At 46.4% G+C, this 62,364-nt stretch overlaps 1 long non-coding RNA gene across 1 annotated transcript; it reads left to right on the top strand.

The window, feature by feature from the left end:
- The first annotated feature begins 31,698 nt into the window (after positions 1 to 31,698).
- On the top strand, positions 31,699 to 32,642 carry LOC136544737 (uncharacterized). Its single transcript, XR_010780814.1, has 3 exons — positions 31,699 to 32,130; positions 32,263 to 32,327; positions 32,475 to 32,642. It is a non-coding gene; the product is annotated as an uncharacterized lncRNA (long non-coding RNA).
- Positions 32,643 to 62,364: the final 29,722 nt, after the last annotated feature.

The raw sequence follows: 62,364 nt of genomic DNA on the forward strand, positions 1-62,364 counted from the left end.
TATATATATATTATATATATATATATATATATGCAAGTGGGTTTCATTCAACTTCTTAAACTTAATTCACAAGCATAAAATAAAGTGCAGAATATTAGGGGTTATGCACCGGGGCTTGCCCCTGGGTAAAATATAACCAAGTTAGCTTTTCATCATGGTGGCATGATCATCAAGTCACCATATGCTTTCGCTACTCTAGATGACCCCACGATCCAACATCGCTCCTATCATGATATATGTGGATACAACGCAGAGGCGCAATTAATCAACGGTAACCACAACTCATAAATATATGATTACGCTTCGCAAGCTAACGATATAGCTCTAACGTGCTAGGCCACGTATCTAGGTTGTCGAACTAGGCGCTAATTTCCCACAATGTTTTAGTTATAAAATCCCTAGGCGTTTCGGCATTTTATTGATTTAAATATATATTTTCGAACTAGGGCTCATTTAGCTACCTTAGCAAACTAATTATTATGGAGCTATAAAAGTTACAGTGAGCACCTAATAATATTAAGGATTTTAACAATATTAAGTATCTTAAATTAATTATATAGCTTCTAAGAATATTATAAAACTATATGAACAAAATATACTAGCAAATAGATCATGATTTTAGGAACCTGACAAAATTGGTTTCACAATTTTTGGTTAACTACACAATTTTATATTGAATTTATAAATTTACCCTAGAAACTATTTTGGAAACGCTTTAGAAAAAGGAAAAGCCGGTTTGCAACGATTTTGGCCCAGCAACCCAAATGGCCCACGACGGGGAGCCCGCACGCGTAGTAGGCCGGCCCAACAAGCGGCCCGCGATGGGGAGCCTGCGCGCGCCCCCGCACCTTTTGCAGAAAAACCCTCAGCGTAACAGATTATCACGCGGCGTTACTGAGCACTATTACACTAGAGACAAGCTTTGCACTAAGGACCCCAGATGTTCGCCGGCATGGTGACCAGCGGCATGGGCGGCTACGCTGGGCACCCCGAGCTCGCTACCACGGGGGTAAGGAGTCAACCTCTACCTACCGATAAGCACGCACTCCTAGGTAGCGGTGGGGACCTTAACGACGCACTACCGAGGGCTAGCCCCGGCGATGGGCGGAGCCGTGCCACGGCGTGCTCGTCCCGGTGACCTAAGGCTCTACCGAGGTGGTGGCGGTGACGGATGAGCACTCGTAGCTCACCAGAGTTCGTGCTGTGGTGGTGGTTGAGGCAGGGGAGTGATGAGGCTACCCGGCCATGTGCACCCACACCACACGGCGGCATGCCGAGCGTGACACCGGTGCGCCACCGCTCCGATGGCGGACTCCCTGGACAAAACAACATGAGCACCAAGCAGAGGGGGTCAAGGCGAGTCCAGAGACAACACCAATTGGAGTTCTCTCCCCACGATTTGGGACTTACCCCCAGCCCATCTGTCACGGCGGCTTTCATGGCTGGCGGCTAGAAAACACCAAATTGGCCATCGATAGCGCTTGGCCGGGGATGAGGAAGATGGAGCGCCTAATTGACTTCCTAAGCCACTCTCATGCGTGAAGGCCCAGGCTGTAAACGCCTAGAGCTAGGTGGACCGGTGGGCGGCGGCGCGGTGCTCTAGCCGTGCCCTACCGTGGAGGAGCACACACGCAGGAGCGAAAGGCTTAAGACGGCAACCCTAGTCACTGGCTACGACACGAACAAGTCCACGCAATGAACGAATAGGAGACTTAGCGCGATGCTCTTTACTTGAAGTGACCAGACCCGAGTTGGCTCTCCATGGCGGCTAGCGAGACAAGGCAGGGCAAGGGAGCGTCCCATCGCTTCTGCGGTCGACCACCATTGCGACACGGCGGCAGGGCTCCAAGGCACAGACGGTGCGGTAGGTAGAACGAGGGGCGGAGCGAGTGCCATGTCGACCAACGGTGGCCACCAAGGCACTGGCCCGGCCCTACGCGTGGCACAGTGGCATGGCGGCGGTTGCAACAGCACGGATAGGGAGGGACAGCGCTGGGGCAACACGACAGCAGCGACAGCGTCGACCAGGCAGCAGCCAGCCAGGGTCGGCCAACGCTGGCGCGTGGAATAGCTGCAGCCAGCCCTTGCGTGGCATAGCCGACGCACAGCGCAGCCGAACACAGTGGCACCAGGGCAAGGGCGCGGTGACCGTGGCCACAGGGCTGAACGGCTGAACTAATGCTGTGCATGAATTTTAAAGCTTCGACCAAAACCAAACCAGTTCGGTTGAGACCAAACCAATTTGCCAAGGCTTAAGAGGGTCCTAAAGGCTATCTCAAGGAGCATCAAACGCAAACCTAGATGAACTACCGAGAGCAATAGAGACACGCCAAAATAGGTTCGTCGAGCCCGGCGCTGATTCATGAACGGAGCGCCAAAACCTAACCGCAACGCGTTCTAATGAAGTTTGAGCAATTTTTACGAGAGCAACGTTATCTCCAACACAACTTCGACCTACACCATGCTCATGTACTCACTTTGGTACAACCAACAGTGCAAAAACATGAATATAGTGTTTAAGAAATTTTATCAAAATTTAAATGCCAAAACGGCATCGTCTTAGGTGTTCAGACTTGATCATTTTAGTTCTAGAGGCTGGAATTAAATTCCAACTTCAATCCTTGAGCTATCAAAAATACTATTGAACAACATTTATTTACCAAAACAAAAGTTGCATTTCCATCTACTAAACTTACACTTCGAATTTTATTTAAGTACTATATACAAGTCGTATTGTATTTTTGTTTATAAAAATTGTTTCCGTGCCAATGTTTAGAACTACTCATTCAACTCTTCACGTTAGGATTTTTCATTAACACATATAGACATTTGCGTATCTAACTCACTATATTAATAGATCTAACTCTCAGACCATAATCTCAGTGCTTAGCGAGCTCATAACACCAGAGGTGTTACAACCAACCCCCCTTAAAAAGAATCTCGTCCTGAGATTCGGAGCAAGAACCAAAAAGGAGACAACGTGATTACACCACGTAGATATGAAATTACACGAAAGATTACATGACTTCGAACACTGAACCACACAGGGATTTAGGGATACATGGTTAAGAGCAACCTAATACAACCAAGGCTTAATCTAGAAGTCAGGATAGACGAGGGCAATGGAGAAATAACAAGAAAATGATTATCCAAAACATGGCGTATGTCCAATAGATCCAGAAACAGGAGACTGAGAAGTCAAACATCGTGAACCCTAAGACCAACTAACCATCTGTAAACTTGAACTTCTTCGATGAAACCAGATCCCTTCTTTTTCTCAGAATACACAATTACCTCTGACTGACGAACCTAGTTCCACAATGACGACTAGATCACATAGCTCTGCTTCAAATTCGAGGGGATGCGGATGAAGAAGAAGAGCAAGGATCAAGGACATCTTATAGTGGCGAACAGAGGTGGGATGCAGTGCACCGGAGATGGAGATGGCTGAAAGGTTCTAATGGCTAGAGGGGGGTGAATAGCCTAATAAAATTTCTACAACAACACTTAACAAAATGGTTAGACAATTATGAGGCGAAGCAAGTGTTGCGCTAGCCTACTCAAGAAGCAAGCCACCTACCACAATTCTAGTTTAGATAGTGTCTATTCATACAATAGCTATGACACTACCCTATGTTAGTGTGCTCTCAAAGGCTAACTAAAGAGCCACACCAACCAAGCAAGCAAGCTCTCACAACTAGCTACACTAAAGAGCTTGTCAACTAGTTTGCGGTAAAGTAAAGAGAGTGATCAAGAAGGTTATACCGCCGTGTAGATGAAGAAACCAATCAATCACAAGGATGAATAACAATGAAGACCAATCACCTTGGAATCAAATGATGAACACAATGATTTTTTACCGAGGTTCACTTGCTTACCGGCAAGCTACTCCTCGTTGTGGCGATTCACTCACTTGGAGGTTCACGCGCCAATTGGCTTCACACGCCAAACCCTCAATAGGGTGCCGCACAACCAACACAAGATGAGGATCACACAAGCCACGAGCAATCCACTAGAGTACCTTTTGGCTCTCCGCCGGGGAAAGGTCAAGAACCCCTCACAATCACCACGATCGGAGCCGGAGACAATCACCACCCTCCGCTCAACGATCCTCGCTGCTCCAAACTGTCTAGGTGGTGGCAACCACCAAGAGTAACAAGCGAAATCCGCAGCGAAACACGAACACCAAGTGCCTCTAGATGCAATCACTCAAGCAATGCACTTGGATCACTCCCAATCTCACTATGATGATGAATCAATGATGGAGATGAGTGGGAGGGCTTTGGCTAAGCTCACAAGGTTGCTATGTCAATGCAAATGGCTAAGAGAGTGAGCTTGAACCAGCCATGGGGCTTAAATAGAAGCCCCCATGAAATAGAGCTGTTGTACCCCTTCATTGGGCACTGATCGGGCTGACCGGACGCTCCGGTCCAACTGACCGGATGCTGCTCCTCAGCGTCTGGTCGCCCGATGGTAGCCACGCGTCACCTGCGTTCAACAGTGAACGTTTGATCTCAACGGTCGACATGTTGACTGGACCCTCTAACGGAGTTGACCAGACGCTGATCCCTCAGCGTCCGGTCGTTTACAGTAAGGGTCCAAAACCAGTTTTTGCCGACCGGACGCGTCTGGTCATGCTTGACCGAACATAGCCCAGCGTCCGGTGCTTAACCCTAACCATTGTGCCGACCGACCACTTGACCGGACATAGCCTTTCAGCGTCCGGTCGTAGAGCGACCCAGCGTCCGGTCAATTGACCGACGCCAGCATCATTGCGACCAACTCCATTTCACTTCTAACTTCTTCACCCTTGCTCAAATGTGCCAACCACCAAGTGTATCACCTTGTGCACATGTGTTAGCATATTTTCACAAACATTTTCAAGGGTGTTAGTTCTCCACTAGATCCTAAATGCATATGCAATAAGTTAGAGCATCTAGTGGCACCTTGATAACCGTATTCCGATACGAGTTTCATCCCTCTTAATAGTACGACTATCAATCCTAATTGTGATCACACTCTCTAAGTGTCTTGATCACTAAAACAAAATAGCTCCTATGGTTTATACCTTTGCCTTGAGTTTTTTATTTTTCTCTTTCTTCTTTCCAAGTTTAAGCCCTTGATCATCACCATGCCATCACCATAGTCATGCTATGATCTTCATTAGCTTCTCCACTTGAAGTGTGCTACCTATCTCATGATCACTTGATAAACTAGGTTAGCACTTAGGGTTTCATCAATTCACCAAAACCAAACTAGAGCTTTCAATCTCCCCCTTTTTGGTAATTGATGACAACCCTTATACAAAGATATGAATTAAAATTCAATTGAATTCATGTTGCTTGTCCAAGCATATTTACCATGTGTAAAAGAATATGGACAAGTTTCATGAACCCCAAATGGTAGCAATTGCTCCCCCTACATATGTGCTAAGAGTTTGGATTGAAGCTTGCACATATGCTTAGATAGGAAATATAGAAGACAATGTCTACCAAATGATGCTAAGGTATAAAAGATGGACCTTTGAAGCGTGATACCAATCAGAGTGCACCATTATACCTTCCTTAGCACCATGATTAGCTTAATACCACTTGGAAACAATCACTTTGAAAATGAAATCATTAGATATCCTATGCATGCTAGTTTTCATTTCATCATTCAATCCTATAACTATCATACACCACACAAGCATGGATATGGAATTTTAAAACTTGTGCCATGCAAGCAAAACATATGAAATGAACATTCAAATGCACCATACAAGTTCATGAGCTTGCTCCCCCTACTTGTGTGCTCAAAATTTTAGTTGATCCCTTTTTTTGTCATATCTCTCCTCCTATATCATATATCAATATATCTTTATGTTTTCTCTCCCTTTATGATATTTCTCCCCCTTTTTCACTATGTTTACTACTATCTTTGTTTCTCTCCCCCTTTGTCATCAATGACCACAAAGGTTCTAAATATAGATAGTATTACTTGTAGGGTCGAGATTATCAATGTCAATCAATGGGGTGAGGATCAAAGTTCTAAATTTGGTTCAAACTAGAATATATGCCAAAGATATTTAACTCGGTTTGATCCAAGGACAAGCTTCTTCACACCTCCAAATAAGGGTTATCTTGTACCATGTTGAGTTAAATACTTAGGGCTCATTTTCTAGATCAAACACTAGGTTTACAAGCCCATAAACATGTCATATGCTACCACTAGGTCAAGTCAAGCATAGAGGCAATAGTGATACCATATAGACATCAAAATCATTTTATTTTCATGAATGAGCCTAATAAAACAGAACCACTTGAAAGGTCCTAATAAAATTGAAAATGTGACTAGATGCACTAATCATGTCCTTAGCAAAGATGTATGTCATGCCAATCAATTTTTACCTTGGATTGCTTGAAGGAGAGGCATGCCATATAAGTGGGGGGGGGTGCATCAACACATATTTGAGAAATCCAATATGTTCAACTCATTCATTAGCTTGCAATACCTTTTCTCATCCAATGGCTTGGTGAATATGTCGGCAAGTTGATCTTCGGTGCCTACACTTTCAATGCAAATGTCCCCTTTTTGTTGGTGATCTCTTATGAAATGGTGGCGGACATCAATGTGCTTTGTTCTTGCATGTTGCACCGGATTGTTGGTTAACTTGATTGCACTCTCATTGTCACAAAGCAATGACACTTTCTTGAACTTGATTCCGAAGTCACTCAAAGTGGCCTTCATCCAAAGTATTTGTGCACAACAACTACCGATGGATATGTATTCGGCTTCGGCGGTTGATAATGCAACACTATTTTGCTTCTTTGATGACCATGAAACAAGTGATCTTCCCAACAATTGACATGTGCCTGAGGTGCTCTTCCTTTCAACCTTGCATCCCGCATAATCCGAGTCGGAGTAGCCAACTAGCTTAAACTTTGCTCCTTTGGGATACCACAATCCAACATTTGGTGTATGCTTCAAGTACCTCAATATTCTCTTTGTAGCCTTCTAATGACTTTCTCTAGGTGAGGCTTGAAATCTTGCACACATGCATACACTAAACATGACATCCGGCCTTGATACGGTCACATAGAGTAGGCTTCTAATCATAGATCGATACAATTTTTTGATCCACCATATTTCCACTTGCATCACTATCCAAGTTGACATTGGTTCCCATTGGTGTGCTAATGATTTTGCTATCAATCATTCCAAACTTCTTGATCATGTCCTTGATGTACTTGCCTTGACTCACAAATGTACCATTCTTTAATTGCTTGATTTGAAGACCAAGGAAGTAACTCAATTCTCCAATCATGGACATCTCAAACTCATTAGCCATCATCTTTCCAAACTCATCACAAAAGTCTTGATTGGTTGATCCAAATATGATATCATCAACATAGATTTGCAAAACAAATAGATCTTTTCCAATCTTCTTGATGAAAAGAGTGGTGTCAACCTTGCCTATTGTGAACCCTTTAGAGAGTAGGAAATCCCTCAATCTCTCATACCATGCTCTAGGTGCTTGCTTCAAGCCATATAATGCCTTCTTCAACTTGTACACATGGTTGGGCTTCTTATCATCTTCAAAACCGGGAGGTTGCTCTACATATACTTCTTCATCGATGTAGCCATTGAGAAATGCACTCTTAACATCCATTTGATAGAGCTTGATGTTGTGGGCACATGCATAGGCTAGCAAGATTCTAATTGCTTCTAATCTAGCAACCGGGGCATATGTTTCTCCAAAGTCAAGACCTTCAACTTGTGTATAGCCTTGTGCTACCAATCTTGCTTTGTTCCTTACAACTATCCCATCTTGATCTTTCTTGTTTCTAAAGACCCATTTGGTTCCAATCACATTGTGTCCCTTTGGTCTCTCTACTAATTCTCATACTTGATTTTTTGTGAAGTTATTCAATTCTTCATGCATAGCATTCACCCAATCAACATCCTTCAAGACTTCATCTATCTTCTTTGGTTCAATGGATGACACAAATGAGAAGTGTTCACAAAATGATGCCAATCTTGATCTTGTTTGCACACCTCTTGAAATATCACCAATGATTGTATCCAAAGGATGATCTCTAGCAACACTTGTTGGTTGGAGCAATGGAACTAGATTGCTTGCACTTGCTTGATCATTAGGTTGATATGATGTACTAGCCACTTGATCTTGATCAATATCATGAGAGTCACTTGCACTAGCTTGATTTGTATCATCTTGCTCATTTGAGTTAGAGAGTACTTGCACTTGATCATCTTCATCATCATTTACTTGCCTAGGCCTCAATTCACCAATATCCATGTTCTTCATGGCATTTGAAAGTTGTCTCTAACATCTTCCAAGTTTTCATTCTCTACTTGTGAACCCTTGGTTTCATCAAATTCAACATCATGAACTTCCTCAAGAGTACCACTATCCAAATTCCATACTCTATATGCTTTGCTTGTAGTGGAATAGCCAAGTAGGAATCTTTCATCACATTTCTTGTCAAACTTGCCCAATCTAGTGCCTTTCTTCAAGATATAGCATTTGCAACTAAAGACCCGAAAATATACAATGTTGGGCTTTCTACTATTCAAGAGCTCATATGGTGTCTTTTCTTTCAATGGGTGACAATAGAGGCGGTTGCTACAATAGCAAGCCGTGTTGATAGCTTCGGCCCAAAAAGATTGACTCACATTGTACTCACTAAGCATAGACCTTGCCATATCAACGAGTGTTCTATTTTTCCTCTCAACAAGGCCATTTGATTAAGGAGTGTACTTGGCCGAGAATTGATGTCTAATTCCAAATTCATCACACAACTCATCAATTCTAGTGTTCTTGAACTCACTGCCATTGTCACTTCTAACTCTCTTGATGGTTATTTCAAACTCATTGTGAATGCTCTTGACAAATAATTTGAATGTTGCAAATACATCACTTTTGTCCACTAGAAAGAATACCCATGTGTATCTAGTGTAGTCATCCACTATCACAAAGCCATATTTGTTACCACCAATGCTAGTGTATTGTGTTGGCCCAAACAAATCCATGTGCAATAACTCAAATGCTTTGCTAGTGCTCATCATGCTTTTCTTAGGGTGGGTGTTTCCAACTTGTTTGCCGGCTTGACAAGAGCTACAAAGTTTATCCTTCTCAAATACAACATCTTTCAAGCCTCTAACCAAGTCATGCTTAACCAATCTATTCAATTATTTCATTCCAACATGACCAAGCCTTCTATGCCATAACCAACCCATGCTAGACTTAGTGAACAAGCATGTAGATAATTTAGCTTCACTAGCATTGAAATCAACCAAGTATAGATTCTCATATCTAAAGCCTTTGAAGATTAAATTAGAGCCATCTACACTTATGATCTCTACATCATCTACTCCAAATATGCATTTGAATCCAAGATCACACAATTGAGCCACGGATAGCAAATTGAAATTCAAGCTCTCTACTAGCAACACATTGGATATGCTCATGTCATTGGATATTGCAATCTTACCAAGCCCTTTGACCTTGCCTTTGCCATTGTCACCAAATGTGATACTATCATATCCATCATTGCCATTGGTGTTGATTGAGTTGAACATTCTTACATCACCGGTCATGTGTTGAGTGCACCCACTATCAAGAACCCAATGCCTTCCTCCGGCTTTATAATTGACCTACAAAAGAAGATCAATTCTTTTTAGGTACCCAAACTTGCTTGGGTCCTTGAAGGTTAGTCACTAGGCTCTTTGGCACCCAAATGGCTTTCTTCTTCGAGCCCATCCATGGTTTGCCAATGAACTTAGCCTTTACACCATTTGTACCCTTAATAAGCATATAGGAAGAATTAAGCTTAATGGAGGATACATTAGCATTTTTGCTTTTGTTGGTGCATTCTTGCTCTTTATGACCAACTTGCTTGCAACTAGTGCAAAACCGACTATTGTTCTTCACAAAACTAGTCTTGTGAGGAGCAAAGGCCGCCTTGCCTTTCTTGGGGGCATAGCCCAATCCCTCTTTGTAGAGAGAAGCTCTTTGGCAACCCAAGCACATAAGCAAGCGATCCTCACCACCATAGGCCTTAGCCAAAGTGTGAGTGAGCTTGTTAACCTCCTTCTTGAGATTCTCATTCTCAACCACTAGTGAGGCATCACAAGTGAGACCATCACCACTAGATGAGGTAGAAGTGGAAGTACTACAAGAAGGGTTAGTAGAAGGAGCAATGATAGGCATAGATAGTGATTCATCAATTATGTCACAAGTTAAACCTATATCACAAGTATCAACATGCTTCTTTTTATTTTGCTCATCGAGCAAAGAGGAATGAGCCTTTTCAAGCTTTTTGTGAGCTTTGCCAAGCTTCTCATTGGCTTCCTCTAGCCTCTCATGAGATGCATTGAGCTCATCAAAGGCTTGCTTAAGGACTTTTAGTTCCTTACGCAAGCTTTTGCATTCCCTTCTCTTGATGTCAAAGTGTTCTTTAGCATCTTCTAGCATGTCAAATAATTCATCCTTAGTAGGTTCATCATTATCACTATCACTATCATTTTCATTATCATCATCATGTTCTTCATCACTTTCATCATCATAAGTTTGTACCTTAGTGGCCTTAGCCATGAAGCATGATGAAGAATCGAAGAGAGAAGGCTTCTCATTGATGGCAATGCTTGCTAGAACCTTCTTCTTGGTGGTCTTGTGATCATCACTATCATCATCATCATCACTTGAGAAAGCATCACTATCCCAAGTGACCACATATGAACCACCCTTCTTCTTCTTGAAGGCCATCTTGTCCTTCTTCTCTTTCTTTTCCTTCTTGTCCTTCTTCTTGTTCTTCTTGTTGTCATCATCATTGTCACTATTGTATGGACATTGAGCAACAAGATGATCTTTGCTTCTACACTTGAAGCATCTTCTTGACTCTTCCTTGTTCTTGGATGAAAACTTCTTTCTTCTAGCATGATAGCCCTTCTTCACCATGAACTTGCCAAATCTCTTGACAAAGAGAGCCATCTTCTCATCATCATCATCATCATCCCATGAATCATCCTCTTAACTCGATCTTTCTTGCTTGGCTTTGCCCTTGGATGATGTGGCCTTGAATGCTACGCTCTTCTTTTTGTCATCCTTCTTCTCATCTTTCTTCTCCCTCTTTTCTTCCTTCTCATCATCATCTCTATATGTGTCATCGATCATTATGTCTCCCAACACTTGATTTGGTGTCATGTTGTCCAAACCACTCCTCACTAGAATAGTGACCAATGTACCAAATCTTGAAGGCAAACATCTCAAGAACTTGTGGGAGAAGTCCTTGTCCTTCACCTCTTCTCCAAGTGCTTTGAGATCATTGACAAGCACTTGAAGCCTATGGAACATCTCCGGCACACTCTCATCCTCCTTTATCTTGAAGCTTGCAAACTTCTCTTTGAGAATGTATGCTTTTTCACCCTTCACGGCTTGAGTGCCCTCAAATGATTCTTCCAACTTCTTCTAAGCCTCATGAGCCATTTCAATATTCTTGATTTGCTCAAATGTTCTCTCATCAATTGCATCATGAATGGCACTTAGAGCAATGTCATTGTTTTGGAGAAGCACTTCTTCGGCCATGGTGGGATTCTCCAGATCTTCAATCTCAATTTTTGTTTCTACCACCTTCCACACCTTTCTATTGATTGACTTGATATGTGTGGTCATCTTTGACTTCCAATAAGGATAATTTGTGCCATCAAATTGGGGTGGCTTCTTTGTGTTGTTGATTTGAGCCATTTTTACACCGAAGGTTGTTAAGCCTCAAATCACGGTGACCTCGACTCTGATACCACTTGAAAGGTCCTAATGGCTAGAGGGGGGGGGGGTGAATAGCCTAATAAAATTTCTACAACAACACTTAACAAAATGGTTAGATAATTATGAGGCGAAGCAAGTGTTGCGCTAGCCTACTCAAGAAGCAAGCCACCTACCACAATTCTAGTTTAGATAGTGTCTATTCACACAATAGCTATGACACTACCCTATGTTAGTGTGCTCTCAAAGGCTAACTAAAGAGCCACACCAAGCAAGCAAGCAAGCTCTCACAACTAGCTACACTAAAGAGCTTGTCAACTAGTTTACAGTAAAGTAAAGAGAGTGATCAAGAAGGTTATACCGCCGTGTAGATGAAGAAACCAATCAATCATAAGGATGAATAACAATGAAGACCAATCACCTTGGAATCAAATGATGAACACAATGATTTTTTACCGAGGTTCATTTGCTTACCGGCAAGCTACTCCTCGTTGTGGCGATTCACTCACTTGGAGGTTCACGCGCCAATTGGCTTCACACGCCAAACCCTCAATAGGGTGCCACACAACCAACACAAGATGAGGATCACACAAGCCATGAGCAATCCACTAGAGTACCTTTTGGCTCTCCGCCGGGGAAAGGTCAAGAACCCCTCACAATCACCACGATCGGAGCCGGAGACAATCACCACCCTCCGCTCAACGATCCTCGCTGCTCCAAGCCGTCTAGGTAGCGGCAACCACCAAGAGTAACAAGCGAAATCCGCAGCGAAACACGAACACCAAGTGCCTCTAGATGCAATCACTCAAGCAATGCACTTGGATCACTCCCAATCTCACTATGATGATGAATCAATGATGGAGATGAGTGAGAGAGCTTTGGCTAAGCTCACAAGGTTGCTATGTCAATGCAAATGGCCAAGAGAGTGAGCTTGAACCGGCCATGGGGCTTAAATAGAAGCCCCCATGAAATAGAGCCGTTGTACCCCTTCACTAGGCACTGATCGGGCTGACCGGACGCTGCTCCTCAGCGTCCGGTCGCCCAATGGCGGCCACGTGTCACCTGCGTTCAACAGTGAACGTTTGATCTCAACGGTTGACATGTTGACTGGACCCTCCGACGGAGTTGACCGGACGCTGATCCCTCAGCGTCCGGTCGTTTACAGTAAGGCTCCAAAACCAGTTTTTGCCGACCGGACGTGTCTGGTCATGCTTGACCGGACACAGCCCAGCATCTGGTGCTGAACCCTAACCACTGTGCCGACTGACCACTTGACCGGACGCAGCCTTTCAGCGTCTGGTCAGTTGACCGACGCCAGCATCATTGCGACCAACTCCATTTCACTTCTAACTTCTTCACCCTTGCTCAAATGTGCCAACCACCAAGTGTATCACCTTGTGCACATGTGTTAGCATATTTTCACTAACATTTTTAAGGGTGTTAGTTCTCCACTAGATCCTAAATACATATGCAATGAGTTAGAGCATCTAGTGGCACTTTGATAACCGTATTCCGATACAAGTTTCACCCCTCTTAATAGTACGGCTATCAATCCTAAATGTGATCACACTTTCTAAGTGTCTTGCTTACTAAAACAAAATAGCTCCTATGGTTTATACCTTTGCCTTGAGCTTTTTATTTTTCTCTTTCTTCTTTCCAAGTTTAAGCCCTTGATCATCACCATGCCATCACCATAGTCATGCTATGATCTTCATTAGCTTCTTCACTTGAAGTGTGCTACCTATCTCATGATCACTTGATAAACTAGGTTAGCACTTAGGGTTTCATCAATTCACCAAAACCAAACTAGAGCTTTCAACGGCGTGGATGGGAGACACTGATGGGTCACGTTGTGGGGATAAAGTCGGCCATGGCACGCTCCCTGCGCAAGTGAGCAGAGGGGGGGATAAAGAAGAGGAGAGGGGGTCCGCTCGACGAGGGAGGCATGCGGGCAGCCGTGTTCCCAAGGGAAGAAAAGGAGAGGGGAAGGGGGAGGGTCTGGTACGGGGATGAGGGCGTGGGATCGAGAGCTGACAGGAGGGTAAACGCACAGTACACGAGGACAGCGAGTGCAGCACGATATCATGGCCACGCGAGAACATGGTGCTAATGGGCCTGACATAGACGGCGTCCGCAGGACACACAGAGACGGCGACCCGGCATGCATAGCGTGGTCTATCTGGACACAGAGCTTGGGACTTGACATCCACTCAGGCTTTTCCAGCACTCCCTACTATTCGAGACTAACTTTTTTCTGGTGTTCTTCTTTCCTTCCCTTCCTTGTCCACAATATGCGCCAACCTTTGTATGAACTGAGATCACAACATACGTGCTTCCTCCAAAATCACATTCTCTTGTTTACCTTGAGAGAACACTATTTCATCAATCTGTTGTGGATTTCCCGTTTGGAACACCCGAATACTTCCAAGAAGAATATTTGTATCAAAAGCGGTATGTCGGTATAACTTGGTAAAGGTACTTGGTCAACAACCTCGATACCAGTGCGTGCCGAGCAGCGTCACCATGTGACAGCTGTTCCTATGTTGCAGTAGTGTTCTGATCTTTGCTTGCAGGTCAAGATAATTTGCACATGTTCATTATCTTGCACTAGTGTTCGACAAGGTTTAGTTTACATATCAGGTTGTCTCTTTTGTTTTAGCTTTTTACTGCCTATGCTGCTACTACTGTAATTAGGGGGTGTTTGGTTCTTTAGTCGCTCCTAAAATTCATGTCACATCAAATGTTTAGATACTAATAAAGAGCATTAAATATAGATTAATTATAAAACCAATTACATAGATAGAGGCTGATTTGCGAGACGATTTTTTAAGCCTAATTAATCTGTCATCAGCATATGTTTACTGTAGCACCACGTTGTCAAATCATGGACTAATTAGGCTTAAAAGATTCGTCTTGCAAATTAGTCGCAATTTGTGTAATTAGTCTATATTTAATACTCCATGCATGTATCTAAACATTCGATGTGACAGGAATTTTAGGAGCGCATATAGAAACCAAACATGACCTTAGCTATCCTACTTGTCTTGTTTTCCCCTGGCTGTAGCAGTCTGCTTGTTGTATGTCGGGTTCAGTAATTGTTATCTAGTAAGTTTACCTTGTAATAGTGTGAATAATTCCTTGTTAATTCCTTCTTGCTGATAGTTTGCATTTTTAGCCTTGCCTTATTTTCTTTTCTCGTTAATTACTGTTTGAGCTCAACTTTTAGTAATAGCTTTTTCTGTAAGTTTATCTAGTTTTTGCTTTGGTTCCTGCTCATCTTGCTTCCATGATGTAATTACCTGCTTTACAGGTCTCCTTTTTATCCTGTTGTTTAAGTGTCATGTGCAAATTAGACTTCTTTACTTGCATAAGTGGCAGTGATTCACTGAAATAATGAAAATAAACATTATTATAGATGTAATTGCCTGAACTGTCCTGTCAACAATATCTTGACAGTTTACACTCTACTTAATAAGATTCTGCAACCTGTGCTTTCCTAGAAAATTTTGGAACCTACAGAAGTGAATGAACTACATTCTACAATTCACATGATATCTGAACGTGTTGTATATAAATCGAATTATATGTTCAGATATATTGATGCTTTAAGAAATTAGCAGTGATACATTTGGATACTTGTACTTACAAGATCGTGTTTGTTTTTTCTTATTCAAGGTCAGTGTTCAGATGAGTAAAGTTGGCTAAGTTTCATCAGCGAGGGTTTTATGTGAAGATTATGCCAGACAAGATTGGAGCTTTATATTTCAGTTTTAGAACGTGAAATTGTCTGATAGAGACAAGATTGGAGCCTTTTCTTTGGGCTGTATTGACAAGATTGCTTGTCAAAGCACAAATATTTGTATGGATGGTACTCATTGTAATGCAACAATTTGATTTTTAATATATGGCTAAGTATTGGTATTTCTCATGTGTGAGATGGTCTCTAATTTCCAATATTTGTTCAATGATAGTTTATCCCTGTTGTAAAAAAAATGATAGTTTATTCCTAGGTACACATATAAACGTTGCAGCAATCTAGATCTTTATGTTGCTAGGACCTGTAGAAGTCGTGGGTGTGCGTTTGGTACAAACACATATATGTGTTGCTATAGCCTATTAATATCCGTTGTAAACTTGCAACGGTTACTTTGTAGGTATTACCAACGCATATACTATAAGTGTTGCAATAGACTCTTGCAACGCCATTTTAGGACAACACATATTAGATGCGTTGGTATAGACCATGCCAATGCATATATGGACTTTTAGCAGTACATATATGCGTTACAAAAGGGGTGTCATTTTGTAGTCCCGTCAGGCCAGCACCTGCCCCCATGCTTGTCGCCGACGCGTGGTCAGGCGTTGACGCGCCCAAGCTGGTGGCCAGCCCGATACCGACACGTGATCGCCGGTGGTTGGACTGTATGGCACTGTTGACGTGGGGATGTTGGCGTCAGCGATGACGTCAGCACTCCTTTTTAATTTGAGAAATTCATATCTTTTTATTCCGAGCTCCAAAAATATCAAATGATATATCCTTTTCGATCGTCTCGACGAGGTCTTCGCAATGGTGCACTCCAATTCATCCTTTGAGATAGTTTTATTCGGTGAAAAATTAAATATCCTGTAAAATATATGAGAGCACAAGAACTCGTGGAACTTGTTAGTTTAAAGCACTATGCCTACATAGATGATGGAAATTAAGAATATATGTATGGCAAAATGATGGTTTATGATTGACGTTAACGACCGTCAACAACTGGCCGCTGTAAAACTTGGAGAGGAAATCCATGACATCAGCCTTGACAAAAGACCAGGCAGATCGAGGAGTACCAAGCAGGGCCGAAACCGTCCGGCCCTGGAGCACTGTTGGCGTTCATCGATTTTACTGCCTGGAGTGCTTCAGATTCAGAGAAAGGTGAGACCAAGGCACTGAGGTCAGGTGTTGGGGCGTTGGAGTACAGAGCAGTGACATCAAAGTTCCAGGCGGTGGTATCTTGTGCGCCTAGAATGTTCCTGTAGTATTCAGTCATTGCTTGGGACTTTTCCTGGTGGTTGATCAGCTGGACATCATTGACAGTGATTGCTGCAATCCGGTTTGCCCTGTGGCGGAACGAAGCTCGGGCATGAAAGTACTTTGTGTTGGCATCACCCTCCTTCAGGCATTTTATTTTTCCGCGCTGTTTCCAGTAGGCCGCTCGCTGGCACAAGAACAGCTGTAGCCGCTGGGTGCATTGATCTTGCAGACACCGTTCACCTAGGGCAAGTGTTCTGAACTCTTCCAAATAGTCAAATAAGCACATGATGAAGTAGCAATTGTGGTAAATGAAAGGGGGCTAGCGATGCTTACGCAACCAAACCTTTGACGCCTGACGAGCTGCCTTGATCTGTGCAACCAAGACACCTGCAGCATCCCCATACCTGGGAACAGAATGCCAAGCAGGGAGGATGGAGGGGAGAAAGGATGGATCAAGTAGCCAAGAGCGTTCAAGACGAAAGGAGCTAGGTTTAGGGATGTTGGTTTGGATGGAGGCAATGAGAGGCGTATGGTCGGAGGTAGGCCGGTGGCCCGAGGTAAGAGAAGTGGCTGGAAACAGTTCCCCAAAGGCGGCGCTGATGAAGGCACAGTCAAGTCTGGCGAGCGTCGGCTCAGCCCATTTATTCGTCCAGGTGAACAATCGGTCAAGGAGAGGTAACTCAATTAGTTGTAGCGTATCGATCGTCTGGTTGAAGCGAGAGGCGATGGAGGAGTTGAACGAAGCGGTATTCTTATCAGCAGGGCAGCGAGTGAGGTTAAAGTCGCCGATCAACATCCAGGGTGCAGCGACGTTGGCAGCAACATCTAGCAGATCAGCAAAGAAGAGGTCAGTACGTCCTCGCGTGGTCAGCAGGGCCATAAACGTTAGTTAACGCAAAGCGCAGGTTAGAGGTGGTGGACTGTAGGACGACCGTTGTCGAGAACATCGACGAGGACCGGCTAAGAATGGAGAACATGTTCTTGTTTTTCTTCCTCTACATTTTCCTCAGCTTCCAAGGCATATTTATGTATCACCATTGGAGGACAGGAGCCCAATTCATAATAACTCGTATAGAAGGTCAGCAAAATGTGACTTAAGCACTCCACAGGATCTCAAGATGAGTTAATCAAATAGGCTGGGCACTGAAGAAAGGGAAGTTAATCCTTCTAGTATAAATTCAGGTTCAACTGGTTTTACGAAGCATTCAATGCATTTATAAACTATTCATCAAAATGACATGATTGCAGGTGTAGCAGTGTGGTTATGGCTCGCCCTGCAAAAAATACCGAGAACCAAACCGAAAATACCGAAACCAAATTTTTTGGTACCCTATTCGGTTCATAATTCCAAGGAACCGAAATTACCGAGGTAAATTTACCAAATTACCTGAAATGCGTTGAATTTGAGTGTTGTTATATTATTAATTCTACTATTGTAGACTATTATATTATGTATTTGTGGTACTCACTCTTATAGTCTTGTGGATTTTTATATGTATATTTATTTTGCACTATTATTCTCTATGAAATCATGTCAAAATTAGCTTTTGAACCCGCTATTACATGTCTCTGTGATCAGTTCGGTACTGTTCGGTAAATACCGAAACCAAACCGAAAGTACCGAAACCGAATTTTCTCGGTACCGATTTTTGGAAGGAACCGATCGGTACCCATTTTCCAAGGAACTGAATTTCTGTGGGAACCGAAGTACCGAACCGATCGGTTCGGTATTACCGAATGCCCAGGTTGAGTTATGGCACTCCCAACGCAGAAACTACAGTAGTTTCTATAGGAATTAATTATATTGCCACGTAAGCAATTTGCTGACGTGGCATACTATTTATTGAGGAGAGAGAGGAGAAAAGGAAGAAACCGTTTCTTATAAGACACGACGTCTACCCATGCATCGAGGCCAAAGAAACTATTCGTGACCGCGATGGGTGAAGCCAGCGTAATTTCTACCGCCTTCATCCCTGACTTCCTCCTGCGTGCGCGCTCCGCAACATCAACTCCGTCCCTGACTACCGTACAGGACCAGCCCGTGCTCCACAACATCAACTCCATCCCTGACTTCCTCCTGCGTGCGCGCTCTAGTTCTCCCCCATATCAACGCGCGCTCCTGGCGACGGAGGCCCGTGCAGGAGTATCGCGTGCGGCCGACTGCCCTCACCACGCTCACACTCCCTCCGCCTCCCTCTGTCTCCCTCCCACATATTGCCGTTTCCAGCTCTGAATCGTCCCCAACCATGAAGCCAAAATGCATCCACAGTGAATCAATTAAAGAAGACCAGTGCTTCTGGAACGTGATGTTGTTGAGATGTAGGTTGGATCACATGGTAACTATGCCACAACGGATCTGCTTAGTTTGTGTTGCGTAATAAATATTTTTCTCTATAGAAACTACTACTAAAATTATGCGTTGGAGAGAATAGTTTCTAGTTTCTGCATTTGGACTGCTCTTATAAAGAAACCAACCTGACATCTTCTGATTTGTGATAACTGAGGGCGGATTTGTTCTCCATGGGGTTATCACGCTAGATATCTGGCCCTGGATGGTGACAACATTTAACATGTCATGTATTTTTTTTCCTCATATACTTGTAATAATCTTGTAGAAGCATTATTATTTTAGTTCCGATGTGAGTACAAGTTGGTTCAAGATTTTTGGGCCATATATAGGGGGCGACGACATCTATCATACATTCATATGGATTGGACATGTTATGGTTGCGTTAGGCCCAAATAAGTAAAATTTTGGTTGCGAGAAAGTGTGTGTCGTTGGTCAAAAGAAAGAAGCTAGCAAGAAAATGTTGTATTTCCCCCTGTTTTTTTAATGTATTTCAGTTTTTCAATAGGAAAATGGTTGCACCTTTTCCTATTGGAACATACGTATTCCTTTACTCTTTGGTCCACAAAACCGCTAGCCATATGACAATTATGCACCCAAACAAAGAGCCTTGATCTACTTATTAGTAGCATGCTTAGCTTGAACAAGAATAGCACAACTACATGTCCCTCCCCTTCCCACACAACTTTACCAATCAAAGGGACACATGTGGGAAATTGCCACAAGCCATAGACAAGCATGACTTGTCACCAACACGCCGGCCTACAAGGGCCGTCGCCATGCCATCAGACACCAGCCACCACACCCCCTACATTATCACAACCAAAACAGGGCTAGTGCATGTGGCCAATTCGCTGCCATAGTGTCCGGCCAATGGAAGGCGGTTTATTGCAGAGGACAGCGTATGTGGAGGGTTATGTGGCCACCGCTAGAAGCTCATTGGTTGGCTAGTGTGATAATTGAGAGCAAATTTAGTCTCCATGGGGTTATTATCATGCCAGATATATGGATCATGATGGTGGCGGCAGTAGTAGGAGTCATGCATTTCATCCTCGTACTTGTGAAAGCATAGTTTTTTTTAATCTTAGATGGGAATACATGTTGGTATAAAATCTGGGGGCAACATTTCCTTTGTTATATGGATGAATATAATGGATCGGACACGTTATGGCTTTGTTAGGCACAGATCAGTATCAGTAAAATTTAAGTTGGGAGAAGCGTCGTTGGTCAAAAGAGAAAGAAGCCAATTTCTTCCTAATTTACAACTTATTTCAGTTTTTAAAAGGAAATTTGCTGTGCCTTTTCCTGTTGAAACATACGTATTCTATTAAGCTTTGGTGCACAAAATCGCTGGCCATATATGACAATAATAATTGTATATGCACCCAAACGAGAGCCTTGCTCTACTTGTTAGCACCAGCTTAGACCATGTACCGATGCCGCACATGAAAACTCTGCGGAAAAAGCATTTGGAGCAGTTGCGAATGGGAACGGAGGGAGTAATTGCGCCGAGCTTGCTTGATCTCGGTGAAATGATGTAATATGTAGATAAAGAACGAATGGAAGGAGTCGTGTTAGATGGGAGTACAAGTTGCTCAAGATTTGATCTATATGGGGCGAATGTTCGAGACCTCAGTGGTCTATGGGGTAGACATCCTGTGGTTTGTGTTAGGATGCCCAATAAATAAATGTAATTTTCAGACGATACAAAAAATGTATTTAGTTAGTGAAAAGAAAGAGACAAGAAAATTTACCAAGTTAACGCGTGGCGGGTCATGCGTTTGAGGAGCGCATGTCCTCAGCAGCGGCAGCCTCGCCCCTGCCCCCGCCTTCCACCACCCGCAGTCGACGGCTGCCACTGCCTCGTCGCGCCACCCGCCCTCCCGCCCTCCCCTAATCCCCACATCACGACTCTCCCGCCACCAGCCCCGCCCGACCGCCATCCCTCGCCTGTCATTATACCACAACCAACAATTAGCATCGGACAACAGTCACTAATAGAATATTAACGACCAACAATTGGTCGGTATAAATTTCTAACTGAGTATCGGTTGCTATTTTTTCTTGTACCGACCGATTATTGGTCGGTACATGTATTTAGCTATGTCCTCGGAGCATCGGTCGGTAAAAAATACATATTAGGGTCCACCAATCGGTCGCTATATCTGGTTTCATTTTGGCGCCCTCGGCCCAATCCACTCGTGCACAAAGTAATTTACGTGGCGCACATGTCAGTCATAACACCGGAAACCCAATCTTGAGCATGGAAGAAATTTGGGTGGACACCGGGCTCAAACCTCCTCTTGTGCGCCACCAACCTCGATTGATGACGCGTGGCACCCCTGCAAATCATGCATGTGGCTGCCGAGCAACGTACCTCGTTCGCAGCACCTCAGCTCCTTCCTAGACCTACGCACGGCTCTTCTGTAGTGCACGGAGGCACGAAGCCTCCATCAGAGAAGAAGATGCAGCTATCAGGTCTGTGTTTCCTTCTTGCCCTCCAACTCCAGCCATGGAGGTTGCTTCGTCCTTGCAGGCCACGTGCAATAGCCTAAGGCTTCTTCGTCCTTGGTGGCCGCGTCTTCCTGCAGCAGCCCGCATGGGTTTACCGGATGTCTCCGAAGAGACGGCCGCACCGTCGATGATCGACCTGAGGGAGCCGTCCGTCCCTGCCACACCCCAAAATTTTTATTTTGGGTTGTGAATAGAAAACAATAAATAAAATAAAGAATTTAATATTTTTCTAAAATTTTCTAAGATTTATTTCTTTGTTCACAATTTAAAATGAGAAAATATGGCTTTATAAAGCTTTTATAAAGTTAATGTGATTTCTTGTTGATTTTGTGCTTTTTCTTTGGCTTGGTTGTGTGGAAAATGAGTTTCAAAAATTTGAGCAAATCACGAATATGTTCTCTTTTGTTTTGAAAAAATAAAGCTTTAAAAACTTGGTTAAAAAAGGGGCTTTCATAATAAAGTTTAAAATACTTTTATAAAATATGTTTGAAAAGATCAAAGTTTTGGGAAATAAGTTTTCAAGCTTCTTTTCAAAAGAATTTGAACTCAAAATGGTTTGAATCCTTTTTGATAAAAAGAAAAATAAACTTTCCTTTTTCTCTCTTTTTCTCCCTTCCTTCTGGCCTTTTTTCGCTTTCGGCCCAGCTGCTCCGGCCCTCTTTCTCGCCCGCGCTTGCCATCGCGAAGTTGGGCCTGGCCCAGCGCTGCAGCCAGCAACGCGCGCGGCAGCGCCCGCGCCAGCCCATCCCAGCTGCACCCGCCCTTGCCCCTGAGCCGCTGCCAGGCCGGGCCCGCACGTCAGCGACATCCCCTTCTTCCCCAACGAACCCGCGCAGGAGCCGCCGCCGCCGCTCAGTCCCTTGGCCCCCGCGCGCTTCACGAGGATGGCCGCGGGTATAAAGCAGGCGCCCCTGTGCGCCGCGTGTCACAGCTATGGGGTGAAGGCGTAAAGAGGAGAAGTCGTCTTATCTACTTGAAGGCGTAATCAGCCATATTATGTAATAGACACTCTATGACATGTGGGTCCTGCGGACCAGTAGCTTTTCAGTCTTATACTGTTCGGTGGCGTGTAAGAAACAATCATCGAATATTCAGAAATAGAAACGTGAAACAGAGAGGTTCCTCTCGGTTCCGTATCAACTCCGGCGATCCCTCCCTCTGCGCTCACGTCGTCGGCGATCGCCGTCGGTTACGGGTGTTACAGGTGGTATCAAAGGCAGTAGTTCCTCGGATCGCTACCCTACCCTACCCATCCCCAATCCACTAGCCAAATACGCAAGGCGGTGGCGTGACGACAGTTCGACTTCGTACCGAGCACAGGCGCACGGCGGCGGCGTGTCGGGAGCTCGCAGGATCGACGAGATCCGGCGAGCACGGCGGCTTAAGGCAGCGGCGGGAAGGATCTGCTTCACCAGCGGATCCAGGTGCACAGCGGCGGCGCGACGAGGCTGGACGCGCACTCGGCGTCCACATCTACGGCTCATCTTCGACTGGGGTTCGGCATCGACATGGGGTTCGGCGGTGGAACCATAGTGAGCACATCCTTATCACTCACTCTATCTCTAGCTCGCGTCGATTCATGGCGGAGGGTTGCAGAGCGCCTGTTTCTGTGTAAAATTCCGTACGCTATGGTTGATTGCGGAGCGGTGGTGTACGGCGAGGAAGTGTCCTTCGACTTGGGTTGCGGAACAGCGTTTCCGTGTAAAATTCCTCGGTCGAGCCTCACTTCCAGGCGGCGGTGATCTTGTTCGATGCTGCACGCGGTAGGGGAGGACAGTGTCTGAACCTGTTGCTTCACCAATTTTCCACGTTTGGTCTCTGTCTGTGATCCATCACGGCACCCTCTAAGCCAGCGAAGCCGTCAGCACAGACGCAGATCTTGCTAGGCCACATGGCGACTCATGCTACTGAAGAGCAGAGCCAGTGGCAGGATGTGCTGGACCATCTGGATTTGCTGTCAGAGAGAATGAATTCAATGGGGGTCACTCAGCAGGAGGTGAAGAAGCACATCACGGACACTAATTTGAAAGTGGATCTCTGTACTAATGAACAACGCAAGTTGGCTAAGCAGGTCAAGGCTAATGGGCAGGCGGTGGCCCATCTGACACTCAGGCAATTTGACACTGAACAAGCGTACCTTAGCGAAGAATTAGTGCTAGCCGAAGCCGAGGAAGTCATGTTTGAGAATGTATTTGCTAAAGAAAAGAGGACACCTGAACCATCCAAGCATTTCAAACAGCAAAAGCATCATTCCAGGGAGAGTTTGCCTCATCATACATTGCCTAAGATGCATTTCCCTGCTTTTGATGGATCCCAACCAAAAATTTGGATGGACAAGTGTCTTACTTATTTCTCTATCTATGCCATACCTGAAGAATTGTGGGTGGAGGCAGCTACTATGCACTTGCAAGAGAATGCAGCTAAGTGGTGGCAAGCTTACAAGAGGACCCATACCAATGTTGCTTGGAAACAGTTCATCACCGACATGCAGGAGACATTTGGCTTGGATGATCATAGGTCTGCACTGAATGATTTGCTAGACCTCAAACAAACATCAACTGTGGAGGACTACACCTCTCACTTCAAGTCTCTGCAGTTTGATGTCTCAATGCATGATGGCCACTATAGTCCCTTATTCTTTGCAACTCAGTATGTCAGAGGACTACGAGATGATATTAGAGCTGTGGCTGGTGGTGGAACCTCAGGTGCCAGCCACTGTTGAAACAGCTGCAGTAATTGCCAATATCCAACAAAAGGTTGCAGACAGGCAAAAGCAAAAGTTTCAAAACAGGAATGTTTAGACCAAGCATCCTCAGGTTAGGACAGACAACAAACCAGCAAATCACTATGGGAATCTTTGGAGAGACAAACAACTTAGAGATTATAGGAAGGCTAACAACTTATGTTATGCCTGTGGAGAAAAGTATGAGCCAGGACATGCAGCAATTTGTGGCCAGAGAAACAAACCACAGATCAATGCCTGAGCAGTGAATGACCTGGACAGGGAAATTAATGAAGATTTATTAAATGAAATGGCTATTGATGAAGCTTTCACTGAGACTTTTGGGCAGCTTTCACTCAATGCATTGGCAGGCACTGAATCGACATATTCTATCCAGTTGAAAGCCACTGTGAGAAACAAGACCATGCTTATTTTGGTAGACACAGGGAGCAGTCACTGCTTTGTTAGCTCTCATTTTGTCCAATTAAACAATCTTCCAACTACACCAATGCAGTCACAGCGGATCAAGTTGGCTAATGGGCAATGGATGACCACAATAGCACAAGTGCAAGGCTTAGAATGGTATGTGTAGGGCCATACATTTCACACTGATATGATAGTCCTAGATCTGCTACCATATGATGCTATCCTAGGGTATGATTGGCTCAAGGCTCACAGTCCAATGCAATGTGACTGGAACCTGAAAACTATGTAGTTTCAGCACAGGAACAAAACCATTCTTCTTAAAGGTATACAACCTCCACCATTGGCACTTAACACCATTTCAGCTAGCAAGTGTATAATCTACACAAGGCAATGACATTTGGGCATATGTCATGGTGGAGCCTGCACCAGCTTATTCTGCTTACTCCCAACAACACAGTACCAAGGATGAAGCATTGCACTTGCTATTACATCAGTATGCTGATGTGTTCCAGGAACCTACTGGCTTACCCCCGCATAGAAGCTATGATCATGCTATCTCCTTATTTCCAGATGCGGTACCAGTGAACTCAAGACCATACCATTATTCTCCTCAGCACAAAACTGAGATAGAGAAGCAAGTGCAACAACTATTGCAAGTTGGTTTGATTACACACAGCCATAGTCCCTTTGCCTCCCCTATGCTACTGGTGAAGAAAAAGATGGGACCTGGCGATTTTGTGTAGATTACAGAAAGTTAAATGCCATAACCATCAAGAATAGGTTTCCAATGCCCATAGTGGAAGAGATTTTGGATGAGTTGACAGGTGCTAAGTACTTTACCAAATTGGATATGAGATCTGGGTATCACCAGATTAGAATGCTGCCAGTTGATGAGTACAAAACTGCTTTCAAGACTCATCAGGGTCACTACCAGTTCAAGGTCATGCCATTTGGCCTGACAAATGCACCTGCTACATTTTAATGCATAATGAATCAGCTTCTCCAACCATTCTTAAGACAGTTTATTTTAGTATTTCTTGATGACATCTTAATATATAGTGCCAACAAACAAGACCATCTTCTTCACATCCAACAAGTCTTGGAAACACTGAGAGCTCATAAATTCTATTTGAAAGCCTCCAAGTGTTCCTTTGCTCAAAGCAGTTTAGAGTACTTGGGCCACATCATCTCTGACAAAGGGGTTGCTACTGATCCAGCTAAGACAGCTGATATGTTGAATTGGCCAACCCCAAGAACTGCAACAGAACTCAGGGCTTTTCTGGGTTTAACAGGCTATTATAGGAAATTTGTGCAAAAGTATGGTCTAATTGCCAAACCACTGACTCAAGTGTTGAGACACAAAACCTTTCAGTGGACATCTCAAGCTCAGGAAGCTTTTGACAATTTGAAAGTAGCCATGGCAAATACACCAGTACTTGCATTACCCAATTTCCAAGAGCAGTTTACTGTTGAGACAGATGCATGTGGTGATGGAATTGGGGCTGTGTTAATGCAGAAGGGTCAGCCAATAGCTTATTTAAGCAAGGCCTTGGGTGATAAGCACACAAGATTGTCCATCTACGAGAAAGAATTTCTAGCATTGATCATGGTAGTTGAGAAATGGAGACCTTATCTTCAAAGGCAGGAATTCCTCATTCTCACTGACCACAAGTCTCTTTCCTACTTGCATGAGCAGAATCTGCACTCAGATATGCAAAGGAAAGCCATGACTAGATTGATGGGAATGCAATTCAAAATCATATATAGACAGGGCAAGGAAAATGATGCAGCTGATGCTCTTTCTAGAGTTGCTCATCTAATGGCAGTTCAAGCAGTCTCTACCTTACAACCTCAATGGGTACAAGAGGTATGTAACACTTATGCTACTGATGCAAAGTCCCAACAGCTGTTAGCACAGCTGGCTGTCAACAGCCCTGATGAGCATGGATTCAGTTTGAAAAATGGTGTGATCAAGAAACATAACTTGATTTGGGTGGGTCCAAACTCTGCTATGCAAACCAAGTTAATTGCAGCCTTCCACTCTAGTGCCCTAGGAGGCCACTCTGGGGTCAATGCAACATATCATAGATTGAAGAAATTGTTCATTTGGCCTGGTATGAAAAGTGATGTTGATAGCTTTGTTAAACAGTGCCAAATCTGTCAACAATCTAAGCATTCACATTCACACCCATCAGGCCTCTTGCAACCACTCCCTATTCCAGCTGGTGTATGGCAAGATTTGTCAATGGACTTTATAGAGGGGTTACCCAAATCTGAAGGGTATTCTGTCATTTTGGTAGTGGTCGACAGGTTGACAAAATTTGCTCATTTTCTTCCTGTCAAGCACCCATACACTGCTGCTACCATTGCACAGCTGTTTCTGGACAATATTGTGAAGTTGTATGGCCTACCAAAGAGCATTGTATCTGATAGAGACACCATTTTTGTTAGTCACTTCTGGAGGCAACTGTTTAAGCTATACAAGGTGGATCTATCACTTTCTACTGCCTACCATCCTCAAAGTGATGGCCAAATAGAAAGAGTAAACCAATGCTTGGAGATGTATCTCAGATGCTCAGTTCAGGATTCACCTAGAACATGGAAGAGCTGGTTATCACTGGCCCAACTATGGTACAATTCTTGCTTTCATAGTTCCTTGGGGTGTTCTCCATTCAAAGCATTATATGGATTTGACCCCAACTTGGGCTTAGCTGTATCCACATCTGAGACTGCACCCACAGAGGTAGCTGAAGTGGTGGAGTCAAGTGAAGCTCATCTCCAACTCTTGAAGCAAAGACTTGAGCAGGCCCAGAACAGAATGAAAATGCAGGCTGATAGAAACCAGACTGACAAAGAATTCAGTGTTGGAGATCAAGTACTATTAAAGCTTTAGCCCTACACACAGTCCTCAGTAGCTAGTAGGCCTTATCTCAAGCTTGCTTACAAGTTCTTTGTCCCATACAAAGTCACAGCAAGGTTTGGCAAGGTGGCTTATAGACTAGAATTGCCGGATACTAGCAACATTCACCCAGTCTTTCACATATCCCAATTGAAACCATACAACCCCAACTATACACCTGTCTTTTCTACATTGCCCATGCTCACTGATCTGCAGGCTGCTGAAACTGAACCTGAGATGATCCAAGATCGCCGGTTGGTGAAAAAGGGGAACAATGCAATCCCTCAAGTCCTGGTGACATGGTCCGGTCTGCCCAAGTCGATAGTAACCTGGGAAGACTACCATGTGCTGCAAGCAAGGTTTCCAAATGCGCCTGCTTGGGGACAAGCAAGATCTCCAGGCGGGGGAGGTGTCACAGCTATGGGGTGAAGGCGTAAAGAGGAGAAGTCGTCTTATCTACTTGAAGGCGTAATCGGCCATATTATGTAATAGACACTCTATGACATGTGGGTCCTGCGGACCAGTAGCTTTTCAGTCTTATACTGTTCGGTGGCGTGTAAGAAACAATCATCGAATATTCAGAAATAGAAACGTGAAACAGAGAGGTTCCTCTCGGTTCCGTATCAACTCCGGCGATCCCTCCCTCTGCGCTCACGTCGTCGGCGATCGCCATCGGTTACGGGTGTTACACCGCGCCGCCCCCGTAAACCCTAGCCCTGGCCGCCACCTCGCGCCGAAGATCCCACGCAGCTGCCGTCGTTTACCGAGGAGAGCCCGCCGCGGTCGATCTCCTCGATCGCTGCGTCCCTTCCGACAAGAACCGGTCCCCGAGCTTCACGACGTGGTGAGTAAGCCGCCAGTATCGATTTCTCTCTCCCTGTCCCTCTCTGCTGTGCACGCGACCTCGCTGCAGTGTCCGTTCTCACCCGAGCCGCCTCACCGCGCTTGCCGCCGTCTCCGTCCAGTTTCCACCGCCGTAGAGCCCCCAGCCGAGTTCGCACGGTCGATCTCTGAATCATCATACCCTTCGTGGATCCAGGCGAGCCCTGTACGGCGTATCCTGCCACGCTCCGGCGTTCTCCGGCCGGCACCCATGGCGCTCCGGTGCCGCCATCGTTAAGTCCCTGGTCGTGTTCGCGACGACAAGCTCGGCACCCCTGTGACCTTCGTATGCCCGGCCAAGCCCCCTAGCGCCGCTGCGCCTTTCGCCGGCGAGCTTGGAGCCGGCGTTCATGGAGCGCCGCCGCACCGGGTGGCACTGACCGCGGCGGGCCCACGGCCAAAACTCCGCCAAGCTAGCCTCTGCCGTCCGATCCGCTATCCATGGTCCAGATCTGCTCTGGACTTTTCGGTCAACATGGTCAACTGGCCCAGTCAGCAGCTGACGTGGCTACCACGAAGGCGCCACGCACGCAGCGACCAAGTCAACTTGTCAACCCTGGTCCGCCCTAGCAGGTTTCGTAGAAAAGGCCCTGGTCTTTCAGTAATCCTCGCACGGTCCAGATCCTGTAGAAAGTAGTTCAATTTAGGTCCTTTTTTCTTCTGTTTTAGCCCCTGCATTTTTAAGGAATAGTAACCGCAGTCCAAACCCTTTTAAAATTCAGTTTTAATTATTTATAATGCGAAAATAGATCCTTTTAATTACAGTTTTGCCACTGAATACCTTCTTAGCCATAACTAGTGTGTTTTAGCTCCATTTTAACCTGTTTGTGTTGCGTTAGCTTCGTAACGATGTAAGCTAAGTGTTAGCAGCAACGTTTACCATGTCCTATGTTTTTGAATTTCGATATATATGTTAATGTGATTAATGTTTGCTTAATGCCTTTTTAATTTATAAAAGCAACTTAGGTTTATACATCGGTCTTTCATAAATTGATGTTAATATGATTAATATCAACATTAATGACTTTTCAATTATGACTTGCTTAGATCAACCACGAAACATATAATGGTCCGATTAACTGCTCTCTCACGTGTTCTATGTTTTCTAAATTATAAATATTTAAATGGCTTAAATGATATATAATCATTTACAGTAAAAATATGACTAAGGTTTAATCTTGTCTTTTCTAATTAAAATATAATTTGAATTAATTCAACCTTAGGACGTTTCTCTGAAATGTGTCCATCATCTTGTTTTGATAACTAAAATGGACCAAGAATATAGTCTATTCTTCGTTATGTTACAAATCTCGATAATCGTGTCCTTTTCAACGATACCTCTGTTTTCCATCGTTCCTGCGCTCTCGCGACCAAAGCAACAAGCCATGTCGTTTAGTACGCTCTTTTCAAGTTTTTCTTGTGAGTGATGTGTTGTTCTTAGTCGTGTTTGCTTGTTTGTCTGTTTGTTCTGCCTGGTTGCTGCGAGTAGAGGAAGAGCGGTTCGTTAGCGCCGACCAGGAGCTGAGGACCGACAGGTGAAGTGAAAGCTGAAGACTAGAAGATAGAAGCTGAAGACTTCCGAGCAAGCTATATTCTGGGTGAAAGGCAAGTGCAGGCTCCTGTTGATCATATTGTTTACCTAAGCACCTTAATCACATTTACTTTCATTGCATGTGTCTTAATATTGTGAACCCTAAGGACTTGACTAGTCTTATCATACCTTCCTTGTTATCCCTGGGGTTTACATATGGGTAGTGTAGTTATATATGCTTAGCTGCTCCAACCCACAATGATACATGATGATGAATGTAATCTTGACTAATGGCTTATTGCAATCAATGGTTAAAAGATGCTTTTTGTAGCAACATGGTTTAAGTTAATGGGGGAACGAGTATTGGAGCCTTTCTCGTTTTGGGGATACTTTGTGTCTGCTCTCCCTAAGGACGGGTTCATGGAGCGACCACCTAGGATATATCGTACAACCTCAAGTTACATAGCTCTAGCTTGATGTAGTATTAGACCTTCTGCTAGTTTGTGGCGGCTTACCTGGTGGGCGCATGAGGGGCTCCAATTGATTTGATCTTGGCTTGGCAAGGAGGTGCATTTTGGTTTCTTAGTCTTCTTGTTAGGCACCCCTTGGGGGAGGGATCATACCTCTTGAGGGGAAACCTTAGCGGGTTGCTACCTATTAGTGGAAAGTGTGAAAAGTCTTGTAGTGAAACCATGTCTGCTCACCTTGGTAGTATTTTGGGGTTCGCTACCCCGGGCAAATGGGAATCACGATTTGAGGTGAAAGTGTACAACCTCTGCAGAGTGTAAAACTATTATAATAGAACGACCCAGACCCTCACATGATTAGAACTAGACAGATGGACAGAAGATGATGGTTTCTCAGACGGAGGTGGCTACCTCGGATGATAATGATATAATGATGTTTCTCATTCTTTAATAATGGTTGGGATCTTTCACCCACTTTAGTAATTTAGGTCGCATTAATTAAAATATTGTCAACTAAAATGCTAACCTGCAGTAAGCCCGAGTCAACTTTCCTTTAATAGCCTGGCATGTCATTTACTTTTCGCTTGTACTGGCTGAGTACGATATGTGCTCACCCTTGCTATTCCTCCCACACCCCCAGATTGTAGTAAATGCTGCTTAGAAGATTGATGAAGAAGTTATGGAGTTTAGAGAAGACTGTCAGAAGTGCTTGGTGTACGGAGCCCCTAGTCAGCCGTCCCTGTGAAGAGTTGAGCCTGAAGAGAAGTTTAGCAACCGTTCCACCGTACTCTGATAGTTGTTAGTGTTAATATAGTTAAGTGTACGTTATTTAATAACATTGATTATGATATTTTACATTCTGTTGTTGTATGTGTAGACTTGCTAGACACACGTATGGCGAGCCTAGTTTCCTTTGAAGAACTGGGCGTGACGGTCCCGTGCATCAGTTGTCGGAAACGAAGGATGCGGCCGTCGTTGGAGCTGAGCCGAGCGCGTACTTAACAGACCATAGGATCATTTTTGTGTATAGGTGTCGTGCATCGGAGTGGGCGTTGCACGGCTTACAAGTTGGACGCTATCCACCAAATTTTCTTCCCTTGAGCACATGCACCGGCCACCCCATCAGCCGCCGCCACGGGCTCGAGTTTCTTGGAAAAAAAAAACTCACTTACTCTCTCTCTCCCGTCCTGACCTCCACCACCGCTCGGTCGCCGGGGGCACCGTCGCTGCCGTCCTCGCCGCAGCGGACGTCGTCCCCACCTCCGCGGCCGCCGTCCTCGCTGCTCGCTGCCGCCGTCCTCGCTGCTAGCTGCCGCCGCGGCCACTGTCCTCGCCGAGAGGGCAGCCGTCCCCGATGCGCGGTTGGCCGGTCCGCCGCCCCACTGCACACAGATCCACTCCGCCTAGTCCGCTCCCTCACCTCCGGTAAGCCCCTCCGCTCCGCTCTCCTGGTGGCGCTGCCGATTCCCAAATTCCAAATCCCTTCAGATGCAACAGCTTCAACTACGGAGCAAGCAACCATAAGATGCGATGGTTTCTAGCAGCCACAATATTTTCCATTGTATGTTCCAATATGCATGAGAGTGATTTCTAGCAATGTTCATCTCAGTGAACTGTTGCTGTGTTTCTGTACTCTCCCTGCTACCATTACCGGTTTGTAACTAATTAGCACTGTATTTTTATGGATCTTCAGTTTCAGGTGATTCTCCTACATCAAGATGCCATCGCATATATTAAAATCCAGAGAATAATGATAAGGTTTGAGAAGCCTCTTTCAGATTATCAGAAAGCAAATGTACAGAGTATATTTATTATGGTTAGATTGCTAATGGATTAAATATTGTACATGTTCACTACAGCAATGTCGTAATAAGTTCTTATCTTAATAACAGCTTTTGTCTGCAGGTGTTCAGAGTTGCAAACTAAATATTAAAAATGACTGGATACATGGTTCAGGTAAATCCGCTAGCATTTCATCCATATCTTTTCTGGGTTATTTATAGATTTGGTGATGCAGTGGGCTTCAGTATGCTTTGTGATAGAGCTGGCAGCAATGACCATATATCAAGTATTATTCTTAATGTGTGCAGATCCCATGTTTGTTTGGGGAATAGCTTACATTTGTAGTAAACACCACAAAGATAGCATTGTTACCTGACCATGGTAAATCGTTTGTCTATTTCTGCAATGTTGGTTGTGGTATACCGACCAATTGTTGGTCGTTAATATTATGTTTTAGCGACCATTGTTCGACGCTATAGATTGGCTGTGGTGCAGTGTTCTTACACGCTTCAATGTACTAGTTGTTTAACATTTCCGTTAGCAGCAATGGCAACGAGTCAAGGCAGACAAGACTCCTGCCACACTCATAGATTTGCTATTTATCAACGCCCTCGTGTCTTGGTGGCGATGCTTGCCTCGTGAGTTCATCAAGTCATTCATCACACAGCAACAGATCCAAGTTCACCGGGAATGCTGGCTTGTCCTGCCGGAGTCATCGGAAACTCATCGCCTTCACCTGGAACGCCACCTCGTCCTGCCGGCACCACCCGTCTTCACCTAGAACGCTACCTCGTCCTGCCGACACCACCGAAAACTCGCTGCCTTGACCCACTCCGGGTTGATGAGAAACTTGCGATTCTCCCGCGCCCACTGCACCTTCTCTGCCATTGGATCCTCCGCGACGATAGAGAACTTATTCTGTCCGGACTTATATATGGAGGCCAGCACGAAGCACAGAGTCTAAACCGAACTCCCAAATTTTCTGTTTTTTTTTCCTTTCCCGCTCGGACACGTCATGGGCCCAACTAGGAAAGAAAAAACCAACAAGCGCTCCTCCAGCTGGTTAGCTGCCCACGTACCGAGTCCCACGCGAATTCCATGTAGGGTGTAGCCTCGATGCATCCACGTGCATACAATTTGCATGCATGCAATCCTGGATGCATGTCCCCCGTACATCTCCTCAGCATGATATATACGTGAGCTCTTATGCTATTTGACAAACCTTTTCCTATTTATCGTCAAAGAACCGATTGCTGAAGAGCAAGGGGACGTTCCTACGTGTCGTCGTAGAGTTGGAGACGTTCACTTCTAGGTTCCTATCCGTCGTCAAAGAGTTGGAGATCGACAGGGGGAAGGAGTTTTCCAAATCGGTAATGCGAGGTTGCAAGGTGTAGTAAGACAATAAATTGAGGCCACCCTGCACAAGATCGACATCAAAACAAAAGTTCGTATCAAATCAAACTGAGACCGGATCGAAACCATCACGAATAACTAGACGAAATCGAAATATGTTGCCAGGACGGAGGAGCCGGGAGTTGTTGCGACGAAGCAGTGGAGGCAAGGCGAAGTTGCTGACGCGGATGAACCGAAGTGGACGCTGTGCGAGCGCGGCGCTGGGAGTCGTCGGGGTGGATGCGGACAGACCGGAGCAAAGGCTGTGCGGGCAAGGCGCGGCGCCAGGAGTCGTCTCAGTTGCCGAGCCATGGGATGGTGTGATGTACAAGGTGAGGAAGAAATGGATGGTGGGCCAATGAAGAAGATAAGCTTTTATGTTTTCTATATTATTAATAGAATATCTCATAGACCACAGGCATGTAGATGATCCGCCAGAGGCCCCATATATTGGTCGGGCAAGGGGGGTTGGGGGGGGGGGGGGGGGGGGGGGGGGGAGGAGGAGTAGGAGAAAACAAAAAACAAAAAGAGGATATTATAGTCATTTTTTGTTTCAACGACTAGAAGAACGAGCAATCATCACCGGCACGGCTCACGCTGAAATATACCCGTCGCTCCTAATTTGTACGTACGAAAAAGGGAGTGCCGATCGACAAGGAACGGGCCGCACGCTCGCTGTCTCCCGTGATTGAGGGGATTTTAGATTTTTTTTCTTTCTTCTAGGATAATTAATTGATTAGTTAATTCAAAATATCCTCAAAATCAATGGTTTAGATTTATTTGAAGTATTACCTCCTAGGAAGTAAAGGTTGTACCGTAGCATCGCCCATAATACGTACCGAAGAAGAGCAGGGAACTATATATGACTAATTAAGAATCCCACGTGATGTCAACATGGGTTGACAAGGAAGAGTAACTACTCAGTATACTCCCTTTATCCCAGGTTAATTTTTTTTTCTAGCCCAAAACTCTGTCCCAAGTTAAATTGATTCGTAGGAGTGACAATCCATGGCCCTTTTTATTTTCTTCTTGGAGCCCTGATGCATTAACCGCACCCACCTTTGTCTTTGGTGTCTTCCACCCCAGCGCCTCTAAGGCCAGTCTCAATAGTGAGTTCCATTTTTTATGTTTCCAAGACTGTCACATCATCTAGAGTCATTTGTGATGATGAATGGAACAATCTCCCACAATGCATAATTTCAATTTTATTGTTGCATATCGGTTACTCAAAAGCATTTGATGTGTGATTGGACAATTATTGGATGAAACAAAACTTTTGCCCCTCAATGCTAGTGTGAAACATTTTCAAGTTTTGAAAAGAGTGTACACCTAATTTCATCTAGATGAAACTCGTCCACTCTCCCTCTTTTTAGTGCCATTGTCATCAAGTTTGCTTGTGTGGCACCACCATTTAATGAAAATGAAACCTCCACTGTTCAAACTGACCTAATTCTCTCATCCTCAAGTTCACAACAACATTTAAGGGTTGCCTTCAAAAACAACCTTTTAATTTACTCTAAGATGCACCAAACACCACCACCAGACAAATCACAAGCAATTAAGATGCAACAGGTTAATGAGGCGGGTGGAAGACACCTACGTCCTAAATTTTCTAGAAGTTGATTCAATTACAGGGCGTAGGGAGTTACAATCCATGTACAACCGATTTTCCAAAACATTCAATGCATTTATAAGATTTTCATCCAAGTGGTTAACTATTGGATCTTGAGTTGCACCACACCTATATAAATGATTTGTAACTGCAATCAAAATAGATTTGAAGAGACATAATTCAAAATAAATTTGAAGTTGCGGAATTTGTATCCGCCTCTAAAAATGGTCCCTAGAAATCAAGCCTTTATAGAAATAGGTTACTACTCAACCGACCTGGAAGTCGATTTCTAGGGATGGGCCACCTTACAACCGCTCATAGAAATCAAAATCTAGAGGCGGTGGACACTACAAACCGCATATAAAATTCAGTTTTTACGGACAGTTCACAAGTTAGGCCGCCCTAAGAAATCTTTTCCAAAAAAACCGCAAAAAATTCTCACACCCAAGCGACTACATCAAAATAATTAGTATTATTTCACAAGTCATGCCATTACCATTCTTTGAAATCAATTTATATATACGGGGTGGTTTGTAGGTGTGGTCCTTTATATTTTGAGACAGCTTCAATGAAATTGCAAACGGGGGGGGGGGGGGGGGGGGGGAGAGAAAAACCGAGATGCTTCTAAAAATGTTTATATAGCAGTGTGCCTATTAAGAAGCCAACATGACTATATCTCCTATAATATTTGGGACTTCTCATAGCCCATAGGTAGCAGGCGCCAGATATCCCGACATCTAGAAGAGGGTGAATAGTTGCTGGTGCCAATGCACACGTCATGTATTTCTTGCCTTTCCTCGTATTTGTGGAAGCATTGTTTCAGTTTGGATATGACTACAGTGGTTCAAGATTTTTGTCGTATGGGAGATATCTGTCACATGGACCGGACATGTTTTGGTTGTGTTAGGAGGATCTATAGGTAACTTTGAGTTGGGAGAAAATGTAGTTGGTCAAAAGAAGAGACCATTTGGCATTGCTTCTCGGAGCGGATTCTTCCTAGGAATCACTCCTCAGCGAAACAACAAGACTGCACATAGATTCTGATGATGAGAAACAGACAATAGTCACTTCGTCATTTATGATAAATTGATAATGTCATGTTCAACTGCCTGTTGACATAATTTTTTCCTACGAGTTCTTGTTATACTAGTCCAGTTGAGGGGAAAAAATCAAAAGGAACCTCACTGCTGCCGGCAAAGATGACAAGCAAAGAATATCGCCATTATATTGGCCCATGCGTATTCACCGCATACCGTCGCCACCTGCAGATAATCACTGAAGCAAGCCCACCACCTCATCCCTGCCCTCCATTCGCAGCGAGCAGTCGCCTTGTCCAAGCGAGGATTATTGTGGCCTGTCGTCCAAAATCTGGTGTAGAGGAGCATATAGCCATATAGGAGAAAGGGAAGGGACGAGAAGTGGCGGTGGTCGCCAGTGTGGAGAGCTAGTAGAAGCAATGGATCTCACAGGTGGAGGGAGAACCGCAGCCAATCTAGTGAATTTTGATCATGCCAATCTTACTTGAAATACAAAAGGAAAATAATAAGATCTCGTAACATGCATGCATGTTGACATGTTGTATAGGATGACGGATGGTAAACTCGTCGCTCCATAAATTGAGGTAGCTGTATACAAATTATATGAACCAAGTGCTCACATACTTTTTTTCCAAACTTTTGGTTGATCATACGATAGGAATCCAAACACTGGCCCTGTTCGCTTGTCTTATAATCCGTACTTTTCAGTTTGTTTTTTTCAGCCAGAACAATGTTTTTCTCTCACAACAAATCAGCCGGAATAGTGTTTCGGCTTGTTTTTTCAGCGAAGCGAGCCATACTCAATTTGCCACAAGTTAGCTAAAATATGGTGGTAGCCAACAAAAAAGTAACCTTATCTTGCTGTAACTTAGGCGTGCCGCAATATTGACATATGCCTAACCTTAGTTACAACAATCTATGGCATCCGATTAAACATGACCTTAAACTAAATTACTTTTTAGCCAGATGCTTGTGAATGATTTTCTCCTGTAGCCTCCCAAACCTAGACCTACACTAGATGGATGCTTTTTGTCTTGGAGTCATAGAATGCGTGTGACAACCATATACATGCTTGTGCACTCACTTCAAAGGCCATGCGTTGTGGGATAACAACAGTCGATCGTTTTCCTTCCAAGACATTTATATATATGCTACCCTTGATCCTTGAGAAAGGATAAAAGCTAAAGTTAATCATTAACTCATACACGAGAGTCTTTATGAAAAGAAAAAAAAGAACTGACACAGAAGACAAAGGTGCTCATAGGGGTAGGGTTTGCATACGTGTGTTCAAAGGGATGGAAGAGTTGGTAATTCCACATGATGTGATGTCAGGAAGTAGCTTGAACAATTGGATGCATCAATTTCACATAATGTGATGTTAGGGTGACTTATAGAAGTAGGTTGGACAACTGGATGCAGTAAGGAAACAACTATCATGACTCCGAATAACGTTCCCGATACTAAAACATTCGAGGAGGATGCATTGATCGATTGTGTCTGTTTTTACAGCCATATATACTTTGTTTCGTTAGACAAAGCTTTAACTGATAATTATTTTATTAATATTTTTATTTATGCGATACACAATTATTATGATCAGTAGGCATTTTTATACGATAATATTGACATCCAATTTTGTATCACGAAGCTATGTATTATATTAAAATTACCAACATAGTCTTGGAAAAATCAGAGACCCTGCACAACTCTAGAATATGGTGCCTAGCAAACTGTAAAAAAAAAAGAAATCATTTTTTTTCTAAACCGATTTGCAACGACATGTCTGACGACGGCTTCAAACATACATATAGAACAATTGGTTTTTTTAACAATCTAGACCAATTATTGCATATGTACACAAAAGATAAAAAGAAAAATATGGGTGTCGGTGTTTCAAGTAAACAACAACGAGTAAATTTGTATTATTGCACGTCTGGCTAGGATGGTGTGCTAAGAGGACATGAGGATTATACTGGTTCGGGCCGAATGTCCCTACGTCCAGTTTTGTGCTGCTCATATTACCAGCACTGAGTTTGTAGTAGGAGGTTACAAACTGGCGAGAGAGGGAGGAGCTCCTAAGTCTCTGTGGTTCGATTGCTCGATGTTTCTACTGCTCGATCTATCGGTCGATTGATCTCTTGCGGTGCGGTGAACCAATGCCCCTTAGTGGGACGCCCTGCTTTCCCTTTTATAGACCCAGGGAAAGTAGGGGTTACAGCTGAAGGGGAAGAGAAAAAAACAAAAAGAGAAATAATGTTCCCGGGGGTGTGCCGTCCTCCTCTTCGCGTGGGTCCCACTGACCCTGTAGATCGTGGTGATAGCGGCGTCACACCGGGGTTCTGTTGGCCACTGCAGCATACGTGCGGGCGTCGTGCGCCGTTCTTGTCTTCCATCCCATCTGAGCGGATGGAATAGTCAGAGGATCCCCTGACAGAGGCCATACGGGGGGCTGGCGGTACAGTGCCAGTCAACTGATATGTTGGACGGTGGTCAGGCAAGGAGTTGGCAGCACAGTGCTGGCCTATTGACGCGATGGGCGACGTGAGTCTCCCAGCATGGCCCGATGCGACCGCTAGTCGCATCAGGATGCACCCGAGACGTGCTCTCGAGCATGCGCCTCCATGCCGTAGTGGTTGAAACGGTTCGGGTTCCATCCAGGGGGCCGAGTGAGACGGAATCCGACCCTCGGGGGTCGGACGAGGCGAAGCCCTCCCCGTGGGACCAGATGAGTCGGAGCCCGCGTCCTGGGGTCGGAGGAGTCGTAGCCCATGCCTTGGGATCGGACAAGGCGGAAACCTCGTCCTCGAAGTCGTAGCCCACGCCTTGGGGTTAGACGAGGCGGAAACTTTGTCCTCGGAGTCGGAGCCCATGCCTTGGGGTCGGACGAGGCGGAAACCTCGTCCTCGGAGTCGGACGAGGCGTGGCCCGGCCCCTAGGGGTCGGACGAGGTGGACCTTGTCCTCGAAGTCGGACAAGGCATGGCCTGCCCCCTGGGGTTTGGATGAGGCCGCAGTTGCGTCCTTAACCATCGGATGAGCCGACGTGGCGCTTATTAATCCTTTGTCTCAGAAACCCGAATATAGATATCCGACAGTAGCCCCCGAGCCTTTGGAGGAGTGAAGCACTCCTGCAAAGGCCTTTTGCGATCTGTCGTTGGAGGGCGCACGGGAGTGCTGTTCGTTATTGTTGCTTTGCAGTCCGTCCGCGGTTTCCGCAACTGGGGGTGACTCATCGTTTGTCTACGACCGCGTGTTCGGTCTCTTTGCGATGCTGAGCCCCCGAGCCCCCACGCGTAGCAGGGGTCTGGGCGGGGGGTCGGTTCGTCTTGTGATCGTCATCCCTCACGCGTCTATTCGCTAGAACGGAGGGGCTTAGCCATGCCATGCTTTCCTCGCTGGACGGAGCACGGTGCTCGGTGAGTTGTTAACGGGCTTGTTCGAGTGGAGCCCCGGCATCCCCTTTGTGGGGGACCGGTTCGAGGTCAGCAGGTGACTGACTCTAGATTCTCGGTGGCCGATCCATATAGTTCTCGGATCCGTTCGACCGGTCCGAGGGCTCGATGCCTTTCTTTGGGAAAAAATCATGGACCTTACATCATTCAAGACTTGAAACGAGGGTCGGGATGCCCGTGACGCTTCGTGCGCCTCGGGTATTGGCCGCTAGTGGGCCCGTCCTTAACCTCCCCTCACTCTAGGGTGCCCTAGAGCGGTCGTGAACCCACTGGTGGGCTAGCCTTTGAAGTCCTGGGCATTAATGGGCCGTGGGAGCATTTTTAGCTCTGTATCCCACTTACTTGCGGCGGCCCGTAGCCTTTGAAGGCGAACCATCGCCCGATGGATCCTTTGCGGGGATGATTTGGATAGGCATGCGCTCGTCTCTCGAGGCAGAAAATGCAACGGATGCTGCGTGGAACAATAAGGGCACAACCCCCGAAGGAAATGGATCTAGCGAAGTGTGGGACGCGTTAATTTAGGCGGATGGTTCGCTCCTCGCCCGTTCCGCCCTTATCTTATAAACAGAGCCATTTCTCCCTAGCCTCCGTACGCACAACCGCATCCTTTTCCCTCCAATCTTTCTACCTTTTGCTCTCGAGTTCCAGCCTTCGTTCCCCTGCTTCCGCTCCGCCGCCGGCAAAGCCCTCGCTCTCCAGCCCTATGCCACCACTGGATCTTCTGCATCGCCATCCCTGATCCTCGATGGAGCCGTGACCTCACTCCGACGTTCTCCACGCGCGCATGGAGGGCCAAGTTAAGAAAGGCCTTCTCCGCGCATGGACTATGGTGATGGAGTGGATCGTACCTGGTGGCGAGGATGAGCCGTCGCCGCCTGACGGCTACGTCATCTCGTTTGTCCCCTTCCACAAGCGTGGGCTCGCGACTCGTCCCCACAGATTCCTCCGAGGGCTGCTGCACTACTATGGGTTTGAGCTGCAACATCTGAATCCCAACGGGATTCAACACATCTCGGCCTTCGTCACACTATGCGAGGGGTATCTAGGGGTCGAGCCCCACTTCGAGCTGTGGAAGTATTTCTTCACCGTCGAGCTACAGAAGAAGAAGGAGAGGAAGAAGCCGGACCTGGCGGTGCCGATGGGTTGTGCGAGCATCCGTCTTTGAGGCAGCCAGTCATTGAAGTACATGTCCATCCATTTTCGAAGTCCAACAAGGGGTGCATAAGCTCTGGTTCTACCTGAGGAACGACGATAATGCCCCTCTACCGATCTTCACCGGCCGCCTGATCGAGGAGGCACCGGACGCGTGGAGGTACGGGCCCATTGGGAAGGAGTAGAAGAGGCTCGGCGACCTTCTCAAAGCCATCGCGATTCTAAAGGGCCGCGGTCTTCGTGGGACCAGCGTCGTCAGAGCGTACCATGTTAGGAGGCTGGCGCCGCTGATGGCACGCGCCCTTCTGATGTACAAGATGATGTCGGATTCCGTGCCCGAAGGGACGGTGATGGTCGCCGGTGAGGCCCTCAACATCAGTGAAACAACACAACACATCAAGGAGGCGATGGAGTGCCCGACGTATCCGTCGGTGGATCTCGCCGTGGTGTACCCGGTCCCAGGGCATCCCACAATGCGGTCGGACGCAGGTTTCGTCGAACTGGTAAGTCTTCTTTGAGTTTCTTTCCTCGGCCGACCCTCCTCTGTTCTTAGATTCTAAGCGCCGGGGTTTACAGCCTGGCCTCTTCACCCGTGAGTCCAACCCGCCGCTGCCAGAGGATACGGCTAGGAGGGCGGCGAACAATGCCGTGGCTGAGGCGGCGAAGGCGAGGAAGGAGCAGAGGAAGGTGAAGAAGGAGCGAGCGATGCTACAGCATGGAAAGCGTCGGCAAGGCTCGGAGGAGAGCGATGGCGATGAGGAGGAGGAAGAGGAGGAGGACGAGTCTGACCCCAACATCCTATGGGGTGCACTTGCATGCGAGGATGAGTAGGCCGACGCGGGGCTGGCCAACCTGACCTCGATTCTGCAGCACGCCCCGGCGCAAACCGAAGAGGATGTGCCTCCAAGATCGGTGGGGGAGGACGCGACCCCGAGGTCGGAGGAGCAAGTCCGCCCTGCTCCGACCGACCCCATCGGGGGATCAAAGCAGCTAATTTCTGATGTGGCGGAGTCAGAGTCAGGCAACCAGCCCCCAAAACATTCCCGGATAATGGCATCGAGGTTAGTTAACGACTTCTTCGCCCTTTCGTTGCGTCTCGGATTTCGTCGTGTGACGTTGGTGCTTTCCGCAGGACCATCCCCAGCAACCGCCTAGCGTTGGCACCACAGAAGATCCTGGTGTGTCGGCCAACCCCCCAGGAGCTGACTGGCGTCATGCCAGGGGCGCACCGTGACGACGCTGAGGTGGATACAGCGCCGCCTGAGGAAGCGGGGGAGGCGGAGGCGCCGATTACGCCAGAGGAGGCACCCATGGAATCGGTGTACGCGCTGGTCGACACGCCCGAGGTGGGGCAGACGGGAGGAAGCGCGACCGAAGCATCCCCTGTAGATGTGGCGACGGCTCGAACTTCAGAGCCCGAGCTGCCAGCCTCCTTTGCCATCGGAGGGTCCGCTCCTGAGGGAGTGCTAGTGACAGAGGAGGTATCGTCGGCTCCCGTTGGGCCGACGCCGACGGTTGCAACGGCCGACCCCTCGGTTGGGGCTGGGCCCTCCCGGTCCCTTGTCTGGCCGGACGACGATCCGCCCGTGTGCTAAAGAAACCGGCTCCATTGGGCCAGGTGGCTGGACCCGAGCCACTCGGTGTTCACCCTCGACGACCCGACGGAGGTGAAGGACTAGACGAGTGTGCGCTCGGGACTTGAGTCCGCAGTCTGCTCTCTGACCGACGCGTTGGGGGTGTTGAAGGGTGACGTCGCCCCGGCTGGGCAGGTTTGTCGTGTCTTCACATCTTCTACTTTTGAACCCTGTTTATACAATTCTAACCTGATTTTTCTGCAGTCCCTTGAGATGCACAGCCGGGAGAAGTCCCTATTCCTCCGTCATGAGAGGGAGGTATGGGGGCTTGCTGCCGAAGTGCCACGGCTACGGGAGGAGGTGATGAGCCTCCAGACCAAGGAACGGGAAGCCCATCAACATGCCGATGAGGCCGAGGACAAGCTCAAGGCTGTGGTCGCCAAGGCCGGGGAAGATATGTGATAACTGTGAGCGGATTTGATCTCAAGGGGTTCAGCACAACAAATATCTGTACCTGGATGATGACGGCTAACGGGCCATGCATTTAATTCCTCATACTTTGTAGAAGCATTGATATTTTAGTTCAGACTAGAAAATATGTTCGTGCGTTACAACAGAATCTCAATACATATATAAATATAGATGTAGATATATTATAGGAGACAAAAAAAGAAGGAAAAATAGGAGACATAAAAGAAGGAAAAAAGTCACGGAACTGAATGCGGGAAAGCAGAAACAGACAAAAAGAAGAAACAACGATAATGCTTGGTTGATGGCGTCCATCCTTTCAGATGCCTAGCTTGGCTCGCTCCCACGCGCGCGGCAGAAATTTCCCACTCACTATCGCGTCGTCCATTCGCTCCCACGCGCTCCAATCCCGCTCTCCCCATTCTTGCCCTTCCCATCTCTCGGTCTCTATCTCGTGTCCGCTGGCTGCAGCAGAGTCCCATGCCGCCACCGTTGCCTCCTTCCTCCACCCAAGGCGACCATGCTGCCTCCCCGGCCTCTTCCCCAACCCCAGCGCCGCCGGGATGCCTCACCACCGTGGGCCACCACCGCCGTCGCCGCCCCTGCCAACGATGGCCTCTGGGCGCACATGCCCAGGCGCCTCAGGTCATCCCCGGTCGAGCCAAGGACAAGCACGAGCGCGCCCGGTGCTTGTGGTGCTCGCACGCCGCCTGCTCCCACCTCAATGGCAAGAATCCCAGCGTGCATGCGGGCGCGTGAAACAAAGCGGGCTCAGATGGTCCTCGCCTATACATGGATGTGGGCGTGGGCGTGGGCGTGGGCATGGGCGAACGAACTGTTGGCAGTGCGACATTTCCCGCGGGCGTGCATGACGGATGGGGTGCGGGAGCTGTGTCGGCGCACATGACGGAGGAGGCGCAGGAGCTGCATACGTGTCCATGGTAAAAGAATGGTTGCGGGGACTTCCACCTGAGCAGGTGGCCGCGCCGCCAACGACGAGCTACTGTGCACTGTGTCAATTGTGCCATCGACGAAAAGTACTTGTGGAGACGCTAGATCGATAACTACTCAAGTAGGCTTTATAATTAACAATGAGACAAACTCGTGTTCTTGCTCATACAGTAATCTCAATCAAACAACGTCTATCATAACTCATAACTTGTTGTATGTGGACTCACAACCAAGTATATATAGTTTGATTTAGTAGTATTGATGAAGATCATCGATTTGATTTCCTTGGTTACCAGCAAACGAACGTGTCCTAACTGGACTCTGTGATCAGATGTGCGGCTCCCTCCGTTCAGCCCGTTGCCCGTAAAGCAATACCGACGGGAACGTTTTACACCCAGAAATTCCGGGCCGTTACGTTTGACGGGAGAAAAAAACATGCACAACTTTCCAAGCGGGTGGCTGAGGCTAAGTCGGTATTAGGCTAGCTGGACGAAAATTTCAATGCAGCAAACCAACGTGTCCTAACTGGACTCTGTGATCAGACGTGTGGCTCCCTCAGTTCAGCCCGTTGCCCGTAAAGCAATACGGACGGGAACGTTTTACGCCCAGAAATTCCGGGCCGTTACGTTTGACGGGAGAAAAAACGTGCACAACTTTCCAAGCGGGTGGCCGAGGCCAAGTCGGTACTAGGCTAGCTGGACGAAAATTTCAATGCCAGAAATTTTGCCTCTTTAGTATTAGGGATAAATATGAGTAGAAGTTGGTTCAAGATTTGGGCCGTACGGGCCGACATGCATGTCATATGGATTGGACATCATGTTATGGTTTTATTAGGCCTAAATAAGTAAAATTTCGGTTCAGAGGAAGTGTGTAGGTGAAAAGAAGTCAAAGAAGCTAGCTAGAAAATGTCTTATTTTCCCTGTTTTCGTATGTATTTTAGTTTTTAATAGGGAATTCGTTGTGCCTTCTCCTATCGGAACATACGTATTCCATTAAGCTTTGATGCACAAAACAGCTATAGCCATATGACAATTATGCACCCAAACAAGAGCCTGGATCTACTTAGCAACATGTTTATCTAGAACATGGATATCAATGCATCATACATGTTCCTATAATCCTATTTATTATGTTCAATTAACAATGATAAAAAGTACATATGGAACACGCTTATTCTGTTAAGTTGAACTGCCTATAATCCTATTGAAAACATGCTCTCATAAAAAAAGGGAATGCAAGTGCACGTGCGTGCTTAATTACTACCGACTCGCCTGTCCCTAGATGATTTTCTCCTGTAGCCTCCCAAACCTACCACGTGTTTAGTTCCAAAATTTTTTTCCCAAAAAGTGCTACAGTACCTATCACATCGAATCTTGCGATACGTGCATGGAGCATTAAATATAGATGAAAAAAACTGATTGCACAGTTTGGTTGGAAATTGCGAGACGAACGTTTTGAGCCTAATTAGTCCATAATTGAACACTAATTGCCAAATAAAAATGAAAGTGCTATAGTAGCCAAAATTCTAAAATTCAGCCAACTAAACACGCACCTATAGACCTATACTAGATGGATGTTTTGTCTTGGAGACATGCGATGCGCAGGCCGCAGGGCAATCATATGCTCGGACAAGTTGGAGCCCTTGTGTTTTCCCTCTGTTTATTTCAGGACGCGTTTCGTTTGTATTTAGCAATTAGTGTCTAATTATGGACTAATTATGTTTGAAAGTTTCGTCTCGCGATTTCTCACCCAACTGTGCAATTAGTTTTATTTTTTTTTCTACATTAAGTACTCCATGCATGTACCGTAAGATTCGATGTGACACTTTGGGGTGAAAATTTTTAGAATCTAAACAGGTCCTCATTTTTTCTTTCCAAGTCATTTGTCTATGTCACTCATGGCCCCTGAGAAGGATAAGAGCCAAATCAAGTCACTAACTCTTATAGAACGAAGAGTTGGTAAAGCATGATGCATGACTTCAGAATTCTGTAGGATGTCAGGATGACTTATGAAAATAGGTTGGACAATTCACAGCGTGTTTAGTTTCAGAAAGTTGGAATTTGGGGCTACTGTAGCACTTTCGTTTTTATTTGGCAATTAGTGTTCAATCATGGACTAATTAGGCTCAAAACGTTCGTCTCGCAATTTCCCACCAAACTGTGCAATTAGTTTTTTTTCGTCTACATTTAATGCTTCATGCACGGACCGCAAACATTCGATGTGATAGGTACTGTAACACTTTTTGGGAATTTGGTGTGAAACTAAACAAGGCGTCAATGCAGTAACCAAACAACATGAGTCCTACGATAGTCAAGAGCAGAGAATTGGTACACATAGGGACTCTAGCATGTCAGATGTCTAGACAACTGTGGATCCATTGAGATCGATGGCACCCATTCCTTTTACAAGACATACTTTGTTTCATTATACAAAGCTTTAATCAATATTTTTTGTTTATATGGTAATACCATAGTCACAAGTAAGTTTTTTTAATACAAATCCGACTACATCAATTTTTGTCATAAAAGTTAAGTATTAACAAAATAATTTTTGCTCAATGACAGTTCTAACAAAACGAAATGACCCTTGTAATTTCAAATGTAAGGAGTACGAGAGGTATTTGCCTATAGTGTCTCACGTGTATTTGGGCAAGATTATTTTTAAAAGAATAAAGCGATACATATGGGTTACAATATGTATCAAGATATGGATCTTATGGGTTGACATGTTCTGAGACCCCACTGTCATATGGGCCAGCTTGTACGCCCTAAACGGCCATGGACCTATGATGCTCATTAAATTAGGGCCAAGTACACCATGTATCCCCACGGGATTCCCATTATTAGCTCTCTCACAAGATGGAGAGAAACTGAACATTATGAATAGTGGGGGGCCTATCTCAAAATAATAGGTACAACAGAGAGTTGGGCAAGCACACATAAAACTTTACTAATGTTTCTGTCAAACAACATGCACATATGATATTTAATTTATATCAGTATCACATAACAGTTATAGTCAAAATGGTAGTAAATGAACAATACATATAAATATTAAGGTGATAAGCACACAAGAACTTTTGAACCATGCATAACCCATATAATTCACCAACATAAAAGGATAGACACCATAATTATTAATTTAAAAAATAAATAGTGACAATAAGTTGAGTAAATATGTAGAACATGATAACAAACACATATCACTATTGAAACACTAAGCACATCTAGGTCTTCTAGAAGGCTTAGGAATTTTTTTTCTGATCTTTCATGATGTGAAACTTCTTAACCTTGTAAAAATCAAGTCATACATAACTTCCTTCTGAATGTAGAGAAAGGTAACCCATGGATACACTCATTTGACATTTTATTGTGCAAATTGAGTTCTTGCATTGGGGGCAAGTATTTTTAGTGCTACTAAATAAGCTCTTCAGATCTACATAATGATGTAACTAAACAATGTGTGTTCCATTACTCATTTTCTTCAACAACACATCAACAAGTTTACAATCAAAATTTAAATTATCTACGTAGCACTCCAATGGGGCAAGAATGCTAGGGTGATGACATGGTGGTTGGTGGGGTTTGACTATGGTTGTGATTCTTTCTTTAGAAGTGATTGTGATTAAAGCATTACTCCACGACATTAGGCGTCTCTTCTACTAGACTATTGCTTTTACCCCTTGGCCCTCGCCACTCACTGCCAATTTGGACTAGCGCAATAATGAATACCCCTTCGCAAGTGATGTGCCACGATGCCGCTTTATAGAAACAACATGCCAACAACTTGCCCTATTGATTCCATGTGATTCCAAAAGGCTCACCTTAACCATCTAGTTTCGTCCATGTGATCTGCTCAATTGTCTTCCAAGCCTACACCACCATACATATTTAATTTGTAGTAAAACAAGGACGCTCTTTTCTTCCAAAGAATAAAATGATCTTTTGAGAACAGTGCCTTGCAAGTAGGTGGAACATTGTTGTTTTGCCTCCCTCTATATACTTTACCTTCCAAGACACATTTATATATATCAGTATATCACCCCTTGGAGGATAGGATCCACAATGAGTTAATAACTCGTGCAGAAGGGCATGTGGAATTGTGGACCATGACTTATAACTCCACTTGATGTCAAGATAAGTTGTTTGCCTTTCTTTATGAACATCATTAATTATCCTCATGAGCTAGAATATCTAGAGCAGTCAGAAATAATCTTATATTTAGAGGAGAAGCTGCTACTCTACCTAGCCACAGAAGCATCTTTAAGAATATCTCTGCCTTGGTTATCTATCGTGCAAAGAAAGAGATACTATCCTATTATTATATTAGTTCATGGATAGAGAACTTTATGTAATTCTTCATATCTTCTTACTTTCTTTCTTTGTCTCTTGAACTTTTGTGGCATGGTATTTAATGTTATGGAAACTATCTCTAGTTTTAGGGTTGGGACTGGCCTTATATGAGAGATCGGAAGCAGATGAAAATGATATGACCATTCCAGATAGGCTCATCACCTTTCGTGTCACCTTTTCCATGATGATTTTAACCCGCCGCCTCCCAAACCTAGGCAGCCCACATATAGTAGCCAAAATGCTAGATATGTGTGGTTGCATTGAAAAAAATAAAGTAGGGGTAGTCCCTATAGAGCAGTCGTGGACGTTATTGGAACCTTGCATTGTGGGACAATCATATGCATAGACACTTCAAAGGCCATATGCATTGAGGAACAAGAAAAGTTAGAACCTTTTGTTTTTCCTCCGTTTACTTATCCTTCACCTTTCATCAATACATTTATAAATATATTTTCAATATAGTATATGGAGTAACTCATAAGATAACAGTTAGAGAAGCACAACTTAAGTAATGATTCCATAGGGTCTCCGGATGAGGATGACTTATGTGCAAGTAGGTTGGTTAATAGTACGATGCAATCACTACTATAGATATGACTTTCACTGCCGGCTGCATCACTGCTGGATTTTAAGAAATCGACAGTGATAGCACATCACTGCCGATTTTTGGCTAAAATCGACAGTGATAGGGCCAACCGACACTGATATTCGGGTCTTCACTGCCGGTTCATATCACTGTCGGTTTTAGCCAAGAACTAAAAGGTCCTTGTGTGGTTTTGGTAATTGAGTGACAACCTAGGTGGACTAATTGTGTTTATGTGAGATACACAGGTGATTAGTCCATAGGTACATGTGTGTGAGCAACATATGCCATGAAGGTGGAAATGGCACGGAGATGTTGCAAAGCTCACATATGTGATGATGAAGGAGCTCATTGCACATGAGACATGACATTGAGTCATGTGATCAAGGTGGAGAAGATCAAGACATGACTTGGCTTGATGGACCGGTTGCAAGCGTGACGAAGGCAACGGTGAAAAGCAAGTGAAGTCAAGATCGATGAACCAATATAATCACGTGATGATATGAAGTGGATCATATCATTGTTGATCGTGTTGGTGCATGTGTTGCATTGACATTGGAGGAGATGGAATGGAATGCGCAAGGCAAAGGTATAACCTAGGGCATTTCATTTCACCGGTCATAGGTGTGTAGAGAAGTTGATGACCGGGTTTAGGATAGATGGCCGTACTATCAAGAGGGGCAAACTTGTTTGCATATTGGTCATCTAGTGCCACTCGAGTGATCTAACTTTGCATCGTTGCTAGGATCGAGTGGCGTTGCAAGTTGAGTGGCTAATCCTTTGAAAAATGATTGTGAAAATGCTAACACATATACACATGGTGGTGTACACTTGGTGTTGGCACATTTACAAAGGAGAAGAAGTTGGAGTTGATGTGCATCAACTCGGTGAAGAAACGGAGGCAAAAGGAGGTCACTATGAGTGACCGGACGCTGGCCTCAACTGGACTGGCGTGTCTAGTCAGTGGCAGCAGTGAAGGCGCAGGCATCGGTCTAAAATTGGACACTGGGTTACTTCGTGACCGGACGTGTGGTGGGTGCGTCCAGTCCCGCTAGTGTGGCGACATAGAGAAGAGGAGAAGGACCGGATGCTGATGCTACATCCGATTGTGACCTACCGGACGTGTTCGGTCATAGTTGAGTGGCTCTAGGGGCTCTCTAGACTCGACTGGATGCTGCCCCTCCTGCATCTGGTTGTGATCAAACTGACGCGTCCGGTCGTGAATGGAACCTCTCTGGAAATGACCGAACTCGACAGAGGTGCGTCCGGTTTTGGCACTGTGTTGTGTCCGATCATCACTTGACCGTTGGCGCATGAAGTCACCATTGAGATCGGGTGGCTCCAATTGAACACAGAGCGACACATGGACGACGTAGAGCGACTGGACGCTGGCGTGGTGCGTCCAGTCGATCTGACCGGCATGTCCGGTCACCCCGAGTTTTGCCCAGTGAAGAGGTAACGGCTAGTTTAGCCCTTGAGGCTATAAATAGAAGGGGGTCTTGGCCATGGCTGAGGGGAGCACCTTGGGGGACTTTGTGTCCATGCTTGAGAGTGCTTAGGAGCCCTCCATCTCACACATGCTTGATAGTGATCATCCAATTGTGTGAGTGAGCGATTCTAGTGCGATTGCATCGTGAGGTTGCATCGAGTGGCACTAGGTGATCAAGTTGCAAGTCGGCGGTGCTTGTTACTCTAGGAGGTTGCCATCTCCTAGATGACTTGGTGGTGGTCTCCATTGAAGCCCGCAAGAAGCTTGTGCGGTGCTTTGGAGAAGAGCTTTGTGAGGGGCATTGTGCTCGCCCCGTGCGAGCCGCGAAGAGCAACTCTAGTTGAGCGTGTCATTGAGCTACCCTCACTTTTGGGGTAGGTTCTTGCGGTGCCCAATGTGTGGGCTTAGCGGGTGATGCCAATTAGCCACCGAACCACCAAGTGAGCGGTCGACACAACGGGGATGTAGCGTGGTGGCAAGCACGTGAACCTAGGGAGAAGATCACTGTGTCAACATTGTTCTTCCCGTTTGTCGATGAAATATGGTTGGTAGTCTACCTAGGGGTATGCCCAAGGTAGTAGATTATCGGCAGATAGATGCGCAAGCTACAAACAAGATGGTGACGCAAGACAGACACGAGGTTTTATCCAGGTTCGGCCACTGTGAAGGCGTAATACCTACGTTCTGCGTCTAATTGTATTGCTGTATGTCAATGAGAGATGTTTTTTAGAGGGGTCCCCTGCCCGCCTTATACAGTCCAGGGGGTAGGGTTACAGATCTGGAAACTAATCCTAACCAGTTACAATTGCCATAGGTGGCCGGATAAGGATTCCTATTCTAACCGGCTAGGATCTTGCTTGATCTTCAAATCCGTCTTGATTCCTTGCACGGGACTCTGAATAGATTGGCCGGGCCACGCGTCGTCTTATAGTGGGCCAAACCCCCTGGTCTGGGCTGGCCCAAGCCCAGCCGTAAGGGTATAGGGGTTAATACCCCCACAGCTAGTCCCCGAGCATCATGTATTATGCTGCGACACGCCGTTCGATCTCCTTCGGCTAATGCGATCTGTCTTCATGTCATCTCCAACTGGTTGAAACATTGACCGATCAAATGTGCCAGTATTCTGGTCCGAACAAAGAGCAATAGACCACGATTATAGCCGAAGATTCTGATTGTCCAAAGATTGCATGGTTCTCTAAAGAAAAAAGAAAAAGATTTCTTTCCTTATCAAGTGTGCCCACTTGTATTTCTGAAAAGAAATGTAAGTGACCCTTAGACAATAGTAATTCTGGCCAACAGTCAGAGCGTAGGGGTCGATAAAATAAGCACATTCACCGCAAGGTGAAGTGTGCCCACTTAGTCCCCAAGCCTAGTAGTAGGTGACGTAGGCACGTGGTGCCAGGGTCTAAAAAGAATTCCCACTGAAGTTGAGAATCCAATCGTCGTACAAGCAATACGAGATGCACCGGTAGGTGCATCGTACCGATGTAGTCCCCGAGCTTGCTGGAAGGTGAGGTATCAGCCTTGTAGCAAGGTCTAAATAAATGCCTCTCAACTGTATGTGAGTACAAATCACATGTAGCCGAGGAGAGCAGTTTCCGAGCAATGTTCGGAGAGTGGTCGAGGCAGTCCCCGAGCATGAGGGTGGTCTGGACAGTCCTCGAGCACGATAGTGGTCTAGACAGTCCCCGAGCACGATAGTGGTCTGGACAGCCCCCGAGCACGATGGTGGTCTGGACAGTCCCCGAGCACAAGAAGTGCGGCGAAAAACCATATGGCACTTGTACTATTATATATTTTGTGTATGTTTTTTTACTTGCTCTGTCAAGTCCAATCTGACACGTCTGGTCAAAAAAGTAGACGGGTATAGCACGTCATACTGCCTTCTTGTCTTTTCAAACAAACAGTTGCGTGGCACCTGTAAGTAGGTGCATCAGCGTGGGCCCTCTCACACTGGCAACGAAGAGGCGCATATATTGGCATAGATCTCGAGGCTGTGAAAACAACCGTCTACGGCGCGTGCGCACGTCTCCCAAGAATCTCAGGCAGACAAAATGGCATAACTCTTGGGTTAAATACAGTATAGGATAGATAAGTTACTTTTTACCCATTGCCATTCGTAGCCGCAACCATCTTCTTCCTCTCGTCAACCCTAATACCAATCAATCCTCTGCCAGTTCCTCATTCATCAACAAGGCCAGATTCATGGCGAAAAGCGATGCGCAGAAGAAAGCCGGAGTCATGGCGAAGGAGTGGTGGAAATCGAGAAGCAACGAGCAGACCATTGAAGACCTCGTCACCATGGGGTACTCCACAACAAGGAGCTCATAGGATGGCGTGCGTCGGAGGGTGAGGGATACCCCGATCCGCAACCAGGTGAGATCATGGTGTTCGAAGACTTCTTTAAGCGGGGATTTGGGGTTCCGGTTCATCCTTTTCTTCAGGGGCTCTGTCTTTACTATGAGATTGGGATTTGCAATCTACATCCCAACTCGATCCTCCTTGTCGCTACTTTCATTCATCTTTGCGAAGCATATGGCGGCTTCCAGCCCCATTTCGATTTTTTTCGCCATCTTTTCTGTCTGCGGAAAAAAGGAAGCGGTGGATCGAAGATTGCCGGAGGTGTGTACCTCAACCTCCATGATGGCATGAAAGCCCAGTACCTGCGCTGCCCATGGAACACATCGCTTGATGACTGGTACAAGAAATGGTTCTACGTCCGCGAAGAGCCAAACACAATCACGCTGTGTGACGTGGGGTACATCCCAGAGAAGAGGACAAGCTGGTTAGAGAAGCCCAAGCACCTGGAACAGATTCCAGAAATATTTGGGTTGATCCCATGGAAAAAACTGGACGGTCCGAGCGTGGTCGGGAGCTTCATCAGCCGGCGGATCCAGCCCTGCCAGAGGAGGGTACATCCTGGCTACGAGTATCAAGGTAGCGTAGACCCGATGAGGACGAGGAAGGGGGCGCTTGACAAAAACAAAGTCAGAGCCAGAATTGGAGAGCTATTCAACTTAGTTGATCCAAATTATGTTAGATTGAGCGACATCGAGCACGCTTTCAAGCTCGCCCGACCTCCCCCAAAGGTAACTCATCTTGACTTGTACCCGTAGTCTTATATTGTGGCAGAAACTTACTGTATTCACTCCCATTTGTTTCCCAGATTAATGGTCGGGATAGAGCGACAGTGTTTGTGTCGCCACCCCCTGGAGTAGATTGGCCACAAGGAGCTGACCCAACCACCCAGACCAGCGTCGAGATCGAGGACGTCGATTGGGCGATGCTCGGAGCTAGAGAGGAGGCGGCGGCCAAAGCTGCTGGTAAGCGGCCAGCGACCAGCAAGCATCATCAGGTGATTTTTACTTTGTCGGACGATGACGCAGAGGAGGGAGAGGATGCAGACACCTTTTGACTCGTCCCTCGAAAGAGGAGGCAACTGGAGTCGATGGAGCAAGGTGGCTCCTCCATGCCGGTGGGACCTACATCGCCGACCACTGCAGCGCGAAGGACAAGTGGCGGAGGGGTCAAGCACCAAGGCCCAGTGACAGTGCTGGATGTAGAGGGAGGCCAGGAGTCACCCGCACAGCACGTGGAGCAAGCACGGCCGAAGAGACGCGCCTTTGCCACATCATTCCGTGCTTCCAACATGTAAGTATTTGTAACCTTGATGTAAGCTAGCAATTTGCATTGAATATGATTGCCTTCTGAACTTATCTCGGATGTACTAGCTCGGCGTCCACCGAAAGTCCAGACCAGCTAGCCGAAAGCGGTGTGGCCTAGCAGCCGGCCATCGAGGAACCCATAGCAGAAGATCCGTCGGGGCCTCAGGAAACAAATAGTCAGACAACAGTCCCCGAGCAGGGGGTCGAGGGAAGAGCCGAGCCAAGCCTGAGTGCTCTAAGCGCTAAACCTGCTGAGGGCAACACCTCAGCATCAAATGTAACGACACAGACCGAGGAGTAGCGACCGGAAGTGAGAGCACAGAACACGTTTGTCGATGCTGTAGCCCATGGGAAAGCCATAGTGATCGCAAAAGCTGCTAACGCCGGACCAGCACCGAGACCCAAAGAAGAGCCCGAAGAGGACGAAGTGGAGGAGGTCCTAGGCCATCCACAAGACAAGCGACAACATGTGTATGTGTCGCATTGGCGGAACGACCAATGGGTTGTTCATGAGGAAATCCCGAAGGTCGAAGAGACCAAGAAAGTTGAACGGGCGGTGAAATGGCTGGTGATAGAAGTGTAGGTAAGCTTCACTTAACCCCCTGATCTCGCTGTCTAGTCATAGCTGTCTTACTTAGCAATCTGCACATAGGACTTAATGAAGACCGCAAGATACCACAAGAAATGCTTCGATCAGATTGAGGGGATCACTGCAAGCAACAAGGAGCTAACGGCTGAGGTGGAACGCTTGCGCCAATGACTTGAAGCCGCCAACCGTGAAAAGAAGGTGCAAGAGTCCCAGAACCAGAACCAGAACCTGGTCGTCCAGCTCAGTAATAAAGAGCGGGAAAGAACAAGTAAGTAGCCATTTTATCATACCGACTACTAACAAGTGCTGTTGCGCTTTTGGTAGTAACAGCTGTAGTGCAGGCTTGGAAGCTGAAGTGATCCATCTCTGAGAGGAGAAAAGTCGTGCAGTCGTGGAGTGTGATCGCCTGAAAGAAGACAATAGAAAACTGGCGCAAGACCAGTCGCAGCTCCGAGACCACACGACCAAGATGACAGAGGATCTGAAAAGTAAGTTTTCCAAACCCCTTTGCTCATTTCGGCTGCTTACCGTAGTTTGGCATAATATAGCATCTTAACAGCATGTATAGTTTGCAGTTTTAAAAATCAATGCGAAGAAGCATTTGGAGGCCATGATAAAAGACCATGACGGCTGGAAGGCGCGGTGCAAAGAGATCATCCAGGATCGTGACACCTGGAAAAACCGGTGCCAGGAGGTGGCGATGAGCATTTTGCCGGTCCTTAACCTCATCGATCCGGCACTAACAGAGGACGTGCCAAGGACGCCGCAGCTGGGGTTGATCGAGAGATGCCGAAAGGCATGGGGATGGTTCTAGGAGTTCGTGAAGGAGGCAGGTGAGTACACAGGCGCACATGTGCTAAGCATGGTACATGCTCACTACCCCTTGATCGATCTCAAGCGCCTGGAGGCTGGATACCCGAAGGAGGTAGATCCAGACAAGGCCGAGGAGCTACGGATGACCCATCTAGACTTGTCGGCGAAAATAATTGGTGACATTAACCTGTGTGGAGGTGCGATGCCATCCGTACAGGGAACGCCATCTACGAGTTAGCTGGAAACGCCTTTATTTTCAAGCCAACCGGCGAAGCCTACGGTCTCGACCAACCAGGCATTGGTGGGGCCATCTTCTTCAGCTCGACCAGTGCAAGAGTCCCTGAGACTCGAGCACGATGTTAGGCCCAGCGAGCAGCAGGTGCCGCGTGCCCCGACCAGCCATTAGTGTAGGTTATAGCTGTAGAAGAAGATGTAGTTGTGTTATTATAAACTTGGACCTTTTCAGATGAGCTTGTAATAACGTAACTGTATAACAACATGAGCTTGTTTGTTTTGTAGAAAACATTTTTAAGCCCAGACATCGTACCGATGTAACTAAGTTAGAACATGTTGATGTTCTATTTAGTTGTACCAGTTTAGTTGACATGTCATCCTGAAAGGTTTGTATGGCCCTGGTTTGTCTTGCGGTCGGAGTGTTTGTGCACACATAGAAACACACAAGTCAAACCAGAGAGCACCTGCCGAAAGTACATATCTTAGTAGTTAAGCATAGAAACGCCTAAGCTTGTCGATGTGCCATGAATTGGGTACGTCTGTACCGTCCAGGTGAGCTAACCTGTAAGACGTTGGTCGTATAACCTCCTTGATCATGAAGGGCCCTTCCCATGGGGTTGCGAGTTTGTGGACACCAGCCTGATTCGTCTTCCACTTTAGGACTAGGTCCCCAACCATGAAGAACCACTCCTTGACATTCTTGTTGTAGTACCTACGCAAAACAGCAAGGTATTTGGCTGTACGTACACAAGAATCGAGCCACTTCTCTTCTGCACTATTCACTTCTAGCTCCCATACTTCATTGGCCTTGTCTTCATCGAAGTTCTCTACCCATGCTAATCTGAAGGCTATATCTACTGGGAGCACTGCCTCAGCGCCATAAACCATAAAGTATGGTGATACGCCGGTATTGCGACTGGGCTGGGTTCTGAGATCCCAGACCACGGCTGGTAACTCTTTGAGCCATCTTTCGAGAGCTTTATCATTTTCCCTGTACATCCTCTTTTTAAGTGCGTTCAAGATCATACCATTTGCTCGCTCAACCTGTCCATTAGCTCAAGGGTGCGCCACCGAGACGTATTTTACTACTATGCTCCTTTCATCGCAGAAGTCCCAAAAAGCGTTCCCGGTGAACTGAGTACCCAGATCAGTGATGATGCTGTTGGGTATGCCGAAGCGGTGGATGACCTGGTCGATGAACGTGACAGCCTTTTCTAAAGATGCCTGTACCAGAGGCATGTACTCTATCCACTTGGAAAATTTGTTGATCAACACAAAGACGCATGTAAATTTCCCAGGAGCCGGTTTGAAGGGCCCGATCATATCCAGTCCCCAGCATGTGAAGGGCCAAGAGGCTAGTATTGTCTGAATCTCGTCTGCTGGTACGTGGATTCTCTTGGCGAAGAACTGACAACCCTCACAATGGCGGACTAGCTTCTCTGCATCGGCTACGGCTGACGGCCAATAGAAACATACTCGAAAAGCCTTGCCAACCAGCGTTCTCGAGGCCGCGTGGTTGCCATAGGAGCCAGAGTGGATTTGGTCTAGGAGACGTTCGCCATCCTCCTAGGTTATACACTTCATCAAGATTTCCTCCTCTGCGTTCTTGCGCCACAATTTGCCATCGACGAGCAGATACTGCTTGCTGCGACGCATCAGGCGTTCGTTTTCTGTCCGATCGGTGTAACCGCTACCATCTATCTGGTACTTGATGAAAGGTACTCTCCAGTCAGACTCCTTAGTGGTCGGAGGTGGTTTGATGGTGTTTGACGCCGAAACTGTAGCCACCAATAGCTAGTCTAGAGGCTTGTCGACCGTGGGATCTTCCTCTTCGATGGAAGGCGTGAGCAGGTCTTGAACAAATACGCCATGTGGGACTTTGGCTTGGGATGATCCTAACTTTGATAGCGCATCTGCTGCTTGATTTTTGTCCTAGACCACATGTGTGTACTTGATGCCATAGAACTTGACTTCCAGCTTTCTGATCGATTTGCAGTATGCGTCCATCTTTTCGCTGGTCGTATCCCAGTCCTTGTTGAGTTAGTTGATGACCAGAGCCGAGTCTCCATAGACATAGAGACGTTTGACACCGAGCTCGACCGCAATGCGTAGACCATGTAGGCATGCTTCATACTTGGCGACGTTATTAGACGCTGGGAAATAAATCCTGAGGACGTATCGGAGCTACTCCTTGGATGGTGACACAAAAAGGACTCCTGCTCCTGTGCCGTCGATGTTGAGAGAGCCGTCGAAGTACATCTTCCAATACTCATCGGGCCCCTGAGAGGCAGGTGTGCTTAAGTCTGTCCACTCGACGATGAAATCGACAAGTGCCTGAGACTTGATTGTAGTACAGCTTGCAAATTCTAAGGAGAAAGGGCATAGCTCCATTGCCCATTTGATGATGCGCCCGTTCGCATCCTTGTTGCGAATGATGTCTCCCAGAGGGTACTCGGTCATGACCACCACACGATATCCGTTGAAGTAATGTTTCAACTTTTGGGATGTTATCAGTATGGCATAGATCAGTTTCTGAATCTGTGGGTACCTGGTCTTGGATTCATTGAGTACCTCATTGATGAAATAGATTGGTCATTGTACCTTGTAGACGTGGCCAGGCTCATCGCGCTCGACCACCATGGCAGTGGACACCACTCGATTAGTTGCCGCAATGTAAAGCAGGAGGGTTTCATCTTCTCTAGGAGCAGTGAGGACCGGAGGTGATGTAAGGAATTGTTTCAGCTATGTGAAGGCAGCGTCTGCTTCCTCTGACCACTCAAACTTCTCGGATGCTTTGAGCAGCTTGAAAAAGGTAGTCCTTTTTTGCCTAATCTTGATATGAAACGACTGAGGGCAGCCATGCATCTGGTAAGCTTCTGAACATCCTTCACCTTTTTGGGTGGCTTCATGTCCAAGACAGCTTTGACTTTCTCTGGGTTAGGGCGTATGCCGTTGTGACTGACGACGTTGCCAAGCAGTATACCAGAAGGAACACCAAAGATGCACTTCTTTGGGTTTAATTTCCATTGGAATGTATTAAGGGCTGCAAAGGTGCGTTCTAGGTTGTCAATAAGGGTATGTTCTTCCTTGATTTTGACAACTACATCATCAACATAAGCCTCGACGAGGTCGTCTTTTATCTCGTCTTTGAGGTAGGCTTGTATGGCGCGTTGGTAGGTAGCCCCGGTGTTCTTGAGCACGAACGACATGGTCGTGTAGCAGTAGGCGCCGAAAGGCGTGATGAAGGATGTCTTGATCTGGTCGTCCTTTTTGAGAGCGATCTGGTGATAACCACAGTAGCAATCGAGAAAGGAAAGCAGCTCACAACCGGCAGTTGAATCTATGACCTTGTCTATGCGAGGTAAGCCGAAGGGGTCTTTAGGGCAGTGTTTGTTGAGATCAGTGTAATCAACGCACATTCTCCATTCATTATTCTTTTTGCGTACAAGAACCGGGTTGGCTAACCACTCCGGATGATACACTTCTTTGATAAATTCGGCTACCAAAAGCTGTGTAACTTCTACCCTAGTAGCCTCCTTTTTGTCGCGAGCGAACCATTGTAGCTTCTGGTTGATAGGTTTGGCCTTGCCGTTGACATTTAAGGAGTGCTCGATCAAGTTCCGAGGTACACCAGGCATGTCAGCAGGTTTCCATGCGAACACACTCACGTTGCTCCTCAAGAACCTGACGAGCGCGTCTTCCTATTTAGGATCCAAGTTGGCCCTGATAAGGGCTGTTTTGCTGGGATCACCATCGACCAGCTGGATCGCTTTGTGCTCTTTGGACTTGATGTTCTTGCGTGGGGTCTCGAGCTCTGGGATCTCCAGGTGGTCGGCTGGGGTCTTCTTGGCATCGAGCATGGTCTTGGCCATGCGAATAGAGAGGTCGTGAGCCTCTGCTATTTTGAAACTATCATCCTCGTAGGTATAAGCTGCATATACGTTGCCCCTAAGAGTTAGAACCCCTTTCTCGGTAGGCATCTTGAGCACCAAATACCTGTAGTGAGGTATGGCCATGAATTTGGTGAGCGCTGGTCGACCAAGGATAGCATGGTAGGTGCCGTCGAAGTTAGCGACCACGAAGTTGACGTAGTCGATGCGGAAGTGGTCTGGGGTACCAAATTGCACAGGTAGCATGATCTGCCTGAGAGGTGTGGAGCTCTGTCCGGGGAGAACACCCCAGAACTGTGCCTCATATGGCTTGAGATCAGCCTAGGTTATCTTCAGGACCGACAAACTGTTCTTGAACAGTATATCGATGGAACTGCCGCCGTCAATCAGCACTCTGTCGAACTGAACCTTGTTGATACAAGGATCGAGAACCAGAGGAAAACGTCCTAGCTCAAGTATCGCAGCCCATTGGTCCTTTCTGCTGAAGGAGATCTCGTGGTGAGACCAAGGAGGGAGCCGTGGATCGGCGATGAGGTTGTCGACGTTGGCCATGTTCAAGCAAGCGCGGGTGAGCAGCTTGCGTTCTTGTTTGGTCTTGATGGACACTTTGCCTCCAATGATGGTGTGAACGCGATCGGTTGGCTTGACGTACTTGTGACGGGGATCTACGTCTTCATCATCATTGTCCTCGCTACGTTGCTCCCCTGCGTCGTTAGGCTTGTCGGATCTATCCGGAGCCTGTTGGCGTGTGTAGATAGATTTGAGAACACGGCAATTGTCCATGGTGTGGTTGGACTTGGGATGGAGCTGGCAGGGTCCTTTCAATGCTTTGGCGTAGTCTTCTTTGTAGTTGCGTTGTCCGCCACCTTTTTTAACGGTGTTGACTCGCCGTCGTCTTCCCGAGGACGCTTGCCATTGTAATCGTCACGGCGATTACGCCACTGATTACGCTGGTTGCGGTGGTCGCGGGAATCATTGCGCTGGTTGCGGCGATCAAAATTATCGTTCCAACCATGGTTGCCGTGGTAGTTGTCGCGGTTTGGGGTGTGGTCGGAGCGTGGAACCCTTGCTGCTTCTTCGATGATTATCTTTTTAGCATCATCAGTATCCGCATATTTTTTAGCAGTAGCCAGGAGAGCTGTGACTGATTCAGGTCTCTTGCGGAGGAGCTTGTCCCTTATGGCATCGTGGAAGCGGAGACCAGTGATGAAAGCCTCGATTGCCTTGTTGTTAGAGATTGATGGGACCTTGATACGCATCTCCGAGAAGCGTCAAACGTGCTCGCACAGTGGCTCATCTTTGCGATCTCGGATCCGCTGTAGATCATATTTGTTGTCGGGTTGCTCGCAAGTAGCAATGAAGTTGTCGATGAATGCTTGCTTGAGCCCTTGCTAAGAATCAAAGTAGTTCACCGGCAAGCTGACCAGCCATTGGTGGCCTGCATGGCCGACGGCGATTGGGAAGTAGTTAGACATGACATGCTCGTCAGCCATGCCTGATCTGCACGTGGTTTCGTAGACCATGACCCATAATTTGGGGTTCTCCTTGCCGTCGTACTTCTGAAGTTTTTCGAGCTTGAAGTTCTTGGGCCATATGACTTGACGAAGGTGTGGAGTAAACTGCTTCAAACCCGGAGAGCCGTGGGCAGTATCATATTCCATACAGCGATAGCTTTTGTGGGATGCATGATCGTTGGCTCTTTGGTTAATGCGATCGCGCAGATCGCGTTCTCTGAGGTAATGGCGGAGATCGTTATTGCCATCACGGCGATCTCGGTTGCCACCCTGGTTAACCCTGCGACCGTGGTTATCACGGTGATTATCGCGGTTGTCTCGGCGGTTGTCGTCCCGGTAGTCGTGGCGGTTGTCATCCCAGTAGTCACGGCGGTTGTCATCCCGGTGGCGGTTGTCGTCCCGACCACCATCATGGCCACCGTTTCTGCCTTGACGGTTGTCTGATGGGTCGTTGTTGCGTGAGCCACATTGGTTGGGTGGCTGTGAGCGACTTGAGTACTGGCGACTGTGGCTTGATTTGACTAAGATGGATGGAGCCCGGGCTTGATTTACAATCTCTGCGGTCTGGGCCATAGCAGCCATCAGGTAAGCTTGTATATCATCACGAACTGCCTGAGTTTCCGGGGTATTGGGTAGTCATTGCATTGTCACCATAGCAACAACTACGTTGGCGCTTGAAGTCCTGAAGACCTACTTGTCGCCCACCCTATCAAAGGCATTGTTAAGGTCATGTGGCTGGACCCTTATGCGTCGGGCCTCCTCTTCTACCTCGGCTTCGATCTGTCGGCGATTAAACCGGTCAATATTGCATGCTTCGCGTGCTAGCCTTTCTTGTTCTATTTCGCCAACTGCCGGTGGTTCATCATTACTGACAACATTGATCAAGTCTCCTCACCTTGGTGGGAAGGATGGGAATCATGGGAATCCTGGGGCATGGTCTGGGATATCCAGATCGTATTCAACGCCTTCATCGTCATGATGCTGAAGCTCGGTGTGGACGGAGGCATTAGATGTGATGCCGGACGAGGAGCTTGAGCCATCCTCTTGAACTGTGTGGACTGATCCTTCTTGATAATCCTCAATCTAGACCATGTTGACAAAGTTGCGCAGGCCGTAGGGCTGGGCCTGGTGGTTCTCCATCGAGGCTTCATACTCGGAGAGCCAGAGACCCGTCGCAGGGGCTGGTCGGCGACGAACGGAGCACCCTTCAAGAGTAGATGTGACCACGAGATCTGTACCGAGTCGTG

Source organism: Miscanthus floridulus, chromosome 3, assembly GCF_019320115.1.
Source record: "Miscanthus floridulus cultivar M001 chromosome 3, ASM1932011v1, whole genome shotgun sequence".
NCBI classification, from domain to species: Eukaryota; Viridiplantae; Streptophyta; class Magnoliopsida; order Poales; family Poaceae; genus Miscanthus; species Miscanthus floridulus.